Raw genomic sequence first — 60,159 nt, 5'->3', positions numbered from 1 at the left:
GTCCACCCGCGGACTCCTTGGCAGCCTTCAAAAATACTAGAGATGCCTGTCCAGCTGTCCAGGGAAGCATTCCAGGAACACCTGCATGCTGACTTTGTTCCTCTTCCCTGTGCTCCCATATAATCGGGTGCCAGGGCTCTTTATTGTGGCTCTCTTTTCAAATAGAGTTTCTTGCTTATCCTCCATCAAACTTACCTGGCAACACCTGGGCTTCCCTGGTCCATCTGTTCAACCCATTTCCTACCCCAAATCCCCAGGTTGGTTCTGGAGCCATTCACAAGGCTGTCACCGGATCCCCTCTCTCCCCTCCCCCTCTCTCCCTCCCTCCCCACCATCCTCTCTGAAGTCTCCCTCCTTCCTACAGAGCCAGAGCACCTGCTTAGAAATGGCAGCAGCCTTCCTTGGCAAGAAGCTCTGCCCAGCTCTCTCAGGCTGTGGGCTTGGCCAGGTCGGAGCGCCGGGCCCTGAGGAAGGGGCTGCTGTCATTGGCTCTGAATCTCTGCCCATGGAGCCAGGCTTTAACAGCTGCCCTGCCAGGCCTGGAGGGCATCCGGGGCTCTTCTGTGGATGCCTGGGTGCCCGCTGGGCCTGCCTTTGTCTTGTCCTTCTGCAATCTGGGCTCAGGCCCCAATTCGCAGTGTGGGGCTGTCCTCAGGGGTCTGGCCAGGTGCCAGGTACTGGGGAGAGGCCTGCCCCGCCCTTGGGATGCCCACGTCCCCAGGGTGGAGACAGCTACAGCTGTGAAGAGAGACAGACCAGTGTGCCAAGGGGTACAATGGAAGCCCCAGGCAGGAGGCCCCACTCCACCTGGTGAGAAGAAAGGCTTCCCAGACGAGCCAGCCGTGGGCTCAGCAGCCTCCATCCGAGCTCTGGTGTTCTCTCAGGAGCACGGAACGCTGGCAGTGGCGGGAGCTCACAGCAGCATTCAGATGCCACAGCTCTGATCCTCACCCTGGGCTCCACAGACGTCTCCAGGCTTTTCCGAGTTCGTATCAGGAGTCTGGCTCACTTACTTTTTGCCCGTTTCCAGCCAAATAAAAGCTCCAAAACATTTTATCAGCAAGGCCAGCCTGCCTGAGGTCCTTGGCTTAGCAGATCTCTTAACTGTACAGTGGGCATATGGGATTTGAGACGCGGTCAAGTCCAGGGTACCTGGTGTCCGTGCTTTATCTTCACTTCTTAGAGCTGTGCTTTAACCCACCACCAACTCCTACTACAGCTCTTTTCTCTTTGAAGGGACGCTGGCCTCATACTGGTCCAGTCAGACCTGGGTCCTCCTCCTGACCCTACCTCTTCCTCATTTACCCTTGGGCAAACGTCTTCGATGCTCATGCCCGTTTGTGGGTATAAACTGGGCCTCAACGGGGTTTCCCTCGTGGGGTTGTAAGAATGAAATGACCAAAATTTCACTCCCCGTCGTGTCCCTGATGCCCATGATCAAAGACCTGCCAGCACATCAGATTCTTATCAAATGTTGGCCAGAAGTTTTAGCTGCTAATTAGGTATAAAATTTGAGAAATCTGTTCCTATGAGTTGATGACCTCTTCCCAAAGGCTGGCCAATCTTAATGTGAACTTTTGTGAACGCAGCTAGAACGCATCCGACGGTGTGGTGAGGAAGGGGATACCACTGCAGAGGTCAGAAAGGTTGGCGATTTGGCCATCCAAGCTGGGTTCTGAACACCTCACCTACCGAGAGGTGTATTGGTGGGGATGTTCGTGCCCAGGCTCTGCCTGCATCTGCACCAAATGGAGCCGCCGCTAATGTTCCAGTTGTCAGTGTCGTCTTGGTAGAAGGGTCCCTGTTTCCAGACAAGTGACACCCCCAAGGTGCCAAGGATCAAGGTTTATGTGTCCTCTTGTACAGTGCAGCATTGTGGCAGTATGGACAGCCCTTCCCTTCCTGGGAGTTTCATTTTTGCCCCAGGTCTCCTCTTGTATTTTCAATGTGAGTTTTATGTAAGACTTGTAGCCAAGTGGGGACCTTGTGAGAGACAGCACATCACTCTTTTGCTGCGCAGCAGAGCCACGAGTGGAGTCAACGTGCTGGTGGCTCCAGAACCCTCAGCCTTGTACACGGCCGGCTTTTTCTCGTCAACGCCACACAGTCCGCAGCTCCCCAGGCCTGGGAGAGGGGCAGATTTGCTTTTATCAGGGGGTACACACAGCCCTTCCTTCTCAAATATTAACTGTAACCCTCAAAATAAGCATTCATTCCTCTAGCAAGGCTGGTTAGTATGTTGACGTGTGTTAACCCTCCTTAGCTATTACATTTGGGGGAAGTCAAGCTGGGGACTCATGAAGCACGGATGTCCCAATTTCTGTGGTAGCACTGAGAGCCAGCAAGCGGCTCTGCCTCGTCTCAGCTGTGTGACCTTGAGAAATCACTTGTGTCCCCGTTCCCTCATCTGCACATTCGAGATAATACTAGATGAGGTAACTTCATAGTCTCAAAACACCATTTTAAGTTATCATCTGCATTAATACAGATGAAGCACCTAGAACGCTGCTGGGCACATAGAAGGTGTTCAGATAATGAGGGAAGATGATGAGGACAGATGGGATGATGAAGGTCCCTGTCCTTAAGGAGCTTACATAGCCTCGTCATCTTGTCCGACACAGAATCGAAGGAAGGCTCTTTCACCTGCCAACTGGGATGGCCAGTGTTCTTGCTGGCCAACACTTGGGTGAGGGGGAAATAAAAGACCCAGTTCCTTCTGTGTTGTTTCTCTGCTCCCCACACTCCTTGTCCCAACTGAAACTGTGCCGTATGGTATTCTGAATCCATAATGTGGTTATTTTGGGGTTTAATAATTCACGTAACTTGCCCAGCCCAAGAGAGCACAATTTATAATTCGGATCTTCCAACAGCCACACGCTTTCCCCACCCGAGGCATACGCATATGTCTGTGTTTACCGGTGGGGGCAGAAGGAAGGAGCTGTATGTAAGTATGAAAAGAAATAAGAGAAAAACAAAACTTAAAAAACAACAACTGACAAACGTCATGGTCTCTCCATTTCTCTTTTAATACTGAACAGTATTCTTTGTACAGCTGTAACATGATTTCAAGAGCAGAAATAAGAAACATTACTGATAGACTTCAGGGTGTAAAAATACCACTTTGAAAGACGGCTAGTTGAGATTTTTCTTACGCAAGTATTTTTAAAAAGTTTTCAAGTTTATAGTGTCATCAGTTTGTTTAATGTCATTACGATCAAAGCTATGGAAGAGGTTTTATTATGCAGGGATGGTTTACTGTAGCCTAAATTCCGTGATGCAGGAGCAGTGATTCTGAAACTACAGTGGGCAGCAGAATCCCCCGGAAGGCTTGTGAAACAGCCCACTGGCCTCACCCCCAGAGTCTGTGATTCGGCAGATCCAGGTGGGCCTGGGAACCTGCATTTCTAGCAAGCTCAGGGGCCATGCCGCCGCCGCTGGTCCCACACCACACTTGGGAGACCCAGCCTGTCGAAAGAGCAAGAATGTATCTACCTGTGGAGGGGGGTGTAAACTGGCACCAGGGCTACTGGGCTCTTCTCGTGGGGAGGAAGGGGGGTGCGCACCGTCTGGAAATCACCCAGGCATTTTAAATTCGAATCCTTGATCTCACGTCTTTAGTTTGTGCCTTCTGGTTATTTAAAAATAAAACACCGTAGGTAATTTATCCTTGGAAGAAAAATACGACAATTTAGTCCTGCTGAGTGTTGCCACGTATTACACATTCGATTTTTTCATTACGCTAATTTCTGATTACAAATGAGCCAGTGAGAGCTGATCTCCACTTAACACAAAACGAATCCACAATCATTTACAGCTTGCGGTCTTTGGCCCTTTCCTGGTTTCCAGGCCACCCTCACCCAGGGCATTCTCCTGGGTCAAGTTAGGACACGCCCACATCAAGCTTACAGGTAAGTTCCAGTAACTTCTTAGTGGGAACACCTGGCTGGCCTCTCCCCACCCTGCAGACTCTCTCTTTTCCTGAGGACTAGGACGTCTGCCTCTCCCAGAGCAGACTTACCCCCAGGGCTGCGATTCCTGTTCAGTAGCATGGTCCCGGCTAAAGCCCGCTCTCTGCAGAGTCCAACAAGAACAACGCTGGACATGGGGTCACCCCCGGGCTGACAGAGAGCCTGGCTCGTGTGGAGAGCTGGGGTACCGCCAGGGTGACAGAACAAGGCCCGAGAGCTTTGGTCAACAAACAATGAAGCCGGGTGGTCTTATGTCTAACACCCCCTGGAGGATCAAGTGGCTTCTGGGTTCAAGAATTCATAGCCTTAAAAAAAAAAAAAAAAAAAAGAAGGCAAAATACACTTTCTCACTGGCTGCACTTGGCAAACCAGGTCCCTACCAAGCAGTCGGGCAGGTGACTGGGACAATGACTGCTGAAGTGCAGTTACCGTCCACACGGCCTTGGGGAGGGGCATTTCTGGACAAAGGTCACATTGGAAGGAAAACAGCACCAACACATTAGTCTACGTCAGAGGGAAACCAAGCTCTTTCTCCTTCCTCCCCACCTCCCCACCCCTGCATTGGTAAAGAGACTCTAACGTAATAAGGAGCTGTCACATGCAGGTAGATGGCAGCAACACAGCCAAGGGGCCGCTGGAACTTTCGGAGCTTCAGTGTTTGTCCAAAAGCAGACGCCCAGAAACTGGAGCGAGGGGTGAGCATGACAGGTCACTGCCGGCCTACCCTCTTGCGCCGCTGAGGTCACTGGCCGCACGCAGTGTACGAGCTCCCTGGGGCCCAGCCCAAGACGCACCCCGGCAAATGCCGCCCTGTCTGCTGGGGGAGCTGCAGTGAGTGGTCTCGTCTCTAAAACAAAAGGGCTGCGCTGGGTGGTCCACACGCTTCCGAGCGTAGGTCAGGGATGCTGGCCCCAGAAGCCAGCAGGTCTGGAGTTTCGGCCCCACCGAGCGACCTGTGCTAAGCTGTGCGGGCTTCTGTCTCAAAGGGTCACTGCAGGGCTGCCCTCGCCTGGACGGCTGTTTCCCTCTGCTTAGAATTCTCTTGATTTTCTGGACTCAATACCAGTCGGCAGCTTCCCAGTGAGCAGGATGGCAAGTAAACACGGGGAGCCTGGTGTCCGCATTCACATCCGACGGACTGCTGCGCAAGCACATTCATGAGAGCCGGGACAGGGCAGCGGACAGAACAGAGAGTGGGTCTCCCCTCATCAGGCCAGCCTGGTGACGGGACTGCCCCTCCCTCAGAAGCAGAGGCCCCGGGGCGGGGGGGGGGGGGGGGACGCTGCTGCACCCCCGCCAGCAGCCCAGGCCCATTCTGTGGGGCGTGGTCTTCGTGAACCAACTCGGGTCAGGCGTGACACGGTGTGACAGAGGGTCGGAAGGTCTGAGAGCTCTTTGGTTTCACCTCTCTCTGCTCTTGATGGAGAAAGAACACGTTTTTCAAAAATGTTATTCTTCAAAAACCTGGGAGGGAAAGAGATGCCAGCGAGAGGAACACAAAGAGGGAGGTAGTGCATGCCGCGTTTTGGAACTTCTGCTTTTCAGACTGTCCCAATTTTGTTTCGCTTCCAAGTTCATCCTGCAGTACAAGGTGAAGCCAAGCGATCCGAGTCCACAGAGCTGAAAAGCAACTCCTATGTATAATTCAGTTCCTAGATCTTCAAATGCTATGAATTCTCTAGAAAGGTAATGGTCTCACTTTATAGCCAGGGAAATTACCAGAAGAAAGATCTTGGCTCTGCCACCTTCGCTTACAGAAGGTAAAACACTTAACAGAGACAGATTTCTGTTGGAGTTAGACTAGATTTCTCTTCACAGCCCTGAATCTCACGAGGTGAGAAGGAGTAGAAGTTGCCAAGTGGTTGGCTACCAGACCCATCAGTCTGTTTAACTCTGGCTAAAAGCAGAGAATAATGGGCAAGCTCCCAAGTCTCTCCCCCTTCGGCTCTGGCGTGAAGATCGTCATGTAACACACACACAGTGACTTCCAACTGCCACCCAGCAGCGGGCACACAGAGAGCACGGGGCGTTTTCAGTCCACACAAAGGCAAGATCAAAGACGAGGATGAAAACCTAAAGGTATTTCGGTTTTCCAGCTGGACCCCCCACTCTGGCTAACTCTCTCAACGGTTCATTCCCCCAATTAACCCCCCAAATCAGCTGATTAGAAAAACGTTCTTGCAATAAACGCAAGTTGAGCTGTTTCTCTTTATCCATCACATTCTGCCAGTTCCTTAGAAATGATGAGTACGTGTCGAGGTGCAGAGGTTGGAGAAAGCCCAACTGCTTCTAGGATGTGCCCCTGAGCAGCGCGGGGGGGTCACCGGTGTCCACTGCTCTCCCCCTCCTATCGGCCGGGGAACCACTTAGGTGCCCTCTGGAACCCGGCAGTGTCGGGATCACCGAGGAGGCAACATTTGTCCTCAAAAGTCAACCTAAGCCCCTGGGTTACTCTCTTGGACCGCCACGGTTTGCGGTCTGGGTGGAGGCTTTCAAATGAACACTCATCTGTAGCGATGCCCCGTAGGCCCAACAGGGTCAAGCCCAGGATCAAGCCCGCTGGGCCAGGAGTTATGCCTGGGGCAGAGCCGGCTCTGGAAGATATTAAGAGGCTGCCTGTCAAAGAACAGTTCCTCTGAGGCGAGGAGACAGGGGCCTGCAGGGAGCACGCATGCAGTGCTTGTATTTTCAAGTAAACTTTCCTCCTCATAAATAATTCCCTCTTCGGCTTCAGGACTCTCGTCTACAATAGCCACTGTTCAGCAAATACTTGAAATTAGGTGAGGTCATCATGCCGATTCTAGATTCATCCAAACACTTAGTAATTAAGCCTTCAGATTACAAAACCTGCCGCCCCCCAGCCCCCCTCCCCTCCGACACCAGGGAAGCATCTTACTCATTCACGACCAGGCGTGTTCCCAACAAGCCCCACTGACGCATGTGACAGTTGTGTGGGGCACAGTAAATCTGGTAATAGGAGGACAACAGCATGGCTTGTAAAGAGCATAATCATACAGGCCATTAGGATGCCTACTGCCTCTTGTGATGTGGAGTGTGGATACAGTACTGAGACAAGGTCCCCATTTATGTTTAACAAAGACCTGTATATTTTAATGCAAATCTAAGGACCATCCCTGTTCTAAGTTTAGAGAAGACTATTTGAATGAGTCTCGAAACTTTGTAAAACAAATAACCTAGTACCCTATATCGGAAGCCCTTTGTAGTAATCTTTTTTTTTTTTTTTTGCTAATTTGAAAAAAATAACTTATTTATATATCAGAGTTGACTGTAAACGTGGATGTCAACCACCCTTTTAGTTTTATAAATCTGCTTTTAGCTTTCATCAACAGGCAGATTTACTTACCTACCATGATCCTAACCATGAGAAAATACCCTTCTTTAAAAAACTGTTACAAATATTTATTAAAAAGTGCAAGTCAAAAGTCAGCTGGGCAAGTACATCATTGCAAATCACAAAAAAGGGCGAGGGGGGGGGGAGCCCAAAGCAAATAAACAAGAAAGACAAACAAGAAAAAAAATTAAAAAGAAAAAAAAAAACAACCAGTGTGCCGAGGAGTGGACCCCAACAGATGAGGAAACAAGAAGTCCAAGCTAGAGCTCTATCCGGATGTTGGCTGTGCTTTCCAAGTGCACAAAAAGATGGTGAGGACAGCCACGGCCTCCCCTGCCAGGCTCTGGGTCAGCTGCTGCTTCAACAGTGGTGACAGCATCAGGGAGGCTATAAAAATATCCTATAGACACGTGTACGTTGGAGGCATTTAAAAAGTCATCAGAAGCCTGAAATTTAGCATCTCAGCAGTTTCAGCTACTAAAACTCAATTAAAGCATCCATTATTTAAATTTGGATTGGCTCAGTTATTTGAATGGATGATTAAAAAAACCAAAAAACTGAGTTGTCATCTTAGGGGGGGAAAAAACCCTCAAGTTCACCTACCCATTCTTGCCATGACTCACAGGGTAAGAGAAGTCTGGTTCAGAACTAGCCTTTTTTGTCATTATGGTTTCTGAGTGTCGCTGTGCTAATGATGTACTAACCACTCCCAACCGTGACCTCCTCCCCCCACCCCCGCCCCCGGTGCAGAGTGCCACAGGAGTGACCTAACCGTCGAGGAGGCTGGCCAGGGACCCTAACCCGTTCAAGTGTGCTGTAGCCATACAGTTAAAGGTGGTCCTAAAAATACAAGCTGCACCAGGACAGCAACGTGAATTTGGCAAGGCTCTGACCTCCAGCAACCTCACCCACCGTTCCCTCAGCTGTGCAAACTGGGTCCTGCCACCCTCTCCTCCCTTCAGTTCAAGCCACCCGTTGTTAGCATCCCCAAAGCCTAGTGCTTTCCATTATTCTCCATTAGCTATTTCTTACCACAAAATAATGTGCCTGGAAAAGCAATTTTATCCCAGCACTTATCCCTGAAAAATGGATCGGTGCGTCTTCTGTCACAAACTGCTTCTTGGGCCTTCTGTTCCCATCAGCGACCGGCTGTCAGGGGCGGCGGGGAATGAAACGTGCCCGGGAGCCCGCACTCTGGACAGGGCTCATCGGGACGGGACCGCGGTGCGCCGTCGGAGCCGGGGGAAGGGTCTGGGCTGGAGAAAAGAGCTGTCCGAGATGGATGGAATGAGCAACAGCAAGCGCTAGTGGAGTCTGCGGAATTTTCTGGATTCCTCCGAGGCCGTCCTTGGGGCGTGAGGCCTGGGAGGCAAAGCAGTGGCGGGCCATCCTCAGAGTGGGCCAGGCGGGCCAGGAGCTCACGGTCGTCCACCCGGTGTTCCCCGTGGCCCTGCCAGCGCCGGGTCAGAGCAGCTGTCAGTGGTGGGGTCACGGGGAGGGGGGTCAGTGCAGGCCGCGTCTTCCAGAGAGAAGCGGGAGGGGACGGCAACGCCCGGCGCCGCTGCCCGCCTCCCTGGGTTCGAGTGCAGGAGGGGCTGCGCCGGCCGTGTCACAGAACAAGGAGGAGGACCAGCACGACCAGCAGGACCATGAAGAGGACGGCGATGGCACACCACTGGCGCCTGTCTGGAAGGCAGGACACGAGGATTAGCGCTCTCGGGACTCTACGTTCCCCAAGGTACAGTCACCTGCAACTCCCCGCAGCAGAAAGGGGCCAGAGTGTGCCGATGACGGGGGCTCGGAGGATCTGGAACCCGCCCGTGGGCCGGGTGTCTGCACCTGCACCGCATGTGCACCCACAGCTCTGCCGGTCCCTCGAACACAGGCCTGTAACCAGTACGTGCTCCGTGCTTCAAGTCTTTCATTAAAACCCGTGGCTCTCAGCTGGCTGCTGGTGGGTACCATGCCCCTGGCAAGGTGCTGGCACTGGCATTACAGATCAAAGCCCATTCGCTTTAATCCTCTGCCGAAGCCAAATCACTTCATTCAACAAGAATCCTGTTCTTTGCTCAACGGGCACTAGGGGAGGACGGAAAGAGGATAAAAGCTCCCGCTGGTCACTCCAGGAAATGAAGGGCTGAAAAAGCAAACTCTGGGGACCATAAGCACGATCACCGTTACGCCACACCCCTCCAGGAGAGATTACTGGGAAAGTAACTTACGCAGCTTACCACTGAATCCAAGTGGAAGGCCTTCTCTGAAACCTGCCCTACCAACACTTCAGAACAAGCACCGGAAACTAAGCGGCTAGAGTCCATCTAAACGCCAAGAGCAAGGAGGCGCGGAGGAATAGAAGGGCCCACACAGATCCCAGCAGAGCCCCAGCTCCACCCACAATCCCCCGCGTGCCTGGCAGGAAACACGAATACCCTCGTTCACCCTGGGCTGGGCCGGGTGTGGAGCCCAGGGTGCCGCCATTGCCAGGATGCCTCCTGAACTTGTGGAGGTAGAAAGAACAAGCAGTCTTTCTACAAAGGGCCAGACTGACAGAACAGACTTTCACTGGCCTATGAAAACGTACTTCCGCTGCTAGAGAGGAGTCCTCCATTTAAACAGAGATATGAAGGTAAACTGATTCATCAAAAGTCTACTTGAAAGCCTGCAGATTCTAGGACACCATGGCTATGGAGGATCACAGTATAAGAAGGTCTGCATCTAGGAAAATCGATTGCAAAGCTTTCCTCAAAGCAATGCTAAGTCCACAAACCAGTACTTAAATTATCTAACTGCCACGGCTGGCAAAATTTTAGAACCGGCCAAGAGACTGCCACCAAGTGACAGTAAGCAAAGTAAGTACCTTCTTGGTGGTGATCACCTTGCTCTACTTCAGACACTCTAGAAACTCACTTAGAAACTGTGATCAGGGCAAAGACCCCAAGTCTGTTGGTTCCTTGTCTGAACAGGACTAGTCCAATGGGCACGGGAGGCAGAATTGGCCTACTCAGATAATATTTTTAATCTGTTTAACTATCACTTCACTGCTCAAGAGAACTTGAGTTAATCTAGCATTCTTTCATCTATTTAAAAATGCCTATAAGAACTTCAAAACACTCATTAAAATGATTAGTTGGTATTCTTCCAGGACAAAACAGGCAAGATAATTGCTTCCTAACCATCCCTGTCCCCCCCACCCCCCAACATTCTCAACCCTAGATTCCCAATATTGAACCAGTTTTCCACTTTTTGGCTTTCCATCAGCCTCTCCCCATGCCCCTCCCACCTCCGATCACTCTCTCTTCCAGGATTGCATTAAATAGGGGTTTTCATCAAGGACAACATCCCTCATACAAGCTAGCACAACCGGGACGGGACGCTCCTTTAAAGCCATTTCCCTTTGAAGTGCTAAGCTGCTGCTAGGAAGCCTGAACCAGGTAACCTCACCCGCTGACTTCTCCCCAGAAGGGGGGCAAAACTAACCACAAAGGCTTCTGCGCTCTCAAGGGAAAAGCCTAACCAGCTTTGTAAGCTCAAGACCTGCTTCAAAAAGTAGATGGGAACAAAGAGAGCTCCAATGGCAGGTGTTTCTCCCCTTCCAGTATATTTTCCTCCACTGGAGAGAAAAGATAAAAAAATTTTAGAAGGTGAGGGAAGACTCAAAAGAACCTTCTACTCAAAAGAATACACCGTCCTTCGGTCACTCATAAAGCGAGTGTGGCATCTTGGCTGATTTCTTCCACGAAGCAGCCAGCCACGGGGAAGGGCAGATGTTCTGATTCTCCGGAACTGTGTGGCTGGCATGTGAGCTCGGTTACTGCCTGATCGGACTTCAACGTGTCTTCATATACTTTAAGTATAGATTAAAAAGCAGCGAACTTGCCCAGAAGTTATGGAGAACAGAGGCAAATACAAATTGCCTTGGTGTCAACCTGAAGCCAAGAGCACCAAGCAGGAGGCCCTGAGCAATCTTTCTTTTGGGAACAGGCAAAGCTTAAAATGAAAAAACCATGGGCAAGCTGTCTAAACTGAAGGGCCTTCCAGGCTAAATTCTCCGTCTCCTGGCCCTTTTTCTTAGACAAATATAATTGAAGTCCCTACTTTGCTCCCCAAACTTTTCTTTCAGGATAAAGTAGCATAAAGCATAAGCAAGGCTCAGTGCTATTTATACACACTGAACGGCTTATCACAATGCAAGCACTTTTCTAAATTATTCATTCCCGGAATGCTGAGAAACAAAGACACAGTGCATCTTTGTTCTTTGCTCTTCCCCAAACAAAACTGGTGCTGAAGTAGCTACTTGACTTTGTGATGAATACACACACTAGAGAGGGCCTGGGGTTTACACTGGTTATGTAATACTTCACTAATTATTATTATTTTTTTTAAGTAGAAACATGAAGGTGGGAGAGAACAGAGGAATAGGGAAGAAGGCTTTGCAAACCTTTCTCTAAGTGTGTGAAAGATTAACTAAGCTGGTGCCTGCTTCAGGCAATGAAAAGCTGCTGGAGGCATAAAGGTATTTGTCCCTGGAGAGAAAGAAGGAACTAAGTCTGGCTACGAGCTTCCCTCTGTTGTGGATAAAAAACCAAAACAGGTCCTTTGCCCTGCAGGGCCATATTCTGCCTGACTTCCTATTTTTTAAAAAAGAAACAAACATTAAGTAAGTACTAATACGTGGGAGACACTTTAAACACTTGTACATTAATTACTATTATTTAATTTAACTTCCACAATGCTCTGAAGAAGCAGGCAACAACCTATTTTTTACAGGTAAGAAGCTGAGCCCCAGACAACTGTTCTTTAACTTGACTATGAGTTAAACTGCTGGAAAGCAAATATAGATCTGTATTAGCCTTAGCGCAGAAGGCTGAATGAACCATTAGACCCCGTAACACATACCTGATGAGAGGAAACCCACAGAAGAATGAGGCAAGAAATGGGAAGCTCCAGCGGGGGTGCTAGTGCTCTGCTTCAACAACATTTACATCACCTCAAGGAGTACCTCAGTTCCTCCCTTGACCAAGCCACCCCCTGCCGACTAAAGAAGAAAGGAGATACTGGATGTTCTTCGGCTTTAAAATACAGTATTTCTAATGTACTACGGGAGGTGGGTTGCTGCCATCAACAAATAGAGTCCCTGGAACATATCTTCCTACATAGTGACCAATTTGAAAACTGTTAAAATTTCACCCCACTCTGGCGCAAATCTGCTAGAATATTTCACTTACGACTTTAAGTGAAAACTATTTTTTATTTAAAAAGATTTTTTTTAAGTTTATTTATTTTGAGAAAGAAAGAGAGAGAGAGACCGTACGCAGTGAGAGTGGGGGAGCGGCAGAGAGCGCGAGAGAGAATCACAAGCCGGATCCCCGCTGTCAGCACGGAGCCCAATGCAGGGCTCGATCTCACAAACTAGAAGATCAATGAGATCATGACCTGAGCCAAAATTAAGAGTCAGATGCTTAAATGACGGAACCACCCAGGTGCCCCTGAAAGAAATTTAAATTAGATCTGTAAGGCCATCTGATTCTGAAATGGTAGGAGTTTTTCAATAAAAGAAAGTCCAGGGAAAACAATAACTGGCTTCTTCATTACTGTTCCCTATTTGGGCAAGGAAATAAGAAAGTGAAATAAAAAAGGATTTTGTAATTGTAATGAGAGTTGCTCCACTAGGAGAAAAGCCACCCACCACACCAGCCTTGTGCGGTGGGGGGACACAAAGACCACTTCTCCGGTGAAGGCCACAAGTGGCAGACGAGGCCTGTGCCTACCGGTCTTCCTTCTCTGACAAGAAAGCAGACCCAAAAATGTACGACAGGAGAGAGATCTGAAGGGGCACACCTGTGAGAACGCTATAGACCATGTTTCTAGAATGAAGTAGGAATTCTTAAGCTTTAAATGCCATACATACCACTGGTCATGTGAGATACTTTTGCAAGTTTCTTCATCACATTGTCCAGCCGGGACTGAGTGCTCTCCAACTCATGGGAGAAATCATCCAACATACTGGAAACAGAAGCAGACACAGAGGGGTGGCTGGTAAGCACAAAGTCTTGGCAACGCGCTGCCCATGAAATTAAATCATGGTAAGGTATGATCTTACCCCACGCCTCAGTGTTAGCAAACCTAAAACAGGTAATGTGGGGGTTTGATCAATCTATTATCCAAACTCCTTAGCACAAGACATGTTTTTTTTATTTCAGAATTTTAGGAATTTAAAAAAGCAATGAATTACATATGCTGGATATTAGCCAGCACTCGCAAGCAGGGTCTGGGGCAGACCCCATAATCAAGCATGTTAATGTTTCTGCAGAGGAAACTAACAGAAATCATAGCTGCAGTGAGTTCAGGTTAGGTTTCCTGTAATATGGGCTTGCTGAAAACTTAAAAAAAATTTTTTTAGAGCTTTGTAGATTTTAGAAGTGTAGACCAGGCAGTGTGGAGCTGACTGATAGAAGAACAGAAACTCAGTGGCAACACAGTGCTCTAGAAAGAGGCTGTGTGAGGTCAGACAACCAGGCTTTGCCACTTGCTTCCCCTGCTACCTTGACAAGGCACCCCACAACTCTTTGGCACAGTTTCGACATCTGTAAAATGAGGTAGCTTCCCTGCCGGGGGTCTCGTGAGCACCAGGTCATAACACAAAGCACTTCGTGGCGACAGGAGCCAAACATACTTTAATAATCATTGCCTGTAATGCACTCTGTGCTTTGTCATAACGCCGGGAGGCCCTGGGACTGCCATTCCTGACGGTGTGTGCTCCTCACCTACACCCGCAGAGAAGCCAGTGTTTTCCCACGGGGAGAAGAGGCTCCAGGAAGCTAACACTATTTTGCTGTCCAAGGTGCAGCTGGGAAAGAAAACACCAAAATACTCTCATCCCAACAATGTTTATTTCATAAATCACCAAACATTCCAGACTTTTCAACTCTGGGCTAACGTGATCATCTCAAATATAGAATGCAACATACCAATTAGTCTTATTAAGACCAGAGGTCTTATTAGTAAGGCTCTAGTACTCTGACAGCATCAATGGTGGCTAGAAAGTCCTGGGCTTGGTCTGTGCCCACATGAAGCAGCCGACAACCCTTCAGGATTCAGGGCAACCGACTCCTCATTAAGTCAATTAGGAAATACAGTCCATGTTGACAACTAAATAAGCAAGTCTTTGTCCCTTACCTGAATTTTCACATTAAGACATTATTAGCTCATCTTAGATCCTGGTAGCATCTTAGCCCTGCAGCTGCAGACCTATCCAGGCAGGGCCAAACGCCGAAAACACAAGAGCCACCTTTGTATGCCGGGCATGACTTTTCCGACTGAGGACAAAAAGGCCAGTCACCCAGCCTCCGGCCCAAGGACACCCACTAACTAGGTTTCCAGCCCCGATCTATCTCCTCGGCGCTGTCCAAAAGAAACAGGCTGTGAATCCGTACGCTATTTTGTATTTCTGGTAGCCACACATTTAAAACAAAAAGGAAGAAATTAATTTTCATAATCTGCTTTATTTGGCTCCATATAGCCAAAACATTATTGTTTCAACATGTAATCAATATTTAAAAAATCATGCACAAGCTACTTTGTGGGTTTGTTTTTTTTTTTCATAGTAAGTCTTCAAAGTCTGGTGCATTTACATTTTGGCCACATCTCAGTTCAGACTGACCACATGTTACGTGGCCAATGGCACAGCTGCCAGTGGCTACACGTCCTGGGGAACACAGGTCAGAGTCCAAGACCCACGTGTTCTCCTTTGAATTTACTTATATTTACCAAAGTGACACATACTTTATTATTTTTAAATATTTTTTTTAAAAAATATTTATTTTTGAGAGAGAGAGAGAGAGAGACAGAGTGCAAGCAGGGGAGGGGTGGAGAGAGAGAGGGAGACATAGAATCCGAAGCAGGTTCCGGGCTCTGAGCTGTCAGCACAGAGCCCAATGCCAGGCTCGAACCCATGAACTGTGAGATCATGACCTGAGCCGAACCCTGGGTCGGACCCTTAACCAATTGAACCACCCAGGTGCCTCGACACACACTTTAAAGAGCTAAATAGCACGTTAAGAGTTTTCATTAAAAAAAAAAAAAACAAAACAAAACAAAAAAAAAAAACAAAAAAAACACAGCTGTTTCCCGCCCCCAGGACAACTGCTCCAGCCCCTCCCACTCTTCTCTCGGGCTTTCTCCACTTTTTGAAGTAAATGCTTGCACCAGAATCCTGTCCTGCTGACTCTGCACTAGAAGCGCTAGGGCTTTGCTCTGTTCCCATTTCCTTCCCCATCTCTGCATCCACCCCACACCTCCTCCTCCTTCCTTCCAACATGATTTTTGTCATGGTGTGAGGAGATCGCCCTTCGGGGCTCACTCTGTCTAGAGCGAGCAAATGCTCTTCCCAGCCGGTGGCTCGTGGCCACCAGCTTGCTCCTTGGCTCTCCCCAACGGCTGGCCGAGGGTTCAGCTTTCTCTGGTCAGTAGAGTCGGTAACCATCCAGGATCTGAATGTTATGCTGATCGTTGTTATTTCATGCTTTATGTCCCCATAGGTTTTATGCGTCTAAAAATAAAAATCCCTCTGCCTGCACTCTAGTGGGCTTTAGGGAGGGAGCGGAGATAAAAGGTGTATTTGGTGTGTTCAAAGTCACCATCTTTAACTGGAAGTCTACCAGGCTTCTCTGTCATCTACCGAAGCCCAAGGAGTTCAGGCAATTAGTCCTTTCCCGTCCCCCAACTGGCATTTTAGGGGAAGAATGCACTTTAGACAGAAATTAAACACGCATGCCTAGATTCCTGCTCTTGTAGCTTCCCACCTAGTCTCCCTGCCTCCAGTCTTGCTCCACTGTGGTTGGTCATCTAAACCGCAGCTAGACATGGCGCCTGGTGGCTCAGCTGGTTAAGCATCCGACTTCAGCTCAGGTCATGATCATCCCACAGTTCATGGGTTTGAGCCCTGTGTCGGGTTCCGTGCTGACGGCTCAGAGCCTGGAGCCTGCTTCAGATTCTGTGTCTCCCTTTCTCTCTGCCCCTCCCCTGCTTGTGCTTTGTCTCTCTCTCTCTCTCTCTCTCTCTCAAAAATAAACGTTAAAAAAATTTTTTTATGCCATGGCTAGGTGGGCCTGCCTGAAATGTAAACCTGACCATGGTGTCATTCCCAACACAACCTTCATGGTTTCCCATCACCCTCAGAAGAGAAAGTCCTAACCCCATAACAGGGCTTCTAAGGCCTCCCTGTCTTGACTTCTGCACCCCTCCCCACTCCCATGCTCTATACACAGTAAACCTTTCTGCCCCATGCACTTCCTCACTCTCTGTCTCGGTCGGCCCTCCCCTCACCCCCAACCCTTCACTGGGACACCTTCTCCTCACCCTTCAGGTTCCAGTTAAACACATCTTCTCAGGGACCTGGGCTAAGTCAGGTCTGCAGCTTGCGCTAGGTGAGGGCTCCCAGGTCCCATGTCCTTCCTCCTTCCTTCTCTGTCACCTCTTAATGACTTACACCATTTGTAGAACGTCCGTTCTACACAGTAAATGGTAAACTCTCTGACGGCAAAGACGGTCCGTTCTGATCGCTCCCCTATCAATACCCAGGACCTCCAGCAGAGCAGGTGCCATTCTGAATTTATGAAGAATGAATGTATAATGCTGAACTTAAGAGTGCAACTGGAGAGGTTCTGAAACATCCTAGTGGATGGTCTTACTTTTTCAGAAAAAAAAAATTGTGAAATGAACGGGTTTTAGAAGGATGCTTTTGGGGCCATGCTTCCAAGCACAAAAGGAGATTGTCCCGAGGGAAAAACAAAGAAACCCAATTGTTTTTTCTTGTTTGCTCTGTGTTTACTTTTTACTTTTGAGGGAAGATTTTTTTATTAATTGAGGTTAAATTTATAGACTTTTTTTCATAAAGTTAAAGTTTAAGATGCAGAGCAAGAAGTTTTATTCGATGGAGCAGGAGAGTCATGGGGTGATAAAGTGAAGCCAGCTCATGTCCTATCCTCTTCGGGACCCAAATCCCCAGGGAGGTTACAAAAGCCAGATCTGTCTCATGCTCCCATTCATCATAACACTCCAAGAATCTGCTCAGAGGAGACTGGATCTGTTTTTGCAAGGTGTAAAACTAACATGAGAATAACTCTGCCTAAACCCTGCTGAAAATTTTATCTGATAAATTTGCTTCTTTGGGGGAGGTCAGTCTGCAAGACAGAATGAAGACAGAGCTGTAAGTAAAACAGCTTTTGGTTTCACTGGCCATGTAACTGTCAGGCTTTTCAGGGGTCTCTGAACACGGCTCTGCCCCTCAGTTTCCCTGCAGTAAGAGGGGCATGTCAATACTCACACTGCCTGTTCCTCCAGCTCCCCTCCGATGCGCTGGGACATGTTCTTCAGCACCCCGATGCTGCCAGAGACCAGCTCCAACTGCTCATCCTGCTGCTCCACAATCAGCTGGTGCCAGAGAAACGGGAAATAAGCAATGAGAATCCATCTTACCTGGCTCCAGTCCCGGTACTCTAGCAGCTGCTCGCGTCTTTGCCAACTGGGGACAATTCTCATTCAGAAGCAAAGCCCAGAAATCCAAGGACCAGACCATCGCCTCTGAGAACACACTCAGCTCAAAAGGCTGGGTTGTCAGGCTACTGATACCTCCTGCTGATCCAACGTGTGAACAGTCAGCAAACCTTGAAACCACCAAGGGGGACTGATGCCGTGTGGCTCGAGTCCATTGAGGGAAAAGGCCAGGGCCAAAAGCACCTGTGCAGTAACCACTGAGCCAGGGGGGATTTGGGAAGAGGAAGCCCACACCAGGGTCAAGGTCTCAATCCACAACAGGCTGCCACAGCCTAACTACGAGAGAGAGCCCGGCAAACCTCTGAATGTGGGAAAACTGTGCACACCGAGTCCTTTCCTTCCTGCTCAAGGACAAACCAGAGGCGGCCCTGTGGCAGTGAGCTGTCTCAAGGACAACCACTGAGTGATAAATAATTACTGTTAATTGTGCTGTACCTTCCTCATTTTTTGTATATAAAAAAGTCTACTTGATTAATAGCAATTTAAGTAGACAACTGGTTAAACAGACATGCTAATGGAAAGAGAACACACAGTCCTACATGTATACATACAACTTCGCATTTAAGAACCAGTTTCAATGCATAGAAAACCCTCAAATCCCCAGATACATTGTTCTCAGCTTCCTTTTTAAAATACAACTACATATCAAAAGCAACAATGTGAATATAACCAACCTCGCTTTCTTTCTGCTGTATAACCTCCACCAAAGCAATTATTTTTACATATAATGGATTTTCAATGAAACAACAAGGACTCAATTTTTCTGAAAGTGCCTTTGTTGAAATGAACAAAAAACAGAGTATAGAAGTGGAGGCGGGGAAAGAGGTTGCTAGTTTTTTGTGTTTTGTTTTTTTCAATCAATGGCCTTGTCTGTCAGTTGTGGATGTCTGGTCTGCTTTTCCTGAGAGAGCTAATCAAGCTTGGATCTCTTGACAAGGTCGTGCTCCGAAGGAGGTTCACGGCACAGGCGGACGCAGGCCGCCGCAAGACAAGTCCCCGCTCCCCACCCCCCCCCCCACCTGCTGGCAGCGGGACAGAGGGAGGGCCTGGCTCCCACCGCAGCCTACGGGCCCTCGGGTACCTGCTGCTGGGCCTGCTGCTCCTCGATGAAATGGGAGTTGGCTAACTGGAGCTCGCGGTCGAGGCGCACATACTTCTCCGTCGTTCCGGCACTCCAGTTCTGACCACCACTGTCCCCTAGCAGTGCCTATGAGAGCAGGACGGGGCAGCCAGGTTGTGGGGGGCGGGAAACAAGCCATTACTATCTGCATAAATGCTCCACAGCAGGGACATAAAGAGTTCTCATACTGCTCACGGTGCATTTTCCACCGGATCAGCCTTTTGTGTGGTGGTGGAGGTTGGTGCCTGCGTGGCACAATTTCAGGAATGCCGGGAAGGGCACCCGCTGGCTCCAAGCTTTCCCAATGGGACTCAAAAATGGCCTTTGGTCCCATTAAAATGCAAATAAATGTCAACTTCAAACCAACAAGTGCCCATCTGTACACACTACATAATGTAAAAGCACTTGGTCTCTGTAGGTCAGCTCTTCCTACCCTGGGAAGTTCACCAGAGACTCACAGGTTCTGGTGTAATCCCACAGATCTAGAATCCTTTTTATTCAAGTGTGAGCCAGGGAAGTTTCTGGGGTTTTGTTTTGGAAGGAGGTGGGAGAGCGCCCTAGTATGATAAGAAGCTAAGTCACAGCCTCTCACACACAGAAGCCCCAAGAACCACCAATGTCTCTTCAGTTTAACCCATACATAAATCCCAGTGCTTTTCCAGTTGAACGAAAGGGCTACAGGCTTCCCAGATAGGACCTGGGGGTTGCTTCACAGGCGGACATGGCCACGAATGAGTGCCTGATCCTGATAACCCAGGCGAGTGCTGGGCCTGAAGTTAGAGCTCTTCACCAGGGTCAGGTTTCCCAATATGAATTCAAGGAAGTTTGTAGCCAGAACAGGATAAGTCTGGAAAAAGGATAAGTCTCCCTTATATGAAAAGGCCTGTCAGGAATGGGAAAGCTCATTCTCGGCTTTGGGCTCGGACTGGGAGCCCCACAAGCCTGTCTGACTAGTTGGTCAAAGTTACTGCTCACACCAGTCCTGCATAAAGAGCCAGAAGATGCTGCTGACTAAGATTCTTTCTCCTTGTGCGGTTGCCAGATCTTCTTACCGGGTACTTTTTATCTCCGGAACTGTTAAAAGCCTAACTGATTACTTGCTTCTCTGTCTGAAAAGCCCTTTACTAGCCCCTTGGGACTGACGTGGCCCACTTCACCTGATGCTCAGAGCTGAATTCGGTCAAAGGGCCACACTTTGGGTACTGGGCTTGGCAAAGCTCCGAAGACAGAGCTTAAGTGCTGAGGTGATTATGAGAAGGGGACCAGGGCACAGGAGAGCCTCCGGCAGTCTTTGGCAACCTGGCCTCTGGAGGAAGCAGACCCGAGGCCTTTTGAAGATGGCCCTGCCCTGCCCTGATTGTAGGGTTGTCAAGTTGAAGAGATCCTGCTCCTTCTGAGCTGAAGACTCTAAGAATCTCTAAGGAGGGCAGTGGGGCCTAGTGACAATTTTTTCAAGGTCAGAATAAGGCTATATATAGTGCATCATTAGGCTACCGACAGAGAACTGGGGGCTCCACCAGCCTGGTGTGCTCCTGGGGACACAATCAGGGCTATTTTTCTAGCACATCCATGGTCTACACTCAGGTGGACATATGTCACACCGTTAACAGTCGTCTATGCTTTACTGTGAAGCAGCTTAGATTTCACCAGTCTGACTTCCAGGACTCTGTTTTAATGGGAAAGGAGACGGCAAGGGCCCAGGGCACTGGAGGACCAGCCTGTGTGCAGGTGCCAGAGCCAGAGGTCCCAGCTCAGCCAGGGTTGCACAGCACCTGATCTGGCAGGAAGCAGCGAGGCCTGCCTGCCTGAGTGCGTACAGAAAACCAGCCCTGCGATTCTTTGACAATTTGTGACCCTATGACGTTTCACGCAACACTGAAAACAAAATTCCAGTCCACACTTGGAAAGGCAATGTGTAACTACACAGTTTGTGTATGTCAGCTCAACTTCTACTATCTGGGGAATAAAACAATTCAAGTTCAGGGTAATGGAGGCCAAGAGTTCCCGATCTCACTGTCACAACTACCTTAGGTCACTCAGCTCCTGTGAGCTGAAGTGGAGACAAAAAGGGAACTTCAAAACTAGCCAGCTATGGCCAGACCCTCAGCTTCTCCCAAGAGCTAGTGCCAGATGGACCAGGTCAGTCACTGGCTTTTCCTCGCTGCACTGTTAAGAGGAAGGGAGGTAGACAGGAAGAAAATAAAACACAACAATGACTTGAAAAATGAAATGCGAGAAAGGAAACAGGAAAATTAAGTTAGGTGATATCTGGAGAGCCCCCTCCCTTTCTTTGAGCTCTTACAATACTTGTTTTCAAAATTAAGTGGGTCAACAAACACGTGCAGGTATAAAGTAAGGACTTACTGATACCAGTTAGTTAAAAATGATGAGCTGATTCTGGAGTTAACAGTCTACTAAATGGACTGACTACTGGTAACTTTATGGAGTCTGAACGGAACTGAAGTTAAATCTAAATTTAAATTTTAGGTGACTGGTGTGTGTGTGTGTGTGTGTGTGTGTGTGTGTGTATTAAGTATTTATTTGGGGGGGGGGGGGCGGGGAGATGAGGCAGAAGGAGAGGGAGAGAGAATCCCAAGAGAATCTCTGTGCTGACAGTGCAGAGATGTGGGGCTCAATCTCACAAATTGTGAGATCATGACTTGAGCCAAAATCCAGGGTCTGACGCTTAACCGACTGAGCCACCCAGGTGCCCCTGTTGTACATTTTTTAAAACTATTTTATTTTATTTTATCAGTCAGAAAGAAATGTCTACACAAAGCATCTAACTTTAAAAAGATACTTAAAATCCAAGGACTGGTCTCTTGTAGCTTTTATTTTTGATATGTCATTATCTGTGCTTTGGTTTCTGAAATGAGATTTCATGATGTATCTGTAATAACTAATAGAAACTAGACCTCATGTCAAAAAAATATTTAAGGGGCACTTGGGTGGCTCAGTTGGTTACATGTCCGACTTTGGCTCAGGTCATGATGTCACGATTCGTGAGTTTGAGCCCCATGTCGGGCTCTGTGCTGACAGCTCAGAGTTTGGAGCCTGCTTCGGATTCTGTGTCTCCCTCTCTCTCCACCCCTCCCCCACTCACACTCTGTCTCTCTCAAAAATAAATAAAAATTTTTAAAAATAATAAAAATACTTAAAATGACGAAGGACTTAAATTCACACGTTACATTAATTTAACACACATTAAGTTTCCTCCAGTGTCTTTACATAAAATTTTACTCATTCGATGTCTAGTAAGTTCTATGGGCAATGTAACAGCAGCCAGAGATTTAAAAACAGCCTGTGACACAAACTGTTCCTCACTTTCAAGGAGCATGGGGTCTAGCAGAGAAAAAGACAGGAAACGGAGCAATTACAGCACTTAACAGAGCCTCGCACACGGAGCACGCGCGACACGTCCAGAAGAAATGCCGTGTGGTGGGGGCTACAAGGGTAAGCAGAGGGAGCTATGGGAGCCCAGATGAGAGAGCCAGAGGGTGTGAGGGAGCGGAGGGGCAGCTGACCAGACTTTCTCACACCTGCCGACCTCACTCCAGGCTCAGCGTGTACATGTCCTCTGCTTAAACACACAATACGCAGACATTAGCATTTTTTAATTAAAAATATCTAACCATGCTATTTTCTTTGACTGATGTTGTGTATTCAGATGTTTACTCACCTGTCTGTTTTTTCGTTCAGCTAATGCCTGCACAGAGGAAGGTGACATGTGATCCTTCATGTCCTAATGAGGTAAGGAGAAGACCAGAAAACAAACGAATACCCTCAGATTAAACAAAATCATGGTCAATATTTTACATGCTAGCAAAATACACATACATTATTATGAAATTTTTAAAACAAAAAGACAGCATTCTTTAAAGTCTCAAAATTAAAGGAAATAAAATAGTGGGACTGGCATTCCTTTAAAAGGGCATAACCTGGATACTAAATTTAAAGAGGAAGACAGAGGAAGGGAGCTGGGATTTCCTGAGTACCAACCACGGGTCAGAAACACCACCGAACACTTACATTTATCACTGAATTTTCATAACAACTCTATGAAGCTGGTATTATTTCTGCTTTACAGGTGAGGAGTTTGAGATCTACAAAGGCTGAGAAACTCTCTTAAGGTCACACAGTCAGTAAACGGCAATCCTGGGACACAAACTCAAGAACCTGTGCTCAAGGACCAGGATCTTCAAACAGAATACATGTGAAAAATCATGCACTTTAGGATAAAGTATATCTACCATTAAACACCAGAGAATACTTCCTAGTATTCTATCTTATTTTATTTCTGGGTTGGATTCATGTGAAGTATAGACTATTCTAATCCAAGAGTGAATTTCCAGAGCAGTATCAAAAATAATTTTGTAAAGGGATGCTTGGGTGGCTCAGTCAGGTAAGTGTCCGACTTCAGCTCAGGTCATGATCTCACTGCTTGTGGGTTTGGGCCTGGCGTCAGGGTCTGTGCTGACAGCTTAGAGCCTGGAGCCTGCTTTGGATTCTGTGTGTCCCTCTCTCTCTGCCCCTCCCCTGCTCAAGCTCTGTCTCTCTCTCAAAAATAAACATTAAAAAAATAATTTTGCATGGAAAGAAAAATGAATGGACCCATTACTTACTCTGAAGTAAAACACCTGATTAAATATGAGCCATTTTCCTTATCATATTTAACCACAACCCAATATCCTTTAAAATTATTTGAATTGAGTACGATTGCTGTAATACAATTTTTCTTTAAAAAAATAAATGCTGCCAAAATAACTTCATAACTTTCTGTTGGCAAGTAGCTATTTTATAGATGCAAATGTTGAGGTATTAGGCACTCAGAAACTTTTTCCAAGACGCACGACAAGTGAACAGCAGATGAGACAGTGCCACAGTTTTCCTAATTCCTATGGGCAGTCTGAATAATAACCACCTTGCTTCAACTTTCCCAGCACCCATTTTTACGCTCACCAAATGCTCACTAAAGCCTAATACGTGCCCACGTACAGCAGTGAGCAATACAGGCTGGGTCCCTGCCCACATGGAGCCGACACTATGGTGGAGAAAAGGCAAACAGTAATCCCACAGATAAGTCAACAAAGTGGTTGCTGTGTTGGGAAGGAGGGGAATAAACAGGGCTGGAACTGAGTGGGTGATGAATGCCACTCTAGAGGCATAGGATAGGGGTGACAATGGAATCGAGACCTGAAGGGCAAGAATGAGTCAACCACAGAAAGAACTAAAGGCCGGGAAATCTGGGCAAAGGGAACAGCAAATACAAAAGCCTGGAGGTGGGAAACAGCTCAGTGCCTTTGGTTCTTGAGAAAGCAGGCCAGGGTGGTCCAAGGAGCCAGCTGCATGTTTGGGGCTAGGGGACAGAAGAGAAGGTTGGCCAAACGTGCAGGCCCCTCAGGCTGCTTAGATTTTATTCTGAGGCAGGGGCTGGCAAACTTTGTTTGTAAAGGAGTAAATATTAAATATTCAGCCCATCATACACTGGTGTGTGTGTGTGTGTGTGTGTCTGTGTGTGTGTGTGTGTCTGTGTGTGCATGCGCATGTTTTCTAACTATACTTTAAAAAATGTAGAACTGTTCTTAGATCTCATGGGTCATAGATTGCAGGCCCCTGTGCAAAGGCAAATGAGAAGCATTAAAGTATTTAAAGCATGGCCATGGAGTATTCTGGTTCATGTTTTAGAAGATCACTTTGGGTATTCTGTAGAAAAAAAATGTTATTAATCCAGCAGAGCAAAGGTAAAGAGATCATTTTACTATAACCTGTCACTATGTCCCTCCCAGTGCTGCCCATCTACGGGTGCATCCAAAAGGAGCAAACCCCCTCTGTTGGGGGCCTTCAACAAGAGGATATGTGAGCCCTTGGAAATGACACTGGGTAGGTAGCACATCCGAGGGGTGTTCTGTCTAGGGTCCAGTTGACCCAGAAATTCTCGAATTCTCTACCTATTTCGGTGTTCACAAACCTCAAAAATACAAATTAAAAAAATTTTAAAAATGGCCACCCATAGAAACTGAGAAAAATATACTTAGTTAAAAAAAAAAAAAAAGCACTCACCATGAACATACAGATATTGGCTTATTTAAAACAAAGGGAATTCAGTGGTATAAGCCATGTTTCTTAAATGTGTGAGATTTACCTGAGTGAGTCACCTGGGGTGGTGTTAAATGTTCACTGGTGGGATAATATATGCTTTAAAAATGCACTTAATACATTTTATAATAGTTAAAAAAAAAACAGTGAACATTACTTGCATAAAGAAATAAATGAAAATATCAACATGTATCCAAACATGTATGGAAAAAATAACTGAAGTTCAATTAAACCTTGAACTTTATCTGTAGAACGTGTATTTGCTGTTAGAAGTCAGGACAGCGTGGGGCGCCTGGGCGGCTTAGTTGGTTAAGTATCCAACTTCAGCTCGGGTCGTGATCTCACAGTTTGTGAGTTTGAGCCCCCCGTCAGGCTCTGTGCTGACACCTCAGAGCCTGGAGCCTGCTTCCGATTCTGTGTCTCCCTCTCTCTCTGCCCCCTCCCCTGCTCGTGCTCTGTCTCTCAAAAATAAACATTAAAAAAATGAAAAGAAAAAAAAAAGAAGTCAGCACAGTGAACAGGGAAGTAAAGACCGTAAAGGCGCACAAGGAGGCTTCTAGGGGTGCTGGGAATGCTCTGGAATGCTTCCATGGCTGTCACCAGTTTACAAACTCTTCAAGCTGTGTACCTGGGATACATGCACTTTTCTCTATTTTTGTACTTCAATAAAAATGTAAAAAAAACAAAAACAAAAAGAACTGCTGCTCTGGAACAATGGCTGGAAAGTAAACTGGACTAACTGAAAAAACTTGACATTTTGTAACAGGAGCCTTGATATTTGTGTCAAATATTCACGGCCTTGACCTAGCAATTCCACTATTAGGATTTATTTTAAGAAAACAATATAAAAGGGGCGCCTGGCTGGCTCAGTCAGTAGAGCATGCAACTCTTGATCTCAGGGTTGTGAGTTAGAGCCCCATGGTGGGTGTGGGGATTACTTAAAAATAAAATCTTAAAAAAAGAACAGTATAAAACATATACCAGAAAAAAAGCAAAGATGTACACTGCAGTGCTATTTATAATAGGAAAGAAAAATAGAAAAAAGCAGCATGTCCCAAGAAGAGAATAGTAACTTAGAGTAAACTCAGACGAATGTGCCATTTCTTTTAAGAGTCTATTTCAGGGGTGCCTGGGTGGCTCAGTTGGTTGAGTGTCCAACTTCAGCTCGCGTCATGATCTTATGGTTTGTGAGTTCGAGCCCCATGTTGGGCTCTGTGCTGACAGCTTGCTCAGAGCCTAGAGCCTGCTCAGGATTCTGTCTCCCTTTCTCTCTGCCCCTCCCCCATTCACACTTTGTCTCTGTCTCTCTCAAAAATAAACAAACATTTAAAAAAAAATTTTTTTTTAAAGAGTCTATTTCAATGTCATATAATGACTAGAGGAAATATGTAAAACTGTTAATAGTGATTATTTCCAGGGAGTGGAATGACAGAATGGAGGGGCATTTTTTACCTTTCTCATCCAGCAAAATTATTTGCATTTTAAAAATAGCAAGTATGAATTGCTTTTAATTTAAAAAATTAAAATACAAAATGCTTATGATGGCTTAACACTATGATCACAATTGTAAAAATACAACTATCATACACTGAGAAGAAAATCAGCATGAGAAAATATAGCAAAGGTTGTGTTCATTATTTGGAGCTTAGATTTCTTTTTTCTATTTTTTCCTCTTATAAACTTTTCTAATTTTCCTTCATGAACATGCATTACTTTAATGAAATACGTATTTAAAAGCTCCAGGTTTTTAAAGTGTCTGCTTACTAAAATATATGTGGAGGGGCCGTTAGCCGTGATGGCGAGTGACTCTTCCAATGGCTGTGCAGCGTGTGTCCTGTGTGGCCACGACAGCAGGTAAAACAGCCAGGCTTTCACTTCTAGTCGCCATTTGTTTCTACGTCCGTTAAAAGTTATCAGCCACCAGCCTCCTTATTAGGATTTGGAATTTTAAGCTAAGTCACTGAACACTGTTAAGCATTCTGTAACAACCTATCAGGCAAAAAGGTAATCAGTCATCTTCTTTCTAACACATGAAGTTTAGAACCAGCAGTCCAGAAGCAGCTAATACCAATACAATTTGGTTCGTCTGTCAAAAAAAACCAAAAAAACAAAAACAAAAAAACCCACAATACAATAAATGTCCTAGTTACTTATGCTCCTGTTCCCATTTCATGATGTCTTCCAAACTGAGTGAATGGGACACCATACATCCCAGTACTCAGCACTCAGAGGTCACACATCCCAACGTCATCTCTGTCCACATTGTACACCTCCCCCTTTTTGGTTAACCATGTCTATCTTGACTTACAATGAAATGGAAACAATTCTTGGGTTGGAACAAGTTGGATTTTTTTTCGCAAGGGGTACAGTTCTCATCATCTTTGAAAGTTAGAGAGAATGTCTGTGAGGACCATTTAATTGATAAAGAAAACATAGAGCCAGAGAGGCTAAATCACTTGCCATGATGAAAATTTATTAAGGTCACAAATGAGCCTAGAACTCAGTTCATTCCCTGTGCCTCTGCCATATACTTCAAAACCTTCTGCTACTAAGTTAAGACAAAGTCACTTCTGGAACATATTTCCACAACACAAAGATTTCACATGCAAGATCTCCGATGTGTAGGTGACCCCACAAATGTAAAAATGATTACTTCAAAAATATCAAAGGCTATTTACACACACAAAAAAATATTTTTGCTCTCTTCAATAAAAACTGCCAGCAAAACTTAGTAAAAACTACATAAACTTCAAAGACACTTGGGAAAACACACAAACAAGACTCTTGAAACCAGGGATGCTTCTTTTTCTTTTTTTTTTTATTTATTTATTTTTTTAACGTTTATTTATTTTTGAGACAGAGAGAGACAGAGCATGAACAGGGGAGGGTCAGAGAGAGGGAGACACAGAATCTGAAACAGGCTCCAGGCTCTGAGCTGTCAGCACAGAGCCCGACGCGGGGCTCGAACTCACAGACTTCATGACCTGAGCCAAAGTCGGACGCTTAACCGACTGAGCCAGCCAGGCGCCCCTAAACCAGGGATGCTTCTAAAAGCAAAGCCAATGGACATGAATTGCAAGGAAAAATGAGGGAAAGATGTAATTCTTCAGACAGAACAACCACACACACAAATGTACAATGTGTTACCAACTCTCCTGCCTAAGAAGGAGAAAGCTGTGGATCAAAATGTACTCCTTTTGAAGCAAAGAAACAAAAACGTACTGATAACAGGTTAACAGAGGACTTTATGTAAGCTTGTGATATACACATCCCAAACCTGAGCTTGGTTGTAGGTTTCTTTTCCCAAATCTCCTAACTCTCTGATCCTACTCTACCTCCTCCAACTAGAACCCGGAGATCTCAGTATATAAATACTGCTTAACTAGAGACTCAGTAGGGTAAGTGTCTCTTACTTAATCTCAGCTCAGGTCATGATCTCATGGTTCATGGGATGGAACCCTGTGTCAGCAAGAAGCCTGGTTGGGATTCTCTCTCTCCCTCTCTCTCTCTGCCCCTCCCTTGCATGCACTCGCTTTCTCTCTCTCAAAATAAATAAATAAACATAAAAAAAAAAAAACCTGCAAATACTGCTTAGCCAAATGCAGTATTTTTTTAATTAAAAAATTTTTTTTACATTTATTTATTTTTGATAGACAGAGAGACACAGAGCACAAGTTGGGGAGGGGCAGAAAGAGGAGACACAGAATCCGAAGCAGGCTCCACGCTCTGAGCCGTCAGCACAAAGCCTGACATGGGGCTCGAGCTCACAAACCGCGAGATCATGACCCGAGCTGAAGTTAGATGCTTAACCGACGGAGCCACCCAGGCGCCCCCCAAATGCAATAATATTCAATCAACACACGGTGCTTTAAGAAAAAAAATTCAAGTAAGCCTCATTACTATGTCCTTCTCTTCTGAAGGATTTCAATTAGAATTTATTAAAATGAGATCAACAAAAGCTCAATTAGGTACTGTTAACCTATAACTAGCAAACAGTAACAGCTTTCCAAAAAGGAGTCACAATTAAAACAAGAATGACTAAAAACTCTACAATACTCAGTTGGATGATACAGTGGAGTATGATTTAGACCTCAACCCTAGAAGGGCTGCAGCATTATGAAGTGTGGACTTGATTTTAAACAGTTCTATCAAAGAATACACTTTAAAAAGCTTTTCAAAATGAACGTCAGTTTCTACTTCCAGTTATACCAATTAACTTAACTTTCAATATACTTACCTCTGAATTTCAATTTGCAAAACTTACAAGTAGTACTATTTTGCAGAAAGAACAAATATAATGATTAAGGTCAGGGATATATGCTTCACTGCAAGGCACCATTTAAATACTAACATCAGGGGCGCCTGGGTGGCTCAGTCGGTTAAGCGGCCGACTTCGGCTCAGGTCATGATCTCGCGGTCTGTGAGTTCGAGCCCCGCGTCGGGCTCTGTGCTCACAGCTCGGAGCCTGGAGCCTGTTTCGGATTCTGTGTCTCCCTCTCTCTGACCCTCCCCCATTCATGCTCTGTCTCTCTGTCTCAAAAATAAATGTTAAAAAAAAAAAATTAAAAAAAAAAATAAATACTAACATCTACAGAAGTGTCTTTCAGAAAATCTATTACAAAAAATAGAAAAGCAAACCGTATGTATCAAATAAGTAATTGGAGATTTACCTTATTGGAATAAACGGCTTCCTGATTAGAACAGTGTTCTGAACCGACTAGAAATTAAGAGTGTCTAATTCAAATGCTCAGTGTATATAGATGGGGCACCCAGGTCCAAAAATATGAGGCCCATTAAAGTATGGCCTTATTTAAAAATAATTTAGATATATGTATATAGAAAGGCAACTAATGAATAAAAGAAGAAACAAGAATAGTTAAAGTTCAGTGATAACCTACCATCTGAAATAATTTCAAAAGGAAATCACATGACATAAAGTTTTTGGCAAACACATACCAAGGTTCCTGCCTAAGATGACTCTTAAAAAGCCATATGTTAGCGCTGGTATGATCCCAAGTCTTTTTATTCAAGGAAGCTGCTTTCTAGTACATATGTTAAAGACAGCTGGTTCTCTTACATCTAGTTATGCTAATCAAACGGCTTAGCCATATAGTTTCAAATACAAACATATCTCAAGGATACAGGATTTGACTTAAATGATATTTTCTCTTAGGTTTTTTTTTAACAATAGATTATTAGCTATGTAATTTGAGACTAAAGATTTGTTCAACTGGGACTAGCTTTTAACACTCTTGATGGATGCTTGCTCTGGACAGCTCCCGAAAGGCTGTCAAGCAGTTGTATATGGAAATGTCAGTAACACGGGTTGCAAAAGTTCCAGAAGCAATTCAGATGGTGGAAGAGGCCGCTATCCAAACCTGGTAAGAGTCACTCTGCACAATGCAAAGTGATTACCAATCCATCAAGGAACCAAATGGTTTCTACAATGGTAATTCTTCCTTTCGTCCAAAAACGCAGTAGAGCAAGAAATAAAGAGGAAACAAGAGAACTGGTTTGGAGGAATGAGAGCTACGGCCAAGTAGGACACCCTTAAAGTAACTTCCCCAGGGCCAGGCATCTACTCTCTCCATTTTGCTCCAAGAAATAAGCCTGACAATACTAGAAACAAATTTCTTTCCTTGAATCAGAGAAATTATGATGGAAAGCGGCATTTAATTCATACTAAAAAGTGGTTTCAGAGTCGACCTATTAGTTTACAATTAAGAAAAGCAGTTTGGCTATTTCTTGCACAAATAACACAGTAAGCTCATATTCCTTACCCTGACAACTTGCCGAGTGCTTGTGATGAAGGTTTTTCTTATACTCAATTCAGTCGCATCAAGGTTGAATTTTCTAGGGTTTGCTTCAACTATGCGTGGGTCAAAGAGTCAAGGTAAAGCAATTTCATCATCAAAAGTCTACCAAACGACATCATGTTAAACCACAGAATCTCTCACAGGCAAGCAATAAAATCTGGCTCGATGTCTCTGAACACACAGGCACCTTGACACACATCATTCTCAAACTCTCTTCCCACAGCTATGAGGATCTCCGTGCCTCAAAGTGGAGAAGACCCTCCAGGTTAAGACTGCTGACTGGGTTCACTATAAATCCATGGCTGTCTGACCACAGCTGAGCTGGGCTCTTCCAGAGACCTGCCAGCACTTTGTATCTATTCTTTTCTGACTCCAGATCACCTTTCCCATGACAGCTCTGAAAACCTGTTTCATCTGCTATTCCAAACCATTCCTCTTATGGCAAGAAGCTAACCCTGCTTACGAATCTAGAGATCCAGGCTTCTGCAGTGAAGCTTCCCCTGATCTCCTCACCCCCAGCCTGGTCCTGCTGCCCCATGTCAGACACTCACATGGCTCTCTGTACTTTTCTCTTACAGTTTGCAAATAGACATTTGTGTTATTCTGATTAATGTCTGTTCCCCTGTCCCCAGAGCTCCTCACTACTCCCCACCATAAATTCCATGAGGGCCAGTACACTGTTCTGCTCATCAGTCCCATCCCAGTAACTAACAAAATACATGGCACACTCAGGGATTACTTGCTGAATGAGTGATGAAAACCACATACTTCATTTTATTGTGCTTTGTTTTACTGCACTTAGTAGACACTGTGTTTTTTACCAATTGAAGGTTTGTGGCAACCCAGTGTCAAGCAAGTCTATTGGTACCATTTTTCCAACAGCATTTGTTCCCTTTGTGTCTCTGTGTCACCTTTTGGTAATTCTAGCAATATTTCAAGCTTTTTCACTGTTATATTGGTTATGGTGATCTGTGGTTGTAACTCACTGAAAGCTCAGATGATGACTAGGATTTTTCAGCAATATTTTTATGTTAAAGATTTTATTTTTAAGTAATCTCTACACCCAACATGGGGCTCAAATTTACAATCCCAAGATCAAGAGACACGTGCTTTACCAACTGAGTCAGCCAGGCACCCCAGCAATAAAGTATTTTTAAATTAAAGTATATACACTGTTTTTAGACAACATCCTATTGCACACTTAACAGAGTACAGTCTAGTGTAGACATCACTTCTATGCACAGCGAAACCCCAAAACTTCACTTGACTTGCTTTATTGCGATACTCACTTGATTGTGGTGATCTGGAACCGAACCCACAGTATCTCCTCTTTCTCTCGTAATTTCTGTCTCCCCAATATTGTCTTCTTCCATCTCAAGGGAAGACGGATCTTCCTGTATCTGTGCTTTTGATCCCATCCTCTCACATATTTTGTTCCACTAATTTTAAAGAACATGCTTGTTTTTTAAAAATAATTTAAAAAGAAGACGCCTGGGTGGCTCAGTCGGTTAAGCAACCGACTCTTGACCTCAGCTCAGGTCATGATCTCATGGTTCGTGGGTTTGAGCCCCACATGGGGCTCTGCACTGACAGTGCAGAGCCTGCTTGGGATTTTCTCGTCCTCTCTCTCCCTTGCTTGTGCCCCCCTCCCTTGCTTGTGCACACACTCGCTCTCTCAAAAATCAATAAATAAACTTAAAAAATAGTAATTTAAAAGGCACCCAGGGTCATTATGATTAACAGAAATATATATAAATTATGCAGTCCACACATCAACTGCACATGAACCCATGCTATGGAGTGATTCTGACGAAAGCCGGTTTCCTAGGTCACACTTACTGAAAGAACAAAAGAGAACTGAGAACGTGCAGCTGGCATACCGTCAACGTTTTTGATTGGCTGGAATTTTTCCACCTGAGAAAAGGCCACATAGTTCAGCTTTTACAGTTCTCTGGTTCGTCAGTCAGGTCAGTGCACTTCTTTAACATCAACAGCACGACTTAAATGTAACAGATCTGCTTTTACCAAATGCAACTGGATGGTTTAGAATGCTTCTCCGATGGACACTGGCATTCTAGCATCACCTCCTGAATTGGAAGAAGACAATCCACAAAAGGATCTTCTTTTGATTTCTAATCAACAACGTATAACACTGGCCCTGTATACACCTCTATGTAATAATGACCGCTAACACAGAAGCTCACTGTGCGTCAGGCACCATACTCTACCTGCTACACTTCCAACAATCCTACGAGCTAGGTACTACTATTATCCTAACTTTCTACTGAAGAGGAAACTGAAGCAGAGAACAACGCTCCAAGTCAAACAGATAGTAACTGGTATAGTTAGGGCTTGAACACACAATCTGACTCCAGGGTCTGAGCTTATAACCACTGCACTACACTGTCTCCACACTGCCTGACTTATCATGCACCGTAGAAGAACGTGGCCCCTAAACCTTAGCTCACTAGGCAACTATTTTGAGTGTATCATGGTACAAAGAAGAGCAACATCAATCGACTAGAAAAGGAAATATCTAATCTATGTACTTGAGACATCTGGACAAAAATGTGTTCATTTTTCTGTCCATCCCAGAGGCACAGGCACCATAGAGAAGGATATTGATGGTCTCGTCGAGGTCCTCCAGATCCCACTCTATGCTCCGGAGGTTGTTTCTCAGCTCATTGGTGGTCCAGTCGATTTCTTCCCTTGTTGCTGTGGAGGGGTCCTGGAGGAGCTCTGTCCATCTCTGAAACAAGCCCTGGGCAGTGTTGACTGCTTTCTGTACCTCTCTGTAATCAAGGTGAAGGGAAAGGGCAGAAATCAGAGACAGCACATTCCATGAACAAGTTACTACTGCTTGACTTTAAGTTGACGCCTGTGATCATGTACCACCTTCAGCACCTACCACTCCTAAAAGTATTTTTAGCTCTTTACAGAAGGCTCCTCATGAACAAATATCAAAGTTCGAACCTTTAAAGATACCAGTCCTAGTATTATGTTCTCAGCTGATTTGGGGATCAAACAGCCATTATTTAAGTAGTTATATCAAGTTGATTAGAGAAGGACAAAATGTAATTTTTCTCTCAGTGGACTATACTTAAAAATCCTGTAAGAAGCAATCCTACAAATTAGCTAAAGTGCCATTAACATTCACACATGCTGCCATTTGGTGTGATATTTTATATTCATATGAACAAGTCCTAACACAGCTTCCCTTTTCCTGCATGGAGGAAGAATGAGGGTAAAAAGGGTGGAGGAAGGGTTACTCACACAGCTAGTCTTTTTGAAGGTAAGTATTTAAAAAAAATTTTTTTAATCTTTATTTTTGAGAGAGAGAGAGAGAGAGAGAGAGAGAAAGAGCAAGTGGGGGAGGAGCAGAGAGAGAGGGAGACACAAAATCTGAAGCAGGCTCCAGGCTCTGAGCTGTCAGCACAGAGCCCAATGCGGGGCTTGAACCCACGAACTATGAGATCATGACCTCAGTGGAAGTCGGACGCTTACCCGACTGAGCCACCCAGGCACCCCTGAAGGTAAGTATTTTAATCTGAAGGTAAGTATTTTAATTTAGCCATTCTGATAGGTGTGAGGTGATATCTCATTGTAGTCTTGATTTGCATTTCCCTGACGATGAGTGATGTTGAGCATCTTTTCATGTATTTGTTGGCCATCCCTATGTCTGCTTTGGAGAAATGCCTGCTCATGTCTTCTGCCCATTTTTTAAGTTGGATTATTTGTTTTTTGAGTGTTGAGCTATATCAGTTCTTTATATATTTTGGATACTAACCCTGTATCAGAGATATCATCTGCAAATATCTTCTCCCATTTAGGAGATTGTCTTTTAATCTGAGACATTTTTAAATCCAAAATCTCACTGGACTTCCTAATATTATTACCTTTAAATATATACATGTATACAATATACATATAGCAGGTGAGTGTGTTTCTTGTTTAGAGAGGGAAACCAGGTCATTAAGTGTTATGATCTAGCATGCTTTCAACTTAGATAGAGTCACAAGGTTTTAAAAACTTCCCCCCACCTTCCATGCTCATGGGTTAGAAGAACAAATACTGTTAAAATGTCTATACCACCGAATCTACACATTTAATGCAACCCCTATCAAAATATCAACAGCCTTTTTCACAGAGCTAGAACAATCCTAAAATTTGAATGGGACCGCAAAAGATCCTGCATAGCCAAAGTAATCTTAAAAAAGAAAAAGCAAAGCTGGAAGCCTCGCAATTCCGGACTTCAAGCTGTATTACAAAGCTGTAGTCATCAAGACAGTATGGTACTGGCATAAAAACAGACACACAGATCAGTGGAACAGAACAGAAAACCCAGAAATGCACTCAACTATATGGTCAACTAATCTTTGACAAAGCAGGAAAGAATATCCAATGGAAAAAAGACAGTCTCTTCAATAAATGGTGCTGGGAAAACCAGACAGCAACATGCAAAAGAATGAAACTGGACCACTTTCTTACACCATACACAAAAATAAATTCAAAATGGATGAAAGACCTAAATGTGAGACAGGAAACCCTCAAAATCCTAGAGGAGAACAGAAGCAGCAACGTCTCTGACCTTGGCCGCTGGAGCAACTTCTTACTTGTTCCAGAGGCAAGGGAAAGAAAAGCAAATACGAACTATTGGGACCTCATCAAGATAAAAAGCTTCCACACAGTGAAGGAAACAACAAAACTAAAAAGCAACCTTCAAAATGGGAGAAGACATTTGCAAATGACGTATCTGATAAAGGGTTAGTACCCAAAATCTATAAAGAACTTATCAGATTCAACATCCAAAAAACAAATAATCCAGTTAAGAAATGGGCAGAAGGGAGGTGCCTGGGTGGCTCAGGTGGTTAAGTGTCCAACTCTTGATTTCAGCTCAGGTCATGATCTCAAGGTATGTGAGATCCAGCCTCACATCAGGCTCTGTGCTGACAGCAGAAGACATGAATAGAAATTTTTCCAAAGAAAACATACAGATGGCTAACAGACACATGAAAAGATGCTCAACATCATGGAAATACAAATCAAAACTACAATGAGATATCACCTCACACCAATCATAATGGCTAAAATTAACAACACAGAAAAAAACAGGTGTAAGTGATGATGCAGAGAAAGGGGAGCCCTCTTATACTGTTGGTGGAAAACAATATGGAAGTTCCTGAAAAAGTTAAAAATAGAACTACCCTACCATCAGCAATGACACTAGTTATTTACCCAAAGGATATAAGAATACTAACTTGAAGCAATACCTGCACCCCAATGTTTATAGCAGCATTATCAACAACAGCCAAATTATGGAAAGAGCCCAAATGTCAATCAACTAATGAATGGGTAACAAAGATGTGGTGGAATAGGGGCACTGGGGTGGCTCAGTCGGTTAAGCGTCTGACTTTGGCTCAGGTTGTGAATTCGTGGTTCATGAGTTCGAGCCCCATGTCGGGCTCTGTGCTGTTGGCTCAGGCCCTGGAGCCTGCTTCAGATTCATGTCTCTCTCTCTCTCTGTTCCTCCCCAGCTTCCACTCTGTCCCTCCCTCTCTCTCTCTCTCTCTCTCTCAAAAATAAAGATTAAAAAAAAAAGAAGAGGATATGGTGGAGTAAAAAAGAATGAAATCTTGACATTTGATGTGGATGGAGCTAAAAAGTATTATGCTATGTGAAGTAAGTCAGTCAGAGAGACAAATACCATATGATTTCACTCTTATGTGGAATTTAAGAAACAAAACAAATGAACATGGCGGGAGAAAGAGAGGAAAACCAAGAAACAGACTCTTAAGTGTAGAGAACAAATTGATGGTTGTTACCAGAGGGGAGATGATGGGGTGCAGCTGGAGGAGGTGGGTTGAGTAGGTGATGTTGGAATTAAGGAGGCCACTTGTTGTGATGAGCACCAGGTGTGGTATGCAAGTGTTGAATTACTAAATTCTATACCTGAAACTAATATTATATTGTATGTTAACTGAAATTTACATAAAAACTTGGGAAAATAAATAAATAAATAAATAAATAAATAAATAAATGTGATACACATTTTAAAAAAGACCAACCACTTTTGAGGCAGCATTCTATATTGGTGTGGTAAAAATGACACTATATAACTTTTGGGAGGTACAGATAGACCTAGAAAAGAAAAAAACAAACAAAAAATTAGGGTGCCCAGATGGCTCAGTCAGTTGAGTGTCTGACTCCGGCTCTGGTCATCATCTTGTGGTTGGGGAGTTCGAGCTCCACATCAGGGTCTCTGCTGTCAACATGGAGCCCATTTCGGATCCTCTGTCCACCCTCCCTCAAAAATAAATAAACATTAAAAAAAAAAAGGCAAAACTTTGCCCCCTACCAATGGGCCAACACCCATAATTTATTTTTTTATGTTTACTTATTGAGAGAGAGAAAGAAAGAGAGAGAGGGAGGAAGGGAGGGAGAGGGGCAGAGAGAGAGAATCCTAAGCAGGCTCTGCACTGTCAGCACAGAGTCCAATGTGGGGCTCGAACTCATGAAATGGGAGATCATGACCTGAGCCAAAATCAAGAGTCGGACACTTAACCAACTGAGCCACCCAGGTGCCCCCAATATCTACAATTTAAATGTTGTAATTGAATACTATTGCTTATAAAAGCCAAAAAGGAATCATTTTACTATCATATGGTCTATTGCGTACAAAGATTATAATCTTCATGCACCCAAACTATGAGACCTGTTTTGATCCTTCTATGACTTCTTAACCAATTCTTCTGGGTGCACACTCAGGGTGTTTGCTACCTGTAGCTTTAAGACAGAAACTGCATGCATCCTATTCCCTCTGACATTTCAAGTACCAGAAGACAAAGCACTTACAAAATGAAGAAAGGTGCATAACAATAATATTTTGGTTTGAGACCACTCATGAGAGCTAGAACGCTGAGTGTTAAATACAGAATACAGCTATTGGGCCAGGCTGAATACACCAATGAGCTATATGGCCAACAGTGAATCTCCTCAGGTAAGTTCAGCACCCAGTTTATGAGTTAGCAGAGTTCTCTCATTGTTCCTCCCCTATCAGCCTTATACTTGCAGTGCTAATGAGAAACTCTAACATAAAATGGGGAAGGACTAACTGACATATAAATCCACTTTTAAATTTTTAGTAAGGTTTCTGGCTGATCTGGTAGAGAAGGAGGTACACACCTTCCCATAATCCGAGGTAATTGGTTTATTTGTAAGTGTTGAGTATCATCTATGATAATAAAAGAGTTTAAAGAGGTATCTATAATGACATCTCATTTTAAAGAATATAAAATTACCACTTCTGTAAAGTAAACATAAATTCCTTTTTGAGAACTAGAAGCCTTAAGCCACAGAAGCCTCAGGCCAGGGCATCCCTCATTCTCCATCACCAGAACACAACCATGATGCTTGAATTAAATTATCTTAACTAAACATTCATATACCTTTCTGATCTCAGGGTTTCTTTGCATTCTTCAAAATTATTGAAGACCCCCAAAACTTAAATTGATGTGGGTTATTTATCTACTGCCACTTACCATATTAGAAATCCAAACATGTTTAAAAAAGTATCAAGTAATCAAACATGACAATGAACTTACTACATGTTAACATAATGTTTTTACAAAAAATAACATCTTAAAAATCCACACTCTTTCATATGTTTGCAAATCTCTTTAATATCTGGTTTAACAGAAGACAGCTAGATTCTCCTATCTGCTTCTACATTCAGTCTGTCAACATGTTTTGTTGAAGTATATGAGGAAAGCCCAGCCTCATGCAGATAGACAGATGGAAAAGGGAGGAGTATTTTAACAGTCTTTTTAGATAATTGTGGATATTCCTTTTTGCCACTATACCAAAACTCAACAAAACGGCCGCTTCTTAAAGGTTAGTTGCAATGTGGAACCTGAAACTGTATCAAAGACTTTTTGAACTCTCATGTATTACAATCCATTGCCCTACCTTGTATTTTGAATGGATCTTTCACCCACCCATGTCTAATTTTTTTTTTAATTTTTTTTAACGTTTATTTATTTTTGAGACAGAGAGAAACAGAGCATGAACGGGGGAGGGGCAGAGAGAGAGGGAGACACAGAACCGGAAGCAGGCTCCAGGCTCTGAGCCATCAGCCCAGAGCTTGATGTGGGTCTCGAACTCACGGACCGTGAGGTTGTGACCTGAGCTGAAGTCAGACGCTTAACCGACTGAGCCACCCAGGCGCCCCCACCCATGTCTAATTTTATCACATGTACTGGTCATCTGGAAAATACTAGTTTACTGAGTATCACAGGTCTTGAAAATGCTGAGTCTTTCCATTATACACTATCCAAAATCATATAATATCACCACCAACATCATCAGAAAAACTTAATTACTGGGAATATGTAAGGTGATAGTACTTGAGAGAAGTTTTCCAAAATTCTGTTTTTAAACAAAGGCTCTAATTTTATGATCATTGAAAATACTGTCAATTGTTTTCTGTTAAGTGACAGGTTCACTTCATTCATTTCTGAGAAAATATCTCAAGTATTTTTTAATTTTGAAATTTGAGAACATATGCAAGTTCCAATAAAAAGTTTGCCAGGCATTCTTTCAAGTAAAAATGGGATCTGTGAAGGGAAAAAACGAGCTATTTCAGCTTGCAACTCAATCACAAATTATTTTTCCTGGAGATAGCCATCTTATTTCATTCACAATATAGCAAAAGTGCTTTGGCACACTCTCATTTTGCCACACAGAATGTCAAAATGTGTACTAAGGGGATGCCTGGGTGGCTCAGTCAGTTAAGCAACTTCAGCTCAGGTCATAATCTCATGGTTTGTGGGTTCGAGACCCACATCGGGTTCTGTGCTGACAGCTCAGAGCCTGGAGCCTGCTTCAGATTTTGTCTCCCTCTCTCTGCCCCTCCCCTGCTCATGTTCTGTCTCTGTCTCTCTCTCAAAAAATAAACATTAAATTTTTTAAAAATGTGTACTAAGACTGGGAGAAAACGTTCATGAATTATATATCTGATCAATGTCTTTTATCTAGAATATAATTTTTAAAAAACTCTCAAAACTTAATAAGAAAACAAACCCAACTAAGAACTGGGAGTATGGTGCCTGAGTGGCTCAGTTGGTTAACTGTCCATCTTTTGGCTCAGGTCATGATCTCACGGTTTGGGGGTTTGGGAGATCGAGCCCCATGTGTCGAGAGCTCTGTTTGGGATTCTCTTTTCCTCTCTCTCTGCTCCTCCTGCACATGCTCTCTCAAAATAAATAAACTTAAAAGACATTTTAAAGAAATGGAGGGAAAGAGGCACCTGGGTGGCTCAGTCAGCTGAGCATCCAACTCTTGATTTCAGGGTCAGGTCATGATCCCAAGCCCCAAGCCAGGTTCCACACTGAACGTGGAGCCTTCTTTAAGATTCTCTCTTTTTCTCCCTCTGCCCCTCTCCCCCAATGGAGCTCATTCTCTCAAAAACACAAACAAACAAACAAACAAACAAACAACAACAAAACCCAGAAAGAAATGGGGGGCGGGGAATGGGCAGGGGCAACTGGCGGGGGGGGGGGGGGGGGGGGGGGGGGGGGGGTGGGGGGGGTGGTGCTCAGTCAGTTAAACATCTGACTTCAGTTCAGGTCATGATCTCGCAGCAGGTGAGCGCGAGCCCTGAATCGGGCTCTGTGCTGACAGTGTGGAGCCTGCTTGGGATTCTCTCTCTTTCTCCCTCTCTCTTGCCCTTCCCCACCTTATGCTTTCTCTCTCTCTCAAATAAGTAAAAACTTAAAAGAAAAAACAGCAAAAGGGAAACGGGCAAAAGATGTGAATAGTGCTTTCCCCAAAGATGACATACAGATGACAGCTTAAGAACATAAAACGTCCAATACCATTAGTCATTAGAGACATGCAAATTAAATGCACAGTGAGATACCACTACACATGGCCTAAAACAAACCGAGGATGCCCAAATGCTGACCGGGCAGCGGAGTAGCCGGGATTCTCCTGCATCTCTCAAGGGAATGCAAAATGGCACAGCAACTTTGTAAAATAGTGTGGCTGTGTCTTAAAATTAAACATACGTTTACCATATAACCCAACAATCTCACTTCTAGGTGACATGAAAACTTACGTTCACACAACCACCTGCAAATTCTTAGAGCAGCTTTAGTCGTCACTGCCAAAAATTGAAAACACCCAAGCGACAGCAACTCAGGCAGTAGCACCTGCCCTGACAAAACCTCCGGCCAGCCCAGAGCGCCCAGACCAGTTTGATGTGACCCCCCCTGACTCAAGCCTGGGGAAGATGGAGAGTGGAGTGACCTCCAGAATGACCTACAACTCCCTTTCCCTCATTATAACGCTAAAACCTCCCCCAACCCCCCAAAGAGGAGGAGCGCAAGCCTCATTTACATAACATACGAAGCTCACACAGGCAGGTTTTCTTATGGTGCAGGCACCTTACACCCACCTCCACATTTGATGACAAGGCTCCCCTTTTTAAATATTCATCCTAACCCTAAGTAAGAGGAACGCATCCATACTTGTTTGGGGAGTCAGTTTTAGAAGTTATTCCCTGTGAACTCCTTCTTTGATGCAAATACTTCCTTTGTGCAACAACTCACCTGCTGTTTTTTTTTTTAATTTTTTAATGTTTATTCATTTTTGAGAGAGAGAGAGAGAGAGAGAGAGACAGAGTGCGAGTGGGGGAGGGGCAGAGAGAGGGAGACAGAATCCAAAGCAGGCTCCAGGCTCTGAGCTGTCAGCACAGAGCCCCCACCCACAAACTGTGAGATCATGACCTGAGCCGAAGTTGCATGCTTAACCCACTGAGCCACCCAAGCGCCCCTCACCTGCTGTAGTTTCTATCTGTGACTCACCAAGGAGTAAACTTGCAGAGAAACTTTTTAGGGGAGATGTATCGGTCCCATACGTTATTTGTGAGACGGTGGTTACACACGACTGTATCAGTTTGTCAAATCTTGAAGAACTGTACACTAAAAATTAGGGTCAGTTTTACTGTAGGTAAATCATAACTTTTAAAAAAGAAGGGTCTTGGGGCACCTGGGTGGCTCAGTCGGTTAAGCGTCCGACTTCAGCTCAGGTCATGATCTCACCGTCCGTGAGTTCGAGCCCCACGATGGGCTCTGTGCAGACAGCTCGGAGCCCGGAACCTGCTTTGGATTCTGTGTCTCCCTCTCTCTCTGCCCCTCTCCCACTCATGCTCCATCTCTCTCTCTCAAAAACAAACGTAAGAAAGAAAGAAAGAAAGAAAGAAAGAAAGAAAGGTCTTCAAGGATAGATTTGATACAACTAACAATTTTTACTGTTTCAGGAAGGGCATTCTTAAGGGTACATGACCTCCCCCTCCACCCCCCCACTGTGAGGGAGGAACACAACGAGTACCAGTCCGGTGTAGTGCCACGGCCTGGGTTTACGTGACGGGATCAACAGTTTTATCTGCCACAGGTTTCTGCACCATTGGTGTAAATGTGAGTACAATGGAAAAAACAAACAACACCTGAGTTTTATTACGAAAAGCATTTTAAGCCAAGGGACTCTTCTGTGAGAGGGGCAAGAACCCCTTGAGATTCAAGGACCACACTTTCATAACCATAACTCTTAAGACACTGATAGACTTGAGGGGGAGGCGGGGCACATGCATGGATTCAATCCTAGCAGCACAGAGTGAAATCAGGGAGCTCTTAAGCATGTTCTGAAGAAGTAATCAAAGAAATGGCAGGAAACAGAAAAATGCCACAAAGCAATTCCAGGATAACATCCAACACCCCACAGGCCCAACTGGTCACCTGGCTTATTCCACTCTCAATCTCTTGTTTTTCAATAAGTTTCATCTTTAGCTATCAGTTAGTGGCACAGACAAAAGAGAGGCAAAGTAGGCATTAGACTGCATTTCTAAGACACACGTTTCAAAGAATTACAAAAATGGGAACTATCGGCAATGGTTCAAATCTCGAAAAGCCAGAACCTGCCGTGTGTCAAGGAATCCCATTTTCACAGCAGCTAGAGGGGTCACTCAAAGTTTAAAACATCTCCCAACTTCATTTCAGCTTAGCATCAGCCTGGAAAAGAAGGCCTGAAAGGAGAGTAGAAAACAACATGTGGCACAAATTCTTTTTTACGCCAAATATTAATGGTAACCAGAATTTTCCAAAGAACTTGGGATTTCTGAACGGTTTCAAGAGCCACAAGACACACCCAATAAATGTGCAAGACTCTAGTGACACAACTCAATTAACAACCATTTGTAAATATCTGGAGCTAAATATTTAAAATCACTAGGCATCCCCAGTAAATCAATTAACAGAACAGAGGAGAGAGAGAGAAAAAAAGAGGAGTATATAACAACGTCATCTGCTTCAGATCTGTGAGGGTTTTAACGAGAAAGAAGAGAGCCCACTGAGTTTTCTTCACACTCCTTTCTCAGCAAGGGGGGTGGGGGGGGGGGAGGAGCTGTTTCTCTAAGAACTGACTAGTTAGGCACTTCCCCCCCCCCCCCCCCACACACACACAAGTCCAGCACAGCCCATGTGAACATGGCACCCTGGGAGGAGCACCACACCCCGTGAGGAGCACTTCACCCTGTGAGGAACACGGCACCCTGACCAAACAGCAGCAGCTGCTGACTTCTCAGGCAGCAGCGATCCACTTTTGTCTATGGTCTCCAAAAAGGTCAAAATCACAAAATATTGCAATCTTTTTCCTGTAAAGTCTGGTTTATCTATTTGAGGTTTTTCTTTCAACTGTGTGATGGGGACAACTGAAGTCTGACACCCAGAACTTTCCATGAGGGGCCAGGTATTCCCTGAATTTTTGGAGCTCTTTGGCTTAGCAAACTTCCTGGTTAATAACAATCTGCTCACCAACAGCACTGGGAATCATGTCTGGCACCGTTTCACCAAAAACTCGCTAATTATTTTCCTAGGAATTACAGGTTTAGCTCTTGACCCAGAGAAGGTCTCCACAACAGTCAAGCCGATTTTCTGCTGCCACATCTGTTGCAGATGTTTCCAAAGTCGGTTCTGTCTTACACATTTCATGGGCAATGAGAGTCACAGTGTTGGAAAATGCTAGGGATGAAGCTCTTCCCCATCGCTGTCCACCAAATGGTCAATCAAAATCATGGGACTTGTCATATCCTAGTGGATTAAATTCCAAGAACACCAGAATGAAGGTCCTTTGCTGTAATCCACCTCAATGCCCAGGGAACTAGAGGTAAATAACTGTCAAAAGTGAAAACACAGTCTGTATCTTTGAAGAATGTATTTTTGGGGCAAAAATGAAGTCATCAAAGCTTTCGAAACCAGAGTCTTCCATTCATTATAAATAAAAAGTTGACACCGTCAGAACTAACCTAGTTTGTTTCTGAAGCCAGGCAAACACTAACCCTGTCATTGCTAGCTGAGCCTCTCCCATACAAGGTTCCAGTCTGTTCCACCATACGGAAGGGCCCACCCTCCCATCCAACCTCTAGGGCTACAGGCAATACATCCAGATGTCCATAAAAATCACAAAGTTTTCTCATCCACATCTCACCAAGTTTATCAGTAAAGTTGGAGGAAGGAGTATCTCAGCCATTAGGGATGTTGAGTTTCGCAGAATCTTCCATTCAGCTACACCAACAAGTTGTAGGATAATTGGAGCTGCAACACCCAGCAAGCAGCCTTCTGATTTCTCCTTTCTTCTCAGATCACGCTGACAGACTCTGAATTGGCATCTGTTCCAGTTACGGTGGTTGTGTAACAACCGTCCCAAAACTTAGAGGTGTAAAACAACCAGTTATTATGCTCGTGGACTCTGTGGGTCGGGAAATCGTGCCGAACACGGAGGAGACGGCTGGTCCCTGCTCCACCATGTCTGGGGTGGCAAGAACATGTGCTCCTCGGTGTCTATGCCGTCTGTCCACATGTCTCCCTCGCGGCTTCAGTACAGCTGCACTCTTCCCATGTTAGCTCAGGACCCCCAAGCCTTGTGTCCTGGGTCAGAGAGATACAGGCAGAAGCTGTGCTGGTTGTCCTTTAGGACCTGAGCTTCAGGAGTCAAGCAGTGTCATTTCCCCCTCGCTCTGGCGGGTGAGGCAGGTACAAAGGTCTGCCCAGGTTCAAGGGAAAGGATCCCAGCTTGACAGAAGAATGCCAGCTTTGCAATCAGAGAAAAGCAAATGGGGCAGGATGTATACTGGGGTGGCCACCTTTGGACAAATACAATCTGCCCCAATACCGGTATCTGGGGCAGCCCTCGTTCTGCACGACTCTACCGACAGGTTCCTGTTTCATCAATATACTAGGAAAGGCACATGGTTTCCACTCTAGTAATGAAACGCCTGTAACCATATCACCGGCCCGCCCCATATCCTACCAGCCTCATTCTGCCACCAATCCCTCGTGCAGGGTGAGAGAGGAGCTCCGGTTACTGCTTGACTTCCACACTCACATCTTTTGTATTTAAGGGGAAAAGCACACACTCTCCTTTCACTTGACCTCACTTCATTTCCAAATTCAACGGTACTGTGATACCTTTTGCAATTACTCTTGTGGGGGAGAAATTGCCTCTGCTTAGTCACCTGCAGTTATATACAATTTTGACCTCAATTTGCTGCTGCTTCCACAACTCCCCGGGGATACTACCAATGACACTGCAGGTCAAAGTCATGAGTGGCTTGCACTCGTGCTCACTTTCAAGGTACTTGCCACCACAACCTGTTTTCTTGAAACTCTCACTTCCTTTGTTTTTGTGTCATTGTGCTCTTCTAGTTTCTACCAGTTTTCTCTTTCCTCTTCCTCCACTTGGTCCCAGTGTTTCTGAGCACTTTTTTCTTTTCACAGAGGGAGACGAGAGAAAGAGAGCAAGCATGTGGGAGGAGGGGGAGGGGCCGAGGGAGAGGGAGGATCTTAAGCAGGCTCAGCACAAAGCCCGACATGGGGCTCAATCCCATGACCATGAGATCACAACCGGAGCCAAAATCAAGAGTCAGAAGCTTAACTGACTGATCCCCACACGTGCCCCTCTCAGCACTTTTTATAGATTTTTTTACTCACAGGTTCAAAATGTCCCTTTAAGCTGATGACTCCCCAACTGCATTACCAACTTTAGCCACTCACCCAGGATTAATTCCTATATTTTTAGCTGCCCATAGGAGCATTCTATTTGCCTAAAACCAAACTAATCCTATCCTGCCTACAAAAAAAAAAAAGCAAGTATTAAAAAGATAAAACAGAAAAAACGTCTGCATCCCTTTCTAACTTCCCCTTTTCAGTCAATGGCGCCACTATCTTCCAAGACTTGAAACTTGTCTAGACGCTTTTCCTCTTAAACTTCTCACCTTGCACAGCTTCTACTGAAGCCCAATCACTGGAATTTAGATCTGGAAGGAACTTTCAAGATATCTAGTCTGCACCGGTTGAACAAATAGGAGAATGGGGCTTGGGCATCTTGGATGTTTGCCTCAAATGCTTCTGACCCTGACTATGAGGCGCCTTCCAGCACCAAGACCTATTCAATCCCATCTTTGCTAAGCCTCCAGACAATCTATTTTCTTTGTGGAATCAGAACACCTGGGTTTGAGCCCTTAACAGTTGTTTGCCCAAAGGCAAGTGAACAGTAACTGCTAGTTAAAACTGCCTCCTGATTAGGAACTTGTAACAGGAAACAGATTAAATTGAAACTCTTTCAGCTGGGTATTCCACACCTTCCTCCCCCAAACTGGCCGACTTTAATATCCAACCTGATTTCTCATTAAAACAAAATCTGTGTCACTTGGCAGGTCTCCTTCCCATCCTCCCCTTTCTCATTCCTGGCTCTAGACTTCTGCTTGCTGCTTCCCCAGCCAAGAGTCCCTACATCTCTGCAAATGAAAAGCAGACATTTCCTTAAGGCCCAGATTGAGACCCTATACTTGCTTCACTAAAATGTTATTGACCAACATTCCCACTGGGGTCTTTACTTTTTTTACTCTCCACGGCATCTTAACTCTCTTCCAAAATCTTACACACAATGCATATTGTCTTTCGCCTACACTCCTCTGCGTTTCTGTATAGCATTCTCCAACAAGACTATAATTTCAGCCAAATATAGTATTAGGCATTGGATAAATTTGTAACAAATGTTTGCAAGGCTGTTTTTATAGTGAAACATCTGATTCTGATTTTTAAAAAGTAGAAAATGAGAGGTGCCTGGGTGGCTCAGTAGGTTAAGCATCCGACTTCGGCTCAGGTCATGATGTCACAGTTCGTGGGTTCGAGCCCTGCGTCTGGCTCATTGTTGACAGCTCAGAGCCTGGAGCCTGCTTCAGATTCTGTCTCCCTCTCTCTCTGCCCTTCCCCCACTCACACTCTGTCTTTCTCTGTCTCTCAAAAATAAATAAATGTTAAAAAATAGAAATTAAAAAAGTAGAAAATGAGATTTGACTTACATTTAAATTTATTAGACTAAAACTACTCTACAAACAAGTGATTTTTTTCAGTGATTATACTAATAGTTTTCTCAACGTTGTGAAGAAAATACACAATGCCTGCCTTCAAGGAACGCACAATCTAGCTGCAGAGACAGGTGCTGGCTAGAGAACACAACACAACATACACCATACTGCTCATCTGCTCACTTATGCCATTATTTCAACATTGATCCACAGCCAAGAACCTAGAAATTATCCTTATTCAGGTGCACAAAGCCTCCCAAACAGCAAAATATTAAGGAGTCACAACATTCGTGCCTTTTACCTATAGGAGAGGCTCACTTGGTACCAAGAGACTCTCATACCCAATGCTCAATGTTGTGGTTTTCTTGGCCTCTTCGGTTAGAAGTCACAAATTCTAAAAGGTTGTCAACAAGATAGGGGAAAAATACAGAATCCAAAACTCATCAAACAAGTACTGCATGAGTCCCTACTAAATACAAAGATGAAATAGGATTCAAATACGGTATTTTTTTCACCTCACAATTTAGTACAGATTTCTTAAAATGAGAATCCCAGCACTATTAAGAGATTAAGGGAAATGGGTGGGGTGAGGGACAGAGTGGAGATAGGGGTGTATTCTGGAGGGCAATCTAGTAGTATGTACCAGAAACTTTAAAAATGTGCATACTCTCTGGGGTACCTGAGTGGCTCAGTCGGTTAAGCAACCGACTTCAGCTTGGGTCATGATCTCGGGGTCCGTGGGTTCAAGCCCTGCATCGGGCTCGGTGCTGATAGCTCAGAGCCTGGAGCCTGCTTTGGGATTCTGTGTCTCCCTCTCTCTCTGCCCCTCCCCGCTCCTCTCAAAAATAAACAAACATTTTTTTTAAGTGTGCATACTCTCTGAATTAGCAATTCTACTACAGGAATGCAGGCTATGGAAATAATCAGAAGCAGCAATAAAAACCTGTCAGGCATTCTCTTTGCCACTACATTAATTGTAATAGTGAAAAATCAGAAACATCACAACTGTCATCCTGGGTAATAAACTATATTAAATTTGTATGACAAAATACAACAGAGTCATTAAAAGCCCTCTCACTGAAGACATTTACAGGATATAAAAAGTACAGATTAAAAGATTTAAAACAGTATGATTCCAATTTCTAGAACAATTACTAAATAATATAATAATAATACACTTCTATATAAATCCCAGCCTTTCCACTGATAAGCTTATAAGCTTGAAGTTTTCTTTTTTGTTTTTTTTTTTTACTCTCTAAGTTTCATTTTCTTCCTTTGTGAAATGATAATAGTACTACTACTTACTTCATAAGGATTAAAAAGATAATTCCTATTAGGTTCTTAGAACAGTGCCTGATAATATAGTAAGAGATCAAAAACTCTATTAGTATTATTGCCTAAAACTATTAATAGAAATAAAGATCAAAAAAGACACCAAAAGGAGTGCCTGGGTGGCTCAGTGGGTTAAGTATCTGACTCTTGATTTCAGGTCAGGTCACAATTTCAGCTCAGGTTATGATCTCACTGATTCACAAGATCGAGTTGGGGGCTCTGTGCTGAAGGCTAGGGGCCTGCTTGGGATTCTCTCTTTCCCTTGCTCTCTGCCCCTCCCCGTTTTCTCTCTCTCTCTCTCAAAACAAATAAGCATTAAAAAAAAAAGACACCAAAATTTTAATGAATTATTTCTGGATGGTGGCATTTCAGTAAATTTTTTAAGGTTTATTTCTTTTGAGAAAGAGAGAGAGAGAGAGAGAGTGTAAGAAGGGGAAGGGTACAGAGAGAGGGTGAGAGAGAATCCCACGCAGGCTCCACACCGTCGGTGAGGAGCCTGACACAGGGCTCGAGGTCACAACCATGAGATCATGACTTGAGCTGAAATCAAGAGTCAGATCCTTAACCGACTAAGCCACCCAGTTTCCTCAATAAATGTTTATTTTCCTTTTTATATTTTTGTTTCCTAATTTTCCAAAAGAAGCATATATTACTCTAACATTATTTTAAATGTTACTCAAAAACCAGGGTTTTCCTCTCAGAAAGGGCAGCCAATTTGGATGGAAACATTTAAAAGAGAATGTCTGTTGGGCATTTAATATGTGCCCCCAACTGCTAGGCAAGTTACATGCATTAACTCATTTAATACCTTACAACTAATAAAGCAGGTATTGTTAAGCCAATTTTGTACCTTGCTAAGACATTTTGTACAAACAGACTCAAAGAGGAGAATTAACTTGTCAAAAGTTACACCCAATAATTGATAGGTGAGATCCCAACATTGGATCAGCCTGATTACCAAAAACCAGTTCTTTCACCAAACTTCACTGCTTCCTGAAGTCAGATAAAAAGAAAAATTACACCCAGAATCCACTTTCCCTTTCTCTTCACCCAGCTTTATTCTCACCTGAACTTATCACCACCTGACATACCACATATTTGTTCGTTTCCTGTCCTTAGAATGTAAGCTCCATAACGATGGGATGTTGTTTGTTCGCTGCTCTATACCCTCAGCTCCTGGCACACAAAACAGACCCTCAATATTTTAGAATAAAAGATTCTGAATAGAGAAATGATCTGACCATGTCCCTGTGGACACATCTGGTAGCAGTGGGAAGCTTGCTGAAGAAGTTGCTTACACGAGTCCAGGTAGGAGAGAACAAGGACATGAACCAGGGTAGAAGAACCGTAACTAAAGAGGGAGATAAGATTCTAGAGATAGCTAAGGGATGGCACTGACAGAACACAATGCCTAGTGGACATGGGACGAAGGAGTCAGGAGTAGAGGGCTAAGAGGAGGAAGGCCTGGTCAGGCATTGGGAGCGAGGGGGAAGAGAGTGGGGTCAGACTGACCTGGATGTGCACAGAGTACCTGACATAATGGGAATAATCAATCTCACCCAGTGAGAACGCATGGAGAGGATCCACCAGAGAGGCTAGGTTAAGGGCAGGCTAGAGGTGATTCAGTAAAACCTGGAGTTTCAGGGACCGAGTCTGGTGGTGTAAATACCACTACGAATGTCTACTCCAGGTAGAGGCTGGCTTCCTGTGTCCTAAGAACTCAGCTGCCCCATTGTGGTCATTTTCTCCTCTGTGTTCTGGGATTCTCCTCTGAACAGGACGTTCGTTGATAGTGTTCAAACCCCACAAAACTAGCCTCAAACATCCAGGCATTAAGAACTCCACATTTAGATTAAAACAGCTTTCTATCTGGTCCCCTTCTTAATCTTTCCTCACATTGATGCATCCAACACTACCATCAAATTAGTATTCCTAAAAAAAAAACCAAAAAACTAATTTCACACAATTTCCTAGATTTAAAAATCTCCCATGGCTTCAAAATGAGACTCTCCTTGACCCTATTCTACCTATACTGTGAAATATTAACAGTGTGAGTAGAACTAGGCAGTTCAAATTTGAATCCTGGGTCTACTACTTGTTAGCTGTGTAACCCTAGGCAAATAACTTAACCCCTCTATGCTTCCTCAGGTCCTCATCTCTAAAATGTGGCTAGTACTCACATCACAGAGCTGTTCTTATCAAGTGAAAATTTTGATAGTGCTTACTTAGCACAAACTGCCTGGATAGGAGTTGCGTCCCCTAAAGGTTTGTTATTATTATTACTTCCCCCAAATAAACTTCCTACACACCTGAGATGCTCTCCTTGACAATTTCTAATACACAATGCCCGTCTCAGGGCCCTTGCTGGCAGCGTTCCCACCCATGAATCACTACTCCTTAAGCACCACCACCACAACCACCACCACCTTTGAGTATTTATTTAACATTTATGCTGTATATTCAAAGTGCCGGGTTGGAAGTACAGGAAAAATAAACAGCCCCAACCCTCAGAGCTCATAGTCTAATAATGAAAGACAGCCAGAGGAAGAGGGGCAATAATATGTCACAAGGGCCAAGGGAAGCACTTCCTGGAGGCAGTGCAGATGCTTACACTGAACCTTCAAAGCTTAGTGGGTGAACCAGGCAGAGTGGGTGCGTGTGAAGTAAGAGCGCCCAGTATCGGGGCAGACTCACCGTACTGAGTCTGACGTTGCGGGAGCTCTGAGCTGAGGGTAGGCAGAGTGGGCGGAGGGGAAAGGACGGCTGGATCATGGTGGCCATGAAGTGTTTGGACTTTGTTCTGTAGGCAACAGGCAGCCACTAAAAGATGTGAAGTAGGAAACCCCTGCTTGGGTTCTAGAAGAGCTAGAGCCCAATATGGGCTCCACAAGTGACTACTGAACACTTGCAATGCACCAGTAGGATGAAGGAACTGATTTTTTTTTTTTTATTTCAATCAATTTAAATTTAAAAACTGATACGCCATTCAGTTACTGGAAAATTTTTAAGTATGTTTGGAATATTTGGGTATGTGAATCTGCTTTTTCAACTATAAATTTAGTGAAGTCTAAATACAGATCAAAGATTTTTGATGCAAATGTAGTGTCCAAATTGAGCTGTACTATACATGTAAAATAGACACCAAATTTGAAGACCAGGTACAAAAAAAAAAAATATCCCATTATAATCTTCTCTTTTATGTTTATTTTTGAGAGAGACAGAGTGTGAGGGGAGGAGGGGCAGACAAAGAGGGAGACACAGCATCCAAAGCAGGCTCCAGGCTCTGAGCTGTCAGCACAGAGCCTGATGCAGGGTTTGAACTCATGGACCAAGAGAGCATGACCTGAGCTGAAGCCAGACACTTAACCGACTGAGCTATCCAGGCACCCCCCATTATAATCTTTATAATAATCACATGCTGAAATATTTTGATTATATTAAAGATGACATTAATATTAATTTCACCTGTTTCTTTTTAGTTTTTAACATGGCTTCTAGAAAATATCAAATGGCATACATGGCTCACGTTATATTTTAGACAGCTCTGATCCAATAGAACCAAAGGCAGATGACCAGAAGCAGGCAGACCAATTAAGAGACTCATTTTAGTAAGAGTCCAGATGAGACTCGGGCCTGAATTCACTAAATTCTACCCATCTTCAAAACCTAATCCAAGACCTACTACTATCTCTAAAAGCTTTTCCAATCATAACCATTTCTAATGAGTTGCTTTTCTCAGAACTACTGGGGCACTTAATCTTCTGTAGCATTCGCTTCAGCGCTTAATTTATCACCTGTCATTTCTACTTAATTTTGGGGTGAGTTGCTTCTCAGAACCATAGCTGCTAGGCTAAGAGCCATAACTTAGGCATCTAATTTTTCTACACCGTGCGATACGTTTTCAATATTAATAAATAGAGGTACATGGCTCCCCAAATATTCTCTCACAGTCTGGAAGTATTGTGAATCTCTTTCTTCAGACACCTTAAGGGCATGAGCTAACACGATATAAAGTCAACCAACAATCCAGGCCAGTGTTCCAATACAACAGTGATATCTAATCAGTGAGCAAGCATTGGTAGAATGTATTAGAGACTATCAGGAAAAAAAGGCCAAGATGGCAGGGTAATTTAGCATTTTTGCAAATTCCACTAAAAATCAAACAATTTCTGATTCTCTCTGCTTTCCACTGCCAGAGACAACCTTTGCAACCTAAGCATTAAGAACATCCCTTTAAGGAAAAGACACACGGCTTTGATATTTAAAAATGAACCCCGAAACTAATCCTTCCAACAAATAACACATTTTCCAAGCAGAGAGCCACATATTACTAATCAATCTACAACTCGTCACTTTCCCATCTACCTTAAAGTAAGATGAAGAAACCCCTTTTAGGAAAACGTTAAGAAGTGTATAAATAGATTTTACTGTATCATGGATAAAAAAGTCCTTCACCTAAAGTACCATGTGAATTTTCTGAGAAGAACCCTTAAAAAACACAAACACTGAAGCAACTGGTCAGCTTTTACCACTACAGAAATAGGAAGCTAGTAGCAACTAGTTGCAAGCAAAGGGACACTTCGTGATTACTAGTACTGATCTTCTGGGAATTTAGTAGTTCTCAGATTTTTTTTTTTTTTTTATGTCTAACACTTAAAACATAGAACTGACAAGTTACAACAACGTAAGAATCCATCTTTCTTGCATTTGCTTAATGGCTACAAAGATAATACAACAAAGTGCAAACCAAGTTTCTACCTCCAAACAATCAAGCAATCAAAGATGGAGTCAGGACAGCTCATAGGGAAAAGTTAAGGCAGTTCTGTTCTGAAAGGCTGGATAAGAATGGGGGGAACCTGTCAAATAGCCTGGATGAAATCAGGGAGTTAAAAAGAAAGCGCTCACTTCCTTTAGCACTGTGGGAAAATCCCAGTTGCTAATATAAAGCTGAGGAAAGTTTAGTTTGGCTGATTTCATTTTGTTTTCCTTCCAACATCATCGCCGAGTTCGAACGGCTGCTTTCCTCCCCTCACATTACTCAGTAAAAACGCCCCCACTGAATTGAGTTGTCTTCCGGAGCCGTGCTCCCCCGCAGCCCAGCCTGCAAACGTGCTCAGGCGCCTCTGGGCATGTTGTGGTCTCACCAGTCTGCGGGCCAGAGCTCCAAACTCAATGGACAATGGGAACTCACCCCCATCAACGCCAACTACAAAGCTCAGGAGGGCCATTTCCCTTTTCCTGCCCAGATGCTGTTTTCCCTCCTTCGAAGTAGGGCCCCGTGCTCCACCAGAGCCCCAGTTGGGGCTAGGACGCGCGTCTCCCTCCCCACCTGCAGAGCTGCTGGTCCCCTCGAACCCCAAATAAGTTGTATCTCGGCGCACAAGCCAAAGAGGATCTCCTTCCCCAGGGGCTTGGCTGGGGACATGGTTTTCACAGTCCAGGTAGGACTGGGAAGGGATGTCTCTGGACGCTTGGTCATGGCCCTGCAGGCTAAGCCGTCCCCACTGTCCCCTCCCTAGCCTCCACTTGTCTCCCCTCCCCCTCCGGCGAGGAGAGCGGGGAGGTGCGGGCTGGCAACACGGCCACCTCCTCCTCCAGTGGAGACCTCGGGACACTCACCCTTTCACCACAAAGAAGGGGTCCTCCATGGACATGGCGTCCCGGCCCCCGGCTGCCTCACGCCTGCTCCGTGCACGGGCGCCCGCGCCCTCCGAGCCTCCCTCTGCCCACCACACCGGCCTGCCGCAGCCGCCGGCGCCTCGGCCTGGGGAACCCAGAACAGCTGGCGCGCGCAGGCCGGGGAGCACGGGACCGCCGCTGGTCCAGCAATCGATCGCCCAGAAGACCGAATCCCAGTCTCCGACGCCGGCCCCCGCGCCTGCCTCCACCCCCGGCTCCTCCCGGCGCGTCTGGCAGACTTGACCCCGCCCCCGGGACCTGCGGCCTCGTCCAACCACGAACACGGGCCCGCTGCACCACTTCCGCACCCGCGCTCACGTGACCAGGGCCGGCCCCGCCTCCCGTCGGCGGAGCCTAGGCGCCGCGTCGAGCAACCCTGGAGGCGGGGCTCTGGGGTGGGTGGAGGGCCGGTGTTCCCCCGCCTCCCTACTCAGGTTTCAGGGGAGGTGCTGCTTGCTCCCCCCTTGGGGTTGGTTAGGTTTTCAAGACATACACCCTGGTACCTGATTTGCACAATCCTTTTACCTTTCCTGTACTTTTAACACTTGATCTTGATAACATATGATTTATAAATCCATCTCGTCCTCGACTTGCATTAAAACGAGCTCATATAACATTATCTGACTATGATAATGTTGCACAATTCCTTTATGTGGGTCTTAACTATGTGTCCCGCAATGTCCTAAAGGCTGTATGTGAGTTATCTCAATATTCTTGGGGGGAAGGAATTATTTCCAATTTGTAAATGACAAAGTTCAGACATTTCAAGATTTCCCATGGTCACACACCTGACAGGGCACAGCCATAGATTCTGTGCACTTTCCACCAGACTGGATGTATTTTCTAATGCTGTGCATTGCGCAAGTGAACAGTAAGGTAATTTTTTCATACAGCATACAATGCTTCCCTGGGGAGAGCACCTTTGAGGGATTAAGAAGAGACCATGTATGGCAGTTTCTTCCCAGCTATAGTTCAAGAGCTCTTCAGATAGCATTTTGGTCAGAACAATTAGCCAACTCATTCTGTGTATGCTATATAGGCTTTGTGAACTCTAATTGCTAATTATCTCTGAGCACTTACTGTGTGTCAGGCACTGTGCTAAGTGTTATCTCAGTTGCTCTAATAATAAGGTAATTACTGTCATTATCCCCATTTTACAAATGAGAAGTCTGAGACTCTTGGAGGTTAAGTGACTTGCTCAAGGTCACCAGTCTTTGGAGATGGTAGAGTCCTCAGAGCTAGACAAAACCTGTTTGAACCTGGGTTCTATTATTCAGTTTCTTATCTACAAAATGTGAATAATAATATTTGGCTTGTGGATTATTGTGAAGGTTAAATAAAAATGCATGTAAACCCCAAGGCCCCCAAAGAGTGAGGCAGCACTTGTAAAGGTGTGACCAAACCAATGTGAGTTTGCTCCTAGGTGAGTCCCAAACTGCACCATGTTGAGTAGTTGCTCAAAGAAAACTTTAATTTGCAGCAAATAAGAAAGGGTTTCCAAAGTGATGGCTCCCCAAGAGAGGGTGAATGAGTTGATTTTGTTCTAAGCTAGGATGAATATTTAGATAGGGAAGCCTCATCATCGTATGTGGAGGCAGGCATAAGGTTGCCCATGCACCTTAAGGAAACATGCCCTATATGGACATTGTATGTTATGTAAATGAGTCTGAGGCTCCTCCTTGGGCAGATATTTTAGTATTATAATGTCATAAAGGTAGTTGTAGGTCATTCCAGAGGTTATTCCATGGTCCATGTTCTCAGGCACAAGGTTGGGGCGGGGGTGGGGGTGGGGCACGTGGTTAACTCAAAAGGGCTTGGTGGTCTGGGCCAGTGGGCGTTCTCTTCAGGGCTGTCAGGAGTGCTTTTGGGTTTCATTTGCCTGAGTTAAGAGGTAAGCCAGAAAAAAGAGCTCAAGGAAAAATGTAAGACAAAGGTTAGTGAGTACAGGCAGGTGGGCAATAAATGTCAGGTCTTGGGGTCTAGCGGGTGACAAAGGAAGAGGAAGGGGTGAATCTGACAGATGTTTTCTAGGAAAGACAAAAAAAAGGACACCTAGACATGAGAGATTAAGTGAGGCTAGGGAGCCAAGAGGTGAAAGGCTCTGTGCTTCTTAGACCCTGCAGGGTCTCCTGCAGGAGCAGTGAGGTCAGATGTGGGGAAGAGAAGCTTTTGGGAGACAACCATTTAATTTGGCTATGGACATACTGAGATGGGAAGGTGAAAAAGGATCATTTTTCATTCATTCAACAAGCACATGTAATTAAAGGGCAGATGAGAATACTGAGTAAGAGCCATATGTGGAGCCAGGTTGCTCCAGTTCAAATCCCGGTTCTGCTGCTTCCTGACTATGGTGTCTTTAACACTAAACTGTTAAATCTCTCACTGTCTTCATCTGTGAAATGGACCCCATCATAACACCTTCCTCCTAGAGTTTTACGAGGATTAAATGAATTGATGTGTAAAAAGCACTTAGAACAGTGCCTGGGACATGTTGTGCACTTACTATGTGCTAGGCACTGAAGAACAGAGATAAATAGGCTTGGTCCTTGCCTTCAAGGCACTCTCAGACCATTGGGACAGACAGGCTCCATGGAAAGGGAAGCTATAATTAAAATGAGGAAGAAACAAAGGAAGCTACTTTATTCTTTTCTTCTCTTTTCTTTTCTTTTTTTTTTTTTTTTTTAAGTTTAATAGGTCCAAGGTCCTGGCATAAACAACCACTCAGGAAGAATACTCAGCAAAAAGCCATCTCCTCCCATCCCCCCACCAAAAATAAAGAATTAAAAATTCTCATGGAATAAAATACTAAAATAGTAGTTGCCTTGGGCTTGTTGTATTGACTGGGAAGGGAAACTTCCTGAGGTGATGGAAATGTTTTCTATCCTGATGGGAGCATGGGTTACAGTTATATGCCTTTGTTAGAACTCATCAAACTGTAACACTCAGATTCTGTTCATTCTGGTGGCAGAGGCTGCAACTCCACCTCTGAGTTTTCTGTACAGTCCTGAGAGGACATCCAGGAGAACCTCCGGTCCCTGAGTGAGTCTGCAAAGTTAGGAGAGTGAGTGACAGAGGGAGCTTGCTGGGGCCCAGGCACAGGCCACTAGGCCACGGATCCAATGAGAATGAGGATCGGAAAGTATGGAATCACATCCTGTCATTAAGGACTCTGGGTAGACGGAAGCCATCCCTTCCCCCTAAAAGCTGTGGGAGCTCCATGACACCCCTACAAGGCAATCTCGTCTACTCTAAATGGGAGTAATAATACCCAGCCTGCTCCCTCACTAGGTTGTTCTAATGATCAACTGGGATAATGTATATGAAAGCATTTTGGAAAGAACGGGGTACTCTAAGTACCCTAAATCCTTTTTAAAAAGTAATTGAAAATCGCTTCATTGTGGTAAAATACACATAACAAAACTTACCATCTTAGCCATTTTTAAGTATACAGTCCAGGAGTGGTAAGTACATTGACACTGTCGCTGAACCAATTTCCAGAACTCTTTTCGTCTTTGCAAAAATAAAACTGTACCAATTAAACGACTCCCTATTCCCCCTTCCCCCACCCCCTGGCAACCACTATTCTGCTTTCTGTCTCTGTGAATTTGACTGCTGTAGGAACCTCATAATTGAAAGCATACAGTATTTGTCTTTTCGTGACTGGCTTATTTCACTCAGCGTAATGTCTTCAAGGTTCATTCATGTTGTAGCATGTGTCAACATTTCCTTCCTTTTTTTTTTTAAATGTTTATTTATTTTTGAGAGAGAGAGAGAGAGAAAGAGAGAGAATGAGCCGGGTAGGGGCAGAGAGAGAGGTGGGTCCAGAGGGTCTGCATTGGGCTTTGTGCTGACAGCAGAAATCTTGATGCGGAACTCAAGCCCACAAACCATGAGATCATGACCTGAACCGACATTGGACAATTAACCAACTGAGCCACCCAGGAGCCCCAGGATTTCCCTCCTTTTTAAGGCTGGATAATATTCAGTTGTATGTACATACCACATTTTGTTTATCCATTCATCCATCCATGGTCACTCAGGTTCCTTGCACCTTTTGGCTCTCGTAAATAATAATGCATGAACATAAGCGTACAAATATCACTTCAAAACCCTGCTTTCAATTCTTTTGGGTATATATCCAGAAGTGGAATTACTGGATCATATGCTAATTCTATTTTTAATTTTTTCGGAAACCACCAGACTGTTTTGCACAGTAGCTGCACCATTTTACAATCCCACTAACAGTGCACGAGGGCTTCAATTTCTCCACATCCTTTCCAACACTTGTTATTTTGTTTATTTGTTTGTTTGTTTGTTTTTAATAGCAGCCATCCTAACGGATACGAGGCAGTATCTCATGGTGGTTTTGATTTACATTTCTCTAACGATTATTGATGTTCAGGATCTTTTCTGTGCTTATTGGCCATTTGTGTATCTTCTTGAGCAAAATGTCTATTCAGATTTTTTTTTTTTTTAGATTTTATTTTTAAGTAATCCCTACACCTAATATGGGGCTGGAACTCACAACCCCAAGATCAAGAGTCTCATGCTCTACTGACTGAGCCAGCGAGGCACCCCTCAAACACTTTGCTCCTCTTTTAATTGGGTTGTTTTTTGTTGTTGAGTTCACGCTAAATCCTTTTTGAAACAGCATAGAGTAAGGGAGAAAAGTGTTACATAGATGTTAGGTATTATGCTCTTCATCATTTTCCCAATCTTCTGAAAACACTGATATACATGTGTGTGTTCTAGAACACTGTAGGAAACATTCACTTATATTGGTTTCCATTGATCCAGCTATGGCTGTCTATGTTTCCTGGCCCCAACCACAGGAAATATCCACACAGTGGTTATGTTTTCTTTCCTCTCCTTGGATGTTACCAACACCTCCCACTCTTACCCTTTACACACTGGTGTAAAATAAACAAAGAGGAATTCTAGTCAGCTTATATATCCCAAACACTAAGAAGTGATTAAGAATTTATGGAAGATACATTTGATGGTTGTTAGAAATGTTAAAAAGTGTATAATGACATGTATGCAAAACAGCAAGACACAAAATTATATATGTGATATACATTTTGGTATACACTGTCCACTTTAGATGCACATTTATACATATATATACACTCCTGTCATTTTTACATACACATTTGTACATATATACTAACATTTTTATACATAGAAAATATTTATATTTAGAAAAAAGAAAATGTGAGTTTGGCAATTTTTACCTGGATAATCAGAAATACAAAAAGTGAAAAAAAATCAAAAAAGAGAAATAAGAAAGCCAACTGACCACATATGCAAAAAGTACATCAAAAGTTAGCAGTTTAAAACTCTTTCTAGAATAAGGCAAGTTAGTCATGTCTGAATGAATGGATATTGGTAAGTATTAAAAGTTAAAATATGTTATTGAATTTGAACCATTGCAGGAGGGTAGGTATGACCTTTACCATTTTCTATAAATCTGTCGGTGCACAGAGAAGAAGTAAAAACCATAATCTCTCTTGGTATACTAGTGAATAACTAGAATGGTAATAACGATGGCTAACATTTACTTACTATGTACCAGACATTGTGCTAAGTGATCATCCATGCATAATCTTCAGAAGTGGCTCCAGAATTTCTATGTTGGGCAGGTTTTAGAATGTAACCAACTTGTTTGTACACCAGGGCTAGGGGGCTTGAACTGAGATTACCAGATAGACCCACTGTCTTTTCTTAAACTACAGGTTTATTTGGGATGGCTAAAGGGTGGTGATGGTGATTGCACGTGTGATAATAGTGCTCTAAAGTCCCAGCAAGTGACAAGTCACAAG

The 60,159-nt window shown here is 44.4% G+C and overlaps 1 protein-coding gene across 1 annotated transcript; it reads right to left on the bottom strand.

The window, feature by feature from the left end:
• Positions 1–5,236: 5,236 nt before the first annotated feature.
• On the bottom strand, positions 5,237–54,547 carry STX6 (syntaxin 6). Its single transcript, XM_042924929.1, has 8 exons — positions 54,278–54,547; positions 33,529–33,698; positions 30,871–30,965; positions 22,674–22,736; positions 18,956–19,081; positions 17,645–17,751; positions 13,229–13,323; positions 5,237–9,006 (listed from the first exon to the last, which is right to left on the bottom strand). Exons 1-8 carry the CDS (start codon positions 54,310–54,312, stop codon positions 8,930–8,932), a joined length of 768 nt encoding a protein of 255 aa, XP_042780863.1. The 5' UTR covers positions 54,313–54,547; the 3' UTR covers positions 5,237–8,929.
• Between the last annotated feature and the right edge of the window lie 5,612 nt (positions 54,548–60,159).

Source organism: Panthera leo, chromosome F3 (genome assembly GCF_018350215.1).
Source record: "Panthera leo isolate Ple1 chromosome F3, P.leo_Ple1_pat1.1, whole genome shotgun sequence".
Classification (NCBI taxonomy): Eukaryota; Metazoa; Chordata; class Mammalia; order Carnivora; family Felidae; genus Panthera; species Panthera leo.
The sequence above is the reverse complement of the archived record's forward strand: the minus strand, read 5'-3'. Positions and strand labels throughout refer to the sequence as shown.

Excerpts from the sequence above, each read along its gene's own strand:
- STX6 (XM_042924929.1), bottom strand. The coding sequence starts at position 54,312 with ATGTCCATGGAGGACCCCTTCTTTGTGGTGAAAGG. Across the intron at positions 33,699-54,277 it reads CCCTTCTTTGTGGTGAAAGG|AGAGGTACAGAAAGCAGTCA; the intron begins GTGAGTGTCCCG and ends CCTTGATTACAG. Across the intron at positions 13,324-17,644 it reads GAGCTGGAGGAACAGGCAGT|TATGTTGGATGATTTCTCCC; the intron begins GTGAGTATTGAC and ends TTCTGTTTCCAG.